Source organism: Schistocerca cancellata, chromosome 1 (genome assembly GCF_023864275.1).
Source record: "Schistocerca cancellata isolate TAMUIC-IGC-003103 chromosome 1, iqSchCanc2.1, whole genome shotgun sequence".
Lineage (NCBI taxonomy): Eukaryota > Metazoa > Arthropoda > Insecta > Orthoptera > Acrididae > Schistocerca > Schistocerca cancellata.
In genome coordinates, this window is record NC_064626.1 from 56897507 (window position 1) to 56969595 (window position 72089).

A 72089-nucleotide genomic window follows, 5' to 3' on the forward strand; every position below is an offset into this window, starting at 1 on the left:
CAATGTAGTGTGTGGACATACAAGGTGAGAATGTGGGTCTCGCGGGAGGCGTGAGCGAGATGGTCCCTGCACTCTCACTATCCTCTGTGCCCTACGTGGCTGAGATGGATAGAGCATCTGCCATGTAAGGAGAAGATCCCGGGTTCGATCCCCGGTCGGGGCACACATTTTCACCTGTCTCCGTTGATATATATATCAACGCCCGTTAGCAGCTGAGGGTATCAATACAATTCTAATTTCGTCCTGACATTTGCCTGAAGCAATTTAAGGAAATCACAGAAAGCCTAAATGAGGATGGCCCGACGCGGGTTTTAACCGTCGTCCTCCAAAGTGAGAGCCAACTGTGCTAACTAGTGCACCAACTGGCTCTATCCGATATAGTGCCCAGAAGAGAAAGGCTCTGCCACAATTCACGAGCTCCGATCAAGAAAACAGCGTTTTAGGTAGGACAACAGTGAATAATGTCTAATACTGAATTTAAACTGTGTATATTCATCTGTGTGCTTCAAGAGAAGATTTTGATAAAATTGTGCATCAGCGATGCTTCAGTATTCAAAGATAGTTGTAAATATTCTGCACGCTCCTTTGGCTAGAGATTGTACAAAGTTATGTCAATCTTTCAATAATTCTGGTACCAACGTGGCCGGTTGGGGTGGCCGTGCGGTTCTGGGCACTACAGTCCGGAACCGAGCGACCGCTACGGTCGCAGGTTCGAATCCTGCTTCGGGCATGTATGTGTGTGATGTCTTTAGGTTAGATAGGTTTAATTAGTTCTAAGTCCTAGGCGACTGATGACCTCAGAAGTTAACTTGCATAGTGCTCAGAGCCATTCGTACCAACGTCAACCAGCATTTCTTATGTCCAAGTTCCGAACAACTACCTTCCAGAGCAGTCACAGAACCCATAGTAATGACTGGACGTCTGTGGTTTCTTCAGTTGATAACATATACAAATGTGCTACAATTTTGACTATTATCTAACATGTAATGTGAGTCCCAAGTGCATCTTGTCAACTGTTATTTCATTTATAATCAATATAGTCCATTCATATGAAATTTTTGCTACTCATTTCTGCCTTCCTAAATCACTTGATGAATGCTTACACATATCTGTGGTGCATTCCATATGTAACATCATCATGTCAGCATCTGTTCCAAGTAGTTCGCTCTTGTTTATCCAGTGGCTACAATTAGCGCAGATATCGAAATAACTAGGTTCGCATAAAATATTCCCGTTCTCCGTAGGTATAAATTTCAAATATAGAAGTAAGTCCTGTCGCTGGCTCGTGACTGGACATTTGCAGCAGTAAGTTCTACAGAGTGTGTGTACATGTCTGCACGATAGAACGCCGACAGAATATAGTACTCATGCATTCTGAATTCCGTAATAGCTCGTATACAATCATTCGAACCAAACCATTATCCGAATGGTATTGAGGTATTATCAGCAGTTAGTGTTTATCTTTATAATTGTTTTGATTACCAATAAGGCCCGTGATTCCACAGGTTTTTGTGAATGGTTTTTCACAGTATTTGATGTTCAGTTATGCAAGCTGTGCCTGTCAATTACCAGTGGCATGACTTATTGTGTGCCAAACTGTATCTGTTCATTTCTTAAATGGTTGAAATGGCTCTGAGCACTATGGCCCATTCCAATGGGACTGAGGTCATCAGTCCCCTAGAACTTAGAGCTACTTAAATGTAACTAACCTAAGGACATCACACACATCCATGCCCGAGGCAGGATTCGAACCTCCGACCGTAGCTGTCACGCGGTTCCAGATTGTAGCAACTAGAATCTCTCGGCCACCCCGGCCGGCGTTCATTTCTTATTCTCGAAGTCAGACTTCATTACAAAACTGATAATGTGATTTTCGGTTAACTGATAATAAGCTCGAGTTTCTCTAAATACGGGCATAATTTTATTACTTCTCATACTAGTCCAGTTTCTAAAGCAGTAGCCTTCTTGAAAACTGTTGAGAGGAAGGCACGACGTACTTTGCACGGAATAAGGCTTACGGGTAAAAGCAGCAGAAACAAATAAGTTGAATGCTATAGTACTTGTTTGACGTCAACGTGAGAAACCATAGTTGAAAGAATGAAAGAAGTTTTCAGGAAGTAGTAATTCATAGATCAGCTAAAGCGGTGTTTATATCAGAATTAACCTGTCACAGCAGAAGAAGGATTCTATAAAAGAGCTGTACTGATAGTGATTGATATATAACTGAAGAATGTAAATGTATATATCTCGGGCAAATCATTTTGCAAAACTTAAGTGCTGACCTTCTAAATTGTGATGCTATAGTATAATTTTAAACCTTCTGTGAAGGGTGAGGTGCGAAACGAAGAAGTGCTGGACAGGGTTAGGTGAGAATAGACGCCAACGTTTATCAGAGGAAGGAACAGGCTTTTGCGGTGTCAGGTACGGCGTCCAGGAATTGCTGACCTGGCGGCGGGATGAGCAATAGGGTGGAAAACTATTAGATGCAGGGCACGCAAAACAGGTTATTGAGGACGTTCTGTGGCATAACGACACACGCGAAATGACCTATGTGTGATAGGAAACTATGTAGCGCAGTATGAAACCGGTCGAAAGACAGATGGCCTAGAAAACAAAGGAACACATGAACACGTGTGTGGGATGATGTATCTTCACACAAAAGTCGCGTTATGCTCGAGTTTCGAAGTGAAACCGTGACTGCTTTGGCTTCTATAAATAACATCTGTGATCAGTTTTAAAGTGTGTAGTCAAACACATTTTACACTGCGAAACCATTAGAATTGCCGCGTCTGGAACAATGCAGCCTTTATCATGAGCACTACTCTAAAAGGATATTATAAAATTAATAAATATAAAGTAGTTTGGCGCCCAATGCTTAGCTCACGTCAACAGTATGACATGCGGAGTTCGTTTCTTTATTTTTATTTAATCGAATTTTTAAGTTGCTCGCAACTACCAACACCTTCTACGCATTTCTCACTAATTAAGGTCATACGAACATGGTCTGTTCCTAATGTACCTCTGACGAAAAAGCGATTCTGGTAGCTGGAATACGAAGGTTTTGTTAATTATGTCTTTTGCGTTCTTGTGGAGATATTTCTAGAGCAACTTTCATACCCTAATACAATTTTCATAATTGGAGATTTAAATATTTTAATGTAACGAAATATTTTCTTAAAAATTTCATCCCCTGTTGCACTCCCTTCGGGGTTGAGTTTCCAGAGACACTGAGGCACGTATTTTTTTATGTCTAACCGAGGAGTCAAATACAAGTGCAATATATGTAGCCTTAAAAATCCTTTAGTAGTTGATTAGTAATTATTTATTTCCAAAAAGACATTTTATCCCCTTAGTTATAGAATTTATAAAAATGCTGAAGCACGTATTTTTTACATTATGACTGAGAAACCAAATATCAGTTTTCCCAGTTCTGTTTCCAAAATTCATCTATAGCGATATTCTTTCGAAAAGAGTTTCATCACCTATTACACCACATTAGGAGTGGAATTTGTTAAACAGTGCCTACAGCATGATGTCCATCACTCTCCAAACTTCAGGTTTCTATTCTTAGTGGTTTAGGCAGTGCGATGATTCAGGGAAAGAGTCTGATTCTATTTAACTCCCTTAGGGGTTGAATTTCCAAAGAGAGTGAAAAACTTGTCATTTCTAACGGATAAGCCAAATTCGAATGTTTAAAGAATAAGCTTTAAAATGCTTTCGCAATAAATTATTTTAACTAAACGTTTCATTCCCTACTTCACCCCGTTAGGAACTGAATTTCCAAAAACAGGTGTATGCGCCAGTTTTATTTGTAACACAGAAACCAAATACCAATTTTCATAGACTTAGCTTCAAAAATCATTGCACAATGAAATAAATCCATATACATTTTCATCCACCATTTCACCCCAGAGGGGTTGAAATTCAAAAAACAGCGAAACACGTGTTTTTTATTTCTAACTGAGAAGTGAAATTTAAAATTTTGATAGATTTAACATTAACCTTTAGCCCGTACACACGCCTATGGTACATAGAACGTACCTTCGGTCTTGAAGACCGGCTGCCTTTTTTTCAGCTTTTTATTGCATTTTCAGCATCGAATTCAGTGTACCATTTGCCATCCCCCCACCCTTGTTCTCAACCATCTGGAGCAAATTCTTTTTTTCCTGGAGAAAAATTCGTAAAAAACTTTGTTACAATTTGTATGAACAAAAATTCTGAAAAAATTGATAAAAATTTGTATGAACAAAAATTCTGAAAAAAATTGATACAAATTTGTATGAACAAAAATTCTGAAAAAATATAAAATCTACGAAATTTTGAAATATAAACATAGACACTTAATGCGGTAAACGTAAAAAATCAGAAACGAGAGGTAAAAACAATAACTACGCACGTGCAGATAAATTTGAATTTATGAATAAAAATTACATTCACATTTTTAAACTTTAAAAGAAAAGATATATCTGACTATAAAAAACAACTGGCATAAAAGAACAGTACTTTCACATTATCATTTTCACTTCTTGAACTAACACGAAACGTTTTTCGAACCAAACACCAACTTTATCAACAGAAAAGGAAAGCACAACTGACAGTCACAATCAAATTCAAATGAATTCGTCTTCATGCAAATTTTCGACATTCTTCTTCTCCATTTCCTTGAACATGCAGGACATAATCTTGTCGTATTTGAATGTTCGCCAGAAATAAAGTTCTGCATGTATCGTAGTTCTGTCGAGTTTTTACGCTTCAATTTCCGATTGCAAAACTTGCATAACTTTCTCATCTTCTTTGATAGAAGCGAATTTTGTTACCCATACGCTTCCTCCACATGTTCTTCTTCAAGCACATCACCTGTTGTATTTGTATCTGCACCGGCCACAATACTGATGAGGGCTATCAAGTCGTATCTAATATTCTCTTCACGTCTCATTAGTAAATGCGCGGTCATTACTTCTGCTGCAAGAAGTTGAACCTTTCTAGCAGAGGGTTCTGTCGAAAGCAAAGAAACAATAAATGTGTGTTTGGTCCCGTGAAATCGCAAATACGAAGAAGAAGGGCGACAGTCCATCTCTATGTTTATCTCTTCGACGGAAAAACAGAACACTTTATGCAGAGTGCGTATACCCCTACCCAATCTTTTGTTTTGTTGTAGTACATAATCATTTCTGGTTTTCCAGCTGAATCATCCACAGTTTTGTCATCAAACGCAGTCGAGACCTTTAAAACGCTTTTATTTTTTCGAGAGACTTTGGCGTAGATATCGACAAGACTTGGCTCTGAGTTTTCATCCTCTTTCCTTCGGGAGGAGGTCGTACTATCGTTGCAGTATCGTTTGGCCAGCATTCAGGAGGGCGTGTAAGCCAAAGCGGCCCATGCCACCAAATATCCAGAGAATTCATTAGGTAGCCGAGGACTCCACGTGAGAGGTGATCAGCAGGATTGTCTGGTCCTGGGCAGTGTTTCCATTGCGTGGGAGTCGTGTGTGTTTGTATCGCAGTTACCCGATTACAAAACTAAGGTCTTCCATCTGTTAGGATCACAGCGAATCCAACTTATTGTAGAATCTGTCCACAATACCGCATGGGCAATGTTAAATTTGTGCTCACTGAAGGCTCTGGTCCCGTCGGAATAGTCTTAAGTTTTTCTCCCGCCAGAAAATGGGAAGGTGTGAGTACATCACAATCATCCCTTGGTGTGATGGGCCTGGAGTTCACTGCGGCTTAAATAATGATCAAGGTGGTGTTCAGTTGTTCCTCAGTGAGCTTTGCGAGTCGCAATACCTTCCGTAGGCAACGCTTTATAGTGCCCACCATTCTTTCCCACCATCCTCCACACCAAGCCCTTTGCGAGTCCCAAAAAAAAGATGGTGGGAAAGAATGGGGGCCACTATAAAGCGTTGCCTACGGAATGTATTGCGACTCGCAAAGCTCACTGAGGAACAACAGAACACCACCTTTATCAGCATTGAAGCCGCGGTGAACTCCATGCCCATCATACCAGGAGATGATTGTGATGCACTCACACCTTCCCATTTTCTGACGGGAGAAAAACTTACGATTATTCCGACGGGACCAGAGCCTTCAGTGAGCACGTATTTAACAAAGGAAAACCGACTGAGACAGCAACTCTGTGACAGTTTTTGGAACCGTTGGTTTAAAGAATACCTATTGGAGCTCCGGAACTACCATGAAGTTAAACGTCCATCGGGACGCCCTGGCGACATCTTGCTGATCCAAGAGGACCTTCGTCCGCGACATATGTAGAAGAAGGCCAGGATAGAATAGGTACTACCAGGAAGAGACGGCAGGGTAAGGACGATAATACTCCGGACACCAGAAAGTCACACCAGTAGTCGTCCTGTGCAGCTGGCCGTACCTTTTGGAGGTCGACCAGGGTGGGGAGGATGTCACAGAGTGATGTACTTCGGGCGAGTGAGAGACTGTTTGTTTACTCTTAGGACAATGTATCTTTGACTTGTTGTATTGTATGTTCTGTGACTATGTAATTAAGTGTTGTTAGACTGCTAATCGCTGCTCTACTGTGATTCACGACAGGTGGTAATTCCCCTTCCTTTGTTTTTAGGGTTCCAAGGAGAGTTAGCCATCGTTTTGTGAGATTCCTGCACAGCTCAAAAGAACAGAACCAGTTGTCGGCAGCTATGTTCCTCCCTGTGTTTTTTAGGATGTTACCTACTCATAGAACTGTGTTGTGATTAACAGTTGTTTTTCTTCTGTATTCAGTCAAATACCATCTGACCTTCGGCCTGTATACAGATGTGCTTTGTTTAATATGAAGTTCTCTGATCAGTGAGACACTGAGATATGAGGCCATACTCCGCTGGCCTTTTTGGCATATATTGCTAGAATTTCATCTCCCTCGAAACGGCACTAATATTTCGTCAATGCAAACAGAAATGCTTAGGCTCATAAGGGCTTGACAATTTCTTACGGATCTTTGGATAAGGAACGAAACGGGAGCATCTAGTTCATTTGTTCATTTCGTCACCCTTGTTTCTGCATTATCAATCCCGATGGCATCGCTTGTAACTTCAGACCATTTTCTGACATGGCAGCAAGGTAAATCGGTCTTCCTGAAATCCCAGTAAAGAAAAAAAATTGTAGATATTTCTCAGATGCTCTGTAAATCGAAGCAAGGAAAAGAAGTAAAATTTAGCCATTTATATAATCAAAATTTGTATATCGGTACATCTACAGTAAATTTCTCATATTTCTTCTTGCCGATTCGTTCATCACAATCTTATTATTTATTATTTACCGAAGTGAGGCCACTATCTTGTTAGCCCATAAGACTATTTCATCAATAATAACCTGAGCAGTTAACAAGTTACGAACTTATTTGACTGTTGGTTTGTCCCCGAGAGCACAGGCAGGATCTTTCACGCCTGGAAGAGCAATAAGAATATCAACTTCGCTTTTCCTTACTCTTTTACTACGAGGATCCGAGTGCCATTCACAACCGTCTGAAGGTAAGTAAATTTCAGGGATGCATAAGAATACATTTCGTTCAGCAACTCTTCCGATTTGCTTTTCAACATAGTCTTGTTGTGGTTGTGAATGCACACTGCTGTCTTCTTAAACACTGTCAACGTTACCATGATATTTATCTGCTGCTGACGGCTGATAATCAACATCATCTTCTATGAGGTCATCAGAGTCACCAAGTAAAGTGTCTTCTTCTGCATCGCTATTGGCACCATCATCTTCATCTTATGCTGGTGCGTAATATCCTTAACAGTGTATTAATCATCTACAAATAAGATTCTGGGCACCACTGCTGAGAAATCCGGCCCGTCAATGCGGAGTTTGCTTTTTCCACCGGTACAAGCTTTTTCTGCCATTTCGGTTGCCCGTAAGTAAAAAAAGCAATGTGTGAACAATTTTTTGACAACCTTGAGTAATGAAACATTCCACATGCCCACCACAGTCACACACACACACACACACACACACACACACACACACACACACACGCACGCACATACACATACACATACTATACGCACACATCTGACATGCAGATACATACTGTTGTGGCGTATCAAGACAGCCACGCCACTCGGAAGTAGCCGATATGCACGCGTTTAATTCACGCCGGTGGCGCTCGGTCTGAAACAGGATACGTAATGAATGCTATAAAGAAAAGTACGTAGCTGCTGGAATACTTAACTTTAATCCATCATTTGTATACAGCATTCTGGATGATACAAGTAAGACTCTCTCTAGAAATGGTTAATGGCGTCTTGCTAGGTCGTAGCCATGGACTTAGCTGAAGGCTATTCCAACTGTCTCTCGGCAAATGAGAGAAAGGCTTCGTCAGTGTGGTCGCTAGCAAAGTCGTCGTACAACTGGGGCGAGTCCTAGTACGTCTCTCTAGACCTGCCGTGTGGTGGCGCTCGGTCTGCAATTACTGACAGTGGCGACACGTGGGTCCGACATGTACTAATGGACCGCGGCCGATTTAAAGCTACCACCTAGCAAGTGTGGTGTCTGGCGGGTGACACCACACATACATAGATTTTCCCCAATTTTAATGCCTTGCAGTCAACTCTGAAAGAAGAAACACACAGCTTGAGGGTGCACGGGGTCTTTTAGACCGAAAAGCGGACTGGGCAACTCGTTAGCTACAGAGCCTGCCTTGAGGCTACTGAGGAGTGGAGAGCTCAGAGAGAAGTGGAGGAGAGAGAAAGGGGTCGCTTCGTTCCAGAAGACCGATGTATGGGGTGTGGGTTTAAGATGCTGTCATAATAAAATATTTTCATAAAAATATCTCTTCCCTTGTTTCACCCCCTTAGCGGTTCAGTTACCAAAAAAACAAACACGTTTTTATAGATGTAGCTTTAAAGTTATTTTAGCACATTGTTCGTTAAGAGGTTTGTTAATAAATAACTCAGCTGCTACCAGTCACGATTTTCTTTATTTTATTTTTTGCGCGATTCATTTCGGGAAATGATTCCCATATTCAAGTGCGTTGTTTGTGTTTGTTATGTCATTCCTATGTGATGTTGTCGATGTGTTAGATTCTGCTTCATTTCGTTGACTTTAGTGCCATATATAAGAAACGACGCTATTTTTAGTTGGTTCTCGATCTTTTTGTGAAATTAGTGGCGAAATTTAGAAGAATTTGTGCTGCACAAAAAGACAGATAACCAACTAAAAATCGCGTGTTTTCTTATATATTGCAGTAAAGTCAACGAAATGAAGCAGAATCTCACACATCGACAACATCACATAGGAATGACATAACAAACACAAAAAATGCACTTGAAAATGGGAATCATTTCCCGAAACGCGTGGCGCGAAAAATAAAATAAAGAAAATCGTAACTGATAGCAGATGAGCTACTTATAAACAAACCTATTGTTTTCACAGTCGCAGGTTTTCAGAACCATTTATATTGGATCAAATCAGTAGTTCGTTGATAATGATATATTTTTTTTTAAATTCCCACTATTTCACCACCATAGAGTAAAATATCCAAAAATCCACGTCTTTCTTTTTTTCTGATCACGAGAGCCAATACCAATTTTCCTAGGTCTAGTTTCAAAATTGCCTTAATAGTGATATTTTTTAAAAAAAGATCCATCATCCCCCTTAAGGCTGCAATTTCTAAAAATCCCTTCTTAAGGGGCTCCGGAACGCCCTATACTTGCAATGTTAAAATAACGCTTATAAATTACATCTTTCCTCACAAAGTATTTGAGGTAGTAAGTTAAACTCTTTACAGATTATTTATTGGAATATGGGCTACAACTTAACACAGGGATTTTACAAAATTTTAGTTCAGTTATTAAAGATGATTTTTTTTCAATTGTAATGAAAATTCACAACATGTTTTTGCAATTTTTTTATTTATATATTCAAAAATATACAATTTTTTGGAAAAAGGCTGTGTTAAATTATGCAGAAAGTACTGTGTAACACTTACTGAAAGTTTGAAACAAATATGTTTGTAAGATCCTTAGAAAACATGTAATTAGTATGAGAAAATAAAAGTTTTGCGAATCGAGCGACAAAGATTGGATTAATTTTTGTGCATTCCAGGTCCATAGGATGGATTATCTTCATCCTCTACAAACTCCTCCTCCAGCTTCCCCTTGTTCCTCCTCCTGTTTACTCTTGCTTGTATTTCTAGACTCTTTACAGCCAAGTCTGCTGCCCGAAGGCGTTCCTTGTCTAAAGCAAGCATCGCTCGTACCATGTTAGAACCTATCTTCATTCCCATATTTCTAAATACCTTGCACCTTACAATGTTGCCATCATTGAAAGTCGCAACAGCATCATACACACCAAAGTGAAGTGTCTCTATTCCAACAAATACAGTCTTGGGGATTCTCGACCATATAACACTATTTACACTTTCATTGGGGTTTTGAGTTTTTCCGTGAGTACACTTTTTCAACAGTTCAGGTGCTGCTAAGTCTCTGAAAATAGGTTTTATCACCTCCATTATTGCATGAGGCAGACTATGCTTATGAGTGTACACTTCACCAGTTAACAATCCTTTGTTATATTTACACCAACTGTCTTCTTCTTTGGGACACAAGCTATGTTGAGGATTTTCATCGGTTGATGAAGTATGAAAAAAAAATAGCCCAAATAGCCTTCTTCATTTCGTCGACACTTTGTGTATTTTGCCTAATAGCCATTCCATAATAGTTCTGTATTTTGGCAATTACACTGTCAGTTAACCTTCCCTTCCCATCCAACCCTTTACCATCACCGAGTTTTTGTTTTTTGTACAAAGCTTTCAGTCGCCGAAGTCTTGTTCCCATTCGCTTCTGTACGTGTCCAATACACTCAAATTTCTGCACTACAACATCATCACCATAGGGCTTCAGTCCTTGAACATGTTTGAAACTGTTAGAATCACCGTCACCAAGGTAATTATCACATCGCACAGCGCCACAGTGGGTCACGCGCATGTAGAACACATTCCAAAAAAAATTTAAAAATAGTTGTAGTCTTCGGAATTGAATAAATTATATATTAAAAGGTAATAGTCTGCAGATTCAGAAAACGCAAAAAAGTAAAAATTGAACTTTTCATGATTTTGAGCCTTTCCAGAGCCCTATAGTACAAGATCCATACTTTCTCCAAACTTGAAGTTTCTATCCTTCGCGGTTAGTGCTGGTTGATGATGAGTCAGTCAGTCAGGACATTGCCGCTTATGTACAGAGATTAGAAATTCGTGGTGAGTTCCATTGGGAACGTGTCTTCCTACAATGTGCTTCAACGTAAAACGAATCAATAAACTAAATAAAATAAATAGGCCCAAACATTCCACGAATTTAGTCAGTGTCAAAGCAACAGTCTGCGCAGTCCGTTATTCTCCAGGACAGACTCTCGGATACAGAATCGTATTTTATCTGTTCCAAAGCATCTGCACACTTACTAGAGCTCATTAGTATGGGGTGTGTTCATCGCTTGCCTTTAAGCCAGCTTGAACTCTGCTGGCGATTCTCTCAATGAGATACCGGAATATCTGTAGAGGAATGGCAGCACATTCTTAAGAGACGAAACCAGAGAAAGTATGGATGCTGGACGCTGGGTTTAGGAGCAAATTCACCTTCTGATTCTTCCCAAGTGTGTTCCATTGGGTTCAGGTCGGGCATCCGGCCAGGCCAGTTCATTTCAGGAACATTATTGTACACAGACTAGCTCCTCAAACGTGCTTTATGATGGGGTGCATTTTCATGCTGACCTAAACAATCACTTTCTCTGAACCTTTCCTCTTTTATAGGGAGAACATATTGCTCTAAAATGTTTTCATATCATTCCGAATTTATCTGTTTTTAAGCACAATAAGCGAACCACATCATTACCACGAAAACTGTCCCGTTCACCGTAACTCCACAGCCTCGTTACTTCATAGACAGCACGACACATGATACCAGACAACGTTCTCCACGCATTCGAAAAACTGAAACCTTGCCAGACAGTTGCCACAGGCTACAGCGTGATTCATCGCACGAAATAACTCGTTTCCAGTTATACGTTGTCTAGCTTTGTCACTCTTTACACCACCTCAATAGTCGCTTAGCAAGACAGCATAAATACATACCTTATGAGGAGCTGCTGAGACCTTGTACCACATTACTTTTAACTCCCTACGCACACAGCCACTGTGTTAGCTGGACGGCTGGCAGTGCTTTGTTTCCTTCCGCTGAGTTCAAGCGACTTTTTAAAAACACCCTCCACAGTACTCGACGGTACCTGTCGGTCAGTACATCACGTCAGCATGGTCTTAATTTAGCTGTTTATGTTTCCACATCACCACATATCATCAACTATCACCACATATAATCAACTATTACTTTATCAGCTCTATGGAGGTTGAAATGTCCCATAAGGATTTGTTACTCATGTGCCATTGAGTGACTAGGCCAAGTCTGAACCCATTATCTGCTGTTAATGCATCTCTGGTGACACCGAGATATGTCTGGCTCCTTTCATAACGGCGGGTGCGCCTCTCGTGACATATAGTGGTCGGTTCCGCATTACATAGTGGAGTCAGGACAAAGTGCAATATAGAAAAGAATATCATTTCTGTTTCCCCAAAATATGGCACTTCTGTGTTTTGGACGTCATAAGTTAGCAGTAGCAACGATTTATGTACTTGCTTTTGTGATTAACAGCTTATTGTGCTTGCCCTATTCATACACTCACTCTCATGTCTTCCCAAAAGAAAAACACAATTTATGTGGTAGTAGCTTTTACGGGTATAGAGAATAGAGTCTAAAACTTTTTTGCAGCGTACGATAGTGATATATCCGGCGCCTGGTAAATCCAAGCATTCCGTTGAATGCAGCGAATTTTTTAGCGACCTCAAGAAATTCCGCGCAATGTCTAAGTTACGTAGTGTGAGCCATTGACTGTATGTTCTAATTACCAATGAATGAGCGATTATAGTGATGGATTATCTCTCTGCACTCCATAAATAGCATAAGCCGCATATGACACTATTTCAGCCTTTCAACTCTGTCTATGGCTCTACAATTTAATTTCGAAACCTCTCAGTATGGGTGTAAGAATACTGTCGATATTACCTGTAATGATGCTATCTAACTTCTTTGCTTTCATTTGGCTCTGAGCACTATGGGACTTAACTTCTTTGGTCATCAGTCCCCTAGAACATAGAACAACTTAAACCTAACTAACCTAGGACATCACACACATCCATGTCCGAAACACGATTTGAACCTGCGACCGTAGCGGTCGCGCGGCTCCAGACTGTAGCTCCTGGAACCGCTCGGCCACTTCGGCCGGCTTGCTTTTATTTAATGTGAGATACGTATAGCCATACTCTATTATGTGACATCTATGTAAACGTTTTACTAATTATTTATGATAATTTATGTAATTGTAACTAACATGTGAATGTAATTACAAAAGTAATGTGTTGTAAAAAGTGTAAGAGTTAAAACTTTAATTGTAATTCAGGTTCACGCATAGGGAAAGTAAGTCTTGTTGTTGTTGTTGTTGTTGTGGTCTTCAGTCCTGAGACTGGTTTGATGCAGCTCTCCATGCTACTCTATCCTGTGCAAGCTTCTTCATCTCCCAGTACCTACTGCAACCTACATCCTTCTGAATCTGCTTAGTGTATTCATCTCTTGGTCTTCCCCTACGATTTTTACCCTCCACGCTGCCCTTCAATACTAAATTGGTGATCCCTTGATGCCTCAGAACATGTCCTACCAACCGATCCCTTCTTCTGGTCAAGTTGTGCCACAAATTTCTCTTCTCCCCAATCCTATTCAATACTTCCCCATTAGTTATGTGATCTACCCATCTAATCTTCAGCATTCTTCTGTAGCACCACATTTCGAAAGCTTTTATTCTCTTCTTGTCCAAACTATTTACCGTCCATGTTTCACTTCCATACAAGGTTACACTCCATACAAATACTTTCAGAAATGACTTCCAGACACTTAGATCTATACTCGATGTTAACAAATTTCTCTTCTTCAGAAACACTTTCCTTGCCATTGCCAGTCTACATTTTATACCCTCTCTACTTCGACCATCATCAGTTATTTTGCTCCCCAAATAGCAAAACTCCTTTACTACTTTAAGTGTCTCATTTCCTAATCTAATACCCTCAAAATCACCCGACTTAATTCGACTACATTCCATTATCCTCGTTTTGCTTTTGTTGATGTTCATCTTATACCCTCCCTTCAAGACACCATCCATTCCATTCAACTGCTCTTCCAAGTCCTTTGCTGTCTCTGACAGAATTACAATGTCATCGGCGAACCTCAAAGTTTTTATTTCATCTCCATGGACTTTAATACCTACTCCGAATTTTTCTTTCGTTTCCTTTACTGCTTGCTCAATATACAGATTGAATAACATTGGGGAGAGGCTACAACCCTGTCTTACTCCCTTCCCAACCACTGCTTCCCTTTCATGTCCCTCGACTCTTATAACTGCCATCTGGTTTCTGTACAAATTGTAAATAGCCTTTCGCTCCCTATATTTTACCCCTGCCACCTTTAGAATTTGAAAAAGAGTATTCCAGTCAACATTATCAAAAGCTTTCTCTAAGTCTACAAATGCTAGAAACGTAGGTTTGCCTTTCCTTAATCTTTCTTCTAAGATAAGTCGTAAGGTCAGTATTGCCTCACGCGTTCCAGTATTTCTACGGAATCCAAACTGAACTTCCCCGAGGTCAGCTTCTAATAGTTTTTCCATTCGTCTGTAAAGAATTCGTGTTAGTATTTTGCAGCTGTGGCTTATTATACTGATTGTTCGGTAATTTTCACATCTGTCAACACCTGCTTTCTTTGGGATTGGAATTATTATATTCTTTTTGAAGTCTGAGGGTATTTCGCCTGTTTCATACATCTTGCTCACCAGATGGTAGAGTTTTGTCAGGACTGGCTCTCCCAAGGCTGTCAGTAGTTCTGATGGAATGTTGTCTACTCCGGGGGCCTACTCAGGTCTTTCAGTGCTCTGTCAAACTCTTCACGCAGTATCGTATCTCCCATTTCATCTTCATCTACATCCTCTTCCATTTCCATAACATTGTCCTCAAGTACATCGCCCTTGTATAGACCCTCTATATACTCCTTCCACCTTTCTGCTTTCCCTTCTTTGCTTAGAACTGGGTTTCCATCTGAGCTCTTGATGTTCATACAAGTGGTTCTCTTATCTCCAAAGGTCTCTTTAATTTTCCTGTAGGCAGTATCGATCTTACCCCTAGTGAGATAAGCCTCTACATCCTTACATTTGTCCTCTAGCCATCCCTGCTTAGTCATTTTGTACCTCCTGTCGATCTCATTTCTGAGACGTTTGTATTCCTTTTTGCCTGCTTCATTTACTGCATTTTTATATTTTCTCCTTTCATCAATTAAATTCAATATTTCTTCTGTTACCCAAGGATTTCTACCAGCCCTCGTCTTTTTACCTATGTGACCCTCTGCTGCCTTCACTACTTCATCCCTCAAAGCTACCCATTCTTCTTCTACTGTATTTCTTTCCCCCATTCCTGTCAATTGTTCCCTTATACTCTCCCTGAAACTCTGTACAACCTCTGGTTCTTTCAGTTTATCCAGGTCCCATCTCCTTAAATTCCCACCTTTTTGCACTTTCTTCAGTTTTAATCTACAGGTCATAACCAATAGATAGTGGTCAGATTCCACATCTGCCCCTGGAAATGTCTTACAATTTAAAACCTGGTTCCTAAATCTCTGTCTTACCATAATATAATCTATCTGATACCTTTTATTATCTCCAGGGTTCTTCCATGTATACAACCTTCTATCATGATTCTTAAACCAAGTGTTAGCTATGATTAAGTTGTGCTCTGTGCAAAATTCTACCAGGCAGCTTCCTCTTTCATTTCTTAGCCCCAATCCATATTCACCTACTGCGTTTCCTTCTTTCCCTTTTCCTACACTCGAATTCCAGTCACCCATCACTATTAAATTTTCGTCTCCCTTCACTATCTGAATAATTTCTTTTATTTCATCATACATTTCTTCAATTTCTTCGTCATCTGCAGAGCTAGTTGGCTAAGTCTGTAATCATGTAAATCTTTGGGGGAAATCCTTCCGCCACGAAAAGGGCTAGGCAGGAATAGAAAAGTTGGACCTGTCTAGAACTGCAAAGCTTCTATGTGGAATAAGTCAGTCGGTGGCTAGCAGCCAAAGGGTGTGCATCTTGTGAACCGAAAGAGGCGATAATAACTGCAAGATTATAGCCTCGGTTGCGGAAGTAGTGCGGCTTGTTATTCATGGCACAATTTGGTTAGCTCTATACCATGCAAGTCCGACGCTAAGAAGAGATATTCCACAGCTTGTTACACAAGAAGAGCCATGGAAACATTCGCAGCCTTTTTTGAATCACGCAGCAGATCAACGCTGCCACCATCTTCATCTCAAATTATTAGTTGAGTATTGTATAATTGCGTGATTTGGTTTCTAATAATAATTTTGTGTTCTGTAAACTTTATGTCGAGCAACAATGTTTTATCCTTAGTCGTTTACCTAGACAAGATGCTATCCAAAGTGCTATGACAAATCCAAGTATCCTAGTTTAGTGAACTGAAAAGCGGTTATCTTCCTTAAGAAAAGGTAATACGCTTTGTGTAGTTGTAATGTACATAATTATCTAGTGAGAATAAGTTTGGAACTACTCCATATAGTTTCCATGAATGGAAAGTTAAAATTTCATCAAAATATACGTTCTACGAGAAGATTTATTTAAAGCATTCAATTCAGAGATTCTTCTTATTGAAATAATAGTGTCTACTGTTTCATGTATTATGTAGTTCACAGTGTTTCCCAATTGTGTTGAGACTGAAGTGTTGAGCCTTGTTCTGAGTCTACCGATAGATTAGCTTCAGGGTCCGCATGCCAATAGTGGAGCCAGATTTCAATGTCGTATTACAATAACAGCAGTCGAGAATAAACAACTGGCTACAAATATTCAAACTAGACTAGACCCACGTCTCGTATGTTCCACTTGAGCTAAGTAAACAAAGAAGTGATTGTTCTTCCAGAATGCAAATAATAATTTCTACAAAAGATATAGTTACTTCACAACTGTTTCAATAGCAGTAATTTCCCTTAGTTAAACTGACAAATGAACCTCTTGTCCAAGTCAGTAGTGATCCACCATTAATAATCATTTACCTATAACTATCATTATCTTCCTACTGTAATGTACAGATAGCAAGTGTTACTGAGAGGCAGTTATTGCGTAAACGCATTAATACTCCTCCTGTGTACATCAAGTCGAATCACTGGTCCATTACTTGCTAAATTGTACCGTCGTCTTGTTTCGAATCAGCTAAACACAAGTTCGGTATCAAGTAAAGTCAGCCGCAATAGTATACTTTCTTTATGAACCATGCCAGTAATGGGTACGACTTTACTTAATTAGGCCGTAATTATAGTTCACTTGATTAATTACAGAACCTTGCTTCGATTCCCGTTTACCGTGCTACTGCTTTCTTTGAGTATAAATCTTTAGGGACACGACATTATCCAGATACCTTACCAGTCACAAAGTAAAAATCCTTTCACAGGAATAACGTTATCGGCATATCACTAATTTAGTAGAAGCCAGTAGTGTTGTACGTGGTGACCGTGACAGGACATTCTTTAGCTTATTACACAGTAAAATACAGACAATAGCGTATGTACTAAGCGAAAATCGTGTTACGAGTGCTGAATGTCCGGCGCCATGAACGTGTAGCAAATTCAATAACACAAATAATAGCAAATATTACAGGAATTTAGACAGTTAACTGCATTCAAATTCAGTATTAAATGGATACAATAACAATTGTAGATCAAAGAGAACAGAAAGTGACACGGCAGAGGACGTACCGAGAAAGATCATGTAGCCCGATAGCGGATACCGAGATGAACACACAGGTAGCGGCACAGAGCGGCAATTGTTTTGCGTAGCATATGAAGGGAATTCAAATGACCAGATTCACATTATGAGCCGGTCACAAAGGATACTGAAACTAAAGGACGGAATAAATTAGAAAGAGTACGTGGAAGATAGTGATTATATGAATGAATCCGTTGATCTGTTCAGTTCGCCGTAAACAGAGAAAGAAGCGATCGAGAAACATGAGGTAGAATCAGAACTTCATGATACGTTAGAGCAAGTCAGTGAAAAGCATTTGAGCATGACTCATATGTTAAACTCTTTTCCACTCTTATTAAATCACAAGGTAGCAGCATTAGTAATCAAATTAAGATTCAAGTTTGTGGTCTTGATAATCATCTAAAAACACAAGATACTGGTCTAAATAATCAGCTGAAAATGCAAGCTGGAGTCATGAAAACATTGAGCGATAAAATCGGTGCGCAAATCTTACAGCTACACGAACCAGCCGGCCGCGATGGCCGAGCTGTTGTAAGCGCTTCGGTCCTGAACCGCGCGACTACTACGCTCGTAGGTTCGAATCCTGCCTCGGGCATGGATGTGTGTGATGTCCTTAGGTTGGTTAGGTTTAAGTAGTTACAAGTTATAAGGGACTGATGACCTCAGATGTTGAGTAAAATAGTGCTCAGTGAGGAAGGAAGCGCCGACGCCAAAATTTGCGAAAATGAGTTGTCACGGATTGCAAGTTGGTGTGAAAAGATCGATGATCTGTACCAAGGGCTAAAGCAGTCCGAATGGGAGAATTTCAAGGGAAATCATGCGTCCAAAATGTTAGGTGTTGGTGCAAGGAGAAAAGTGGACGTCGAGAATAGGACGTGGCCAGATAGAAAGGAAGAAATTTCTATATTTAGTGCCGCGCAAATTTCGCGAGCAGCAATTAGTGAAGAGGTGGCAAGTGGTGAGCAAAAGGGCACCGTGCAAAGTACACGAGCTGCTAATAATACTGAGATTATTAGTAAGGGAAGTAATACGTTCGCAGTGAGGAGCCTGGAAAAAAATGAAATGCTCTGCGTCGCTGACGAAGCGTTCCTGACTAACGTATCGCCAAACTGTTGTCAGTAGGCGGGAAGAATTAGATAGAGACGATTACTTACGAATTACTGAAGTTCACAAAGACTACACAAAATACGAAGTAAAGGTAGATGTCTTTACAGCCGAAATAAATAAGAGATCAAGCCAAGAGCATGCCGTAAAAGAAAAAGGGTTAATATCGTTAGGAGGAAACCGTGATCCTGGGATTTAAGAACCGACAGAAGGACGGATGAGGAAATTAACATATGTTTAAGGGAAGTGTTTCTGTTAGAACCGAACAGTAACCCAGAATGGTCATATATAGTAGATAGTTCGTATGAAGAAAATATTTAAATAACAGAAATCGAGAAATGCGTGGCGAAATGTTATTTTCTACCAGGAGATGAGACAATGTCAAAACAAAACCCTGGAGTAAACACAAGACCAAGAAACAAAGAACCACCGGACGATGTTGTGTACTATTAAAAACGGATCAAATCACGAAAGAATTTGAAAGCCCAAAATAAAAAACGCCATGTATAGTAAAAGGATATGTAGGCACATTTCGTGGGATAAAATCCCGTCTCTTTAAGACTTATTCCGGAAAGATCAGGAAAATGAAATGTTCTGTTTACAATATCGAATAATGACTTGCCAGGGTAGCCAAGTGCGCTAATGTGCTGCTTCCTGGACTCGGGCAGGCGTGCCGACCCCGGATCGAATCCGGCCGGCGTATTAACGACGAGGACCGGTGTACCGGGGAGTCTGGATGTGGTTTTTAGCCGGTTTACCACATCACACAGGGTTGGTCCCCACGTCCCGCCTCTGTTACACGACTCACAGACATTTGAAATACATTCACACTAATTCCGTCCCAGGGCGTACGGGATGGCGGCAGGAAGGTCATCCGGCCATCCCTTAGAATTAACCATGCCAAATCCGTACCCGGTGCACGATGTGAAATAAAGGCAGTAGCTAACAAAGAAAAACAATGTGACATACTGATTCCATAGTCAGATGGAATGCCTAACAATTAAGTCAAATTAGGCAGGTTTATTTCATTTTATTATAATTAGAGTGCGTTGGGCAGTTTCAGCTGAAAATTGACCAGGTTTACTTACAAATTTAAATATAATGGCCAGTTTGTGGTTTAAGGCACTCCTTGTACCATCAAAAACTATGTCGTATACGCAAAATCAAAGAAGCCCTTTGGTTTTCGTAATACAGTGGAACTGAAACTTTACATTCACAGAACAAAATAAAAGTTAACACTGTTTGGACACATGTCATGAATCATATATGCTGTATTATAATATGGAATCACAAGTGGATACAAAGATAGGTTAATACCAGGCAGGGTTCAGAAACGGAAGATCCTCTATTGAACAAATTTGGAACCTGTGAACACTCTTGAAGGTCTCACACACGAACTACACTGTATTTACATTTGTGGACTTCAAGAAGGCGTGTGACTCCATTGACAGGCAGACTCTCTTTGACACACTAGAAGAATATGGAATAGACAGAAAAACAAGGGCACTGATAGAACAGACGGTGACAGACACCAAATAAAAATTAAAATAACGCGAGAAATCTCACAGCCATTTGAGATACATACAGGGGTCAGACAAGGAGATGGTCTCAAACCACTTCTGTCCAACATAGCACTGGAAAAATTTCCAAGCAGTGGGAAGAAGAAGTAAAAGGAATTCAGTTAGGAAGAACACGTGCAAACAAGAAAATCATTAAATGCGTAGCATTTGCAGATGACTTGGCAATACTCAGCAACAACAGAGAAGGAGCGCAAGAAGCCCTGGATTATTTGCATAAAGTCTCTGCTAAAACGGGGTTAGAGATATCATACGAGAAAACACAAGATAGGGAAAGAAAAAACGACAATACACAAGTGTTGCACACAAAATATGGACTGGTTAACAGAACGGAAAAATTCCAGTATGTTGGAGAATACATACAAATAGCACGATAAAACAAGGCATCCAAAAGAAAACAACAGAAAAAATTCAAAAAGCGTAGAAATGTCCATTATATCCTGGCTGTATGCCGTGGTCGGTTGATGAATTCTGTGTCAGTTGATACAGAATTCATCAACCGCCCACGGCATAACAGCCCGGATAATCATAATGGACATGACATTTCCGGTCGTGAAAGTCTACATTTTAGTAAAGCGTACAAACTCACGTGGACTGCCACAATAAAAGAAGCATCTCAAGACAGGCGAAACTCAGGCACTTCAAAACAGTTGTACTACCAGAAGCCCTCTATGCATCAGAAGCGGCCATAATCGTGGCATCAGGCATCACAGAGGCAGAAATGATAAAACGTAAAATCCCTCGAAGAATTTTTGGAAGAGTACATACAGGGAACTATACGAATATACAGACTTACAGACATAACTAGAAAACGTCGATTAACATTCTTTGGGCACATACACAGGATGAACAACACCAGACTCACAAGGAGGATTTTTGATATGGTCCACAGTTCAGTAAAAAAAGAGTACCTGATTTCGTGTAATAGAAGAAGACCTAAAACAAGCAGGAACAAATAGAGCAAGGATGGATGAAAGAGACAAATTCAGGAACAAAATTATGGACACGAAATTTGAAGTGAAAGAAATTAAGATATCAGGGAAAGTAGGGTCAGAACAAAGGCAACACGAACACTGTCAAAGAATTAAAATGTTTTGGGAAGAGAAAAAGAGGAAGAAAACATGACAAAAGGGAGAAAATTGCATAATTATGAAAGATTCATCTTCAATCACTGTCTTAAGGGCAAAAATGCATATTAATAGTAATAATAATTATATGTTTATTTTATAGATTCTGTTTTGCAATATTGTCATATTGTTGTTAACACTTACTGTTATTGTTTGGCTAATATAGGTCTATAAGTTTCAGATTATTAACAATATAATTGCATATAGAATGAAATGGACGTAAAAAAAAGTGAAGGACATACTAGAAGGCTGCACTGCAAAGTGAGCGGTAACTTAATAAAATGGATTGCCAATGTGTAAAATGGGTGGCATAATTTGTTGCCTAGTGAATAGAGCGGCAGTGCTTCAAATGGACTACCAAAAATTGTAGTGGCCAGCCAAAAGATGTTCGATTTGCTGATGCACTCTGATAAATAAAATAAATAAGATCACGCAGTTTGCCAAACAGGGATTTATTTCAAGTACACACAGTTCAGCACTTCACATTCTTGCGGTGTGTAGACAGACCACAGTCTAGTTATCCATTGCACCAATAAGAATCAATTGTGGGGCCTAAATGAACCTTTTCAGACGCAATAAGGAAGGCTTTTTTACAAAATTTCATATCAATTCAGTAGATGCGTTTCTCCAAACTGGGCAAATTTTTGGCGCGCAACAGTTAGTAATTGCGCGCTATTTTTTCATGAGAAAGTAAGCCTAAGTAACAAGTTTGAACCCAAATGTTTCTAACTAATGCATTCTCTTCACGCTTTGTACGGTATCGTCCTCGACGCGAGGGCATCTTCCAGCAGGATAACTGCTAAAATGTCTGCTTAGAATCGTTTCATAACATATACAGTCAATACTGTTCGTTCCAGTCTCATTATCCGCGCTGCTTATCACCGCTGTACTTCTTAAAACTATCCCAAAAGGACTGAGCTGTGGGACTAATAAAATATTATGAATTTTCTGACCTTTAGATGCAAGTAACCTGTGATCTGAATGGGAAATTTTATATACTATATTTTCCGATTACTTACATTGTGCGCTCCACACCAATACTTATATAATGACATCCTTTATTATCAGGTTTCCTCCTTTCCCTTGGCTTATGAATGAAAGACATGTCCCAGTCTAGCTGCTTTCCGTCTGCAGTGGGTACAGGGTAACCAACTTCGTATTCCTTTCACTTGGGGCATAGAGGTCAAACCCCACTGTTCGTTTCTTCTTCGTCTGTTATTTTGGAGGCGGAAACCGCTATGGTATTTTCTTTTCACCTGTGTGGTTCTCTGAGTGCAGTCCCTGCAGATGCTGCATGTGGCTGTTAGTGAGTTCGGTTCCTAGTTACTAGGCGAGGGCTTGCTACTTTAATGTCGTTGTAAATGAGGAAGTTCTTCAGCCTAACTGAAGGGTTTTATCTCCTTATCCAGGATGTGTGTTAATTAATTTGAGCAATTTATTCACCCATGCGTTCTTTCACTTTCTGTGTTTCTGTACTGTGGACGCGAGTTCCCGTGTCGTACAAGTGTTCCAGTTGTTCAGACGCTATAAATCTCTTTGCCATAATTGTATGCTTATGATCGTATTTAACTGCCCTCCATACTTCATGTGTGCGTCCAATTCGAGTGCATGAATTTATACGTTCCTTTTCCCCCCCTTTCACTTCACATATAATCGTTCACGATGAACGAAACTGTACTATTTCAACCTGTTCTGATGAGATGTTTAATGCTCAGGCATCAGGGAGCTTTTTCGTTAATATCTTCCCCATTTTAGGGTTCCTTGCCTCTTTCTGGAGATACGGAACCCTTATAGAATCGTTTTATTTTCTGTCTGCCAGTCTTCCCGACTACTGTGGAACGGGTTGACGAATTAGTTTCTAATTTATGTCATATTTAAGGTCTATGGTCGCCTGGCGGTCTCCAAGGTGTTACCTTCTATGTCAATTCAATCGAGAGATAAGGCCATTTCCGTTAAATATCTTGATACTCGAAAACCCACACATCCAAACCTATAGGGCACTTGCCCGTTGACCTAGAATGATGAAAGTTGGCAAGGAGCAAGAATTCACAGGACAACTGAAGGAAACATATTGAAAAATTATTAATCTGTGGTTATATAAGATGCAAAAAAATATTTTTGTTATTTTTTTATCTGTCTGTCTGCCGTCTGTTACGATCCATTTCTCTCCGCAATGGTGTGTTATGCCACTTACTGAATTCTACGGTATCTTAGCAGTGTAAAATACTTCAGCTTCTAAGTCGATGCAATCCAAAGATGCGATCAGTAATGCCTCATATTTAATAACCGAAAACACACTCATCAACACCTATAGAATGTTTCCCGTTGACCTAGAATCGTGAAAATTGGCAAGACGTAATGTTTCACAGTACAAGTAAGAGAAAAACTCCGAACTTGTAAATCTGTTATTGCGTTGTTGTAGACTTCAGTCGCAGCTCTCCATGCTACTGTATGCCGAGCAAGCCTCTTCGTCTTCGAATAGCTACTGGAACACACATCCCCCTGAATCTACTTACTGTATTCACCTCTTGGTCTGCGGTCTACCTCTACGATTTTTACCCCCGATGCTTCCCTCCAATACTAAATTGGTGGTCCCTATATGTCTCATAATTTTTTGCCCAGTTCTGTTCAGTTCCTCATTATATACGTGACCTAACAATCTAATCTTCAGCATTCTTCTGTAGCACCGTATTTCAAACTCTTCTGTTGTCTTCTTGTCAAGTTGTTTATCTTCCATGTTTCGCATCCATAAGTTGCTACACTCCATACAAATACATTCAGAAAAGACTTCCTGGCACCTAAATCTATACACGATGTTAACAAATATCTCTTCATAAGAAACGCTTTCCTTACCATCGCCAGCCGGCCGGTGTGGCCGAGCGGTTAAAGGCGCTTCAGTCTGGAACCGCGTGACCCGCTACGGTCGCAGGTTCGAATCCTGCCTCGGGCATTGATGTGTGTGATGTCCTTAGGTTAGTTAGGTTTAAGTAGTTCTAAGTTCTAGGGGACTGATGACCACAGATGTAAAGTCCCATAGTGATCAGTGCCAGTTGAACCATTTTACCATCGCCCGTCTACATTTTACATTCCCTCTATTTCGACCTTCATCAGTTCTTTTTATGTCCAAATAGCAAAACTCATCTACCTAATCTATTTCTTTAAGTGCCTCATTTCCTAATCTAATTCCCTCAGTATCACCTGCCGTGATTAGTCTATGTTCTGCGACTACATGCCATTGTCCTTGTTTTGCTTTTTTTATACCCATCTCACATCCTCCTTTCGAGACAATGACAACCCCGTTAAACTGCTCTTCCTAATACTTCGCTGTTTCTGAAAGAATTACTATGTCATGGGCAAACCTCAAAGTTTCTATTTCTTCTACCTGGACTTTAATTCCTACTACAACTTTTTATCTGTTCAGTGTAAAGATTAACATCAGGAATAAGCTACAACCCAGTCTCACTCCCTTTCCAACCACTGGATCCCTTTCATGCCCCTCGACTTTTACACCTGACATCTGGTTTCTTTACAAGTTGTAAATACCTTTAGCTCCTCCTGATACCTTCAAAATTTCAAAGAGAGCATTCCATTGAATACTTTCGAAAGTTTTGTTTTAGTCGGCCAATGTTATAAACGTAGGTTTGCTTTTCCTTAACCTACATTCTAAGAGAAGTCGTAGGGTGAGTACAGCCTCGCCTGTTCCTACATTCCTCTGGAATCCAAACTGCTCGACTCCGAGTCGGGTTCTCCCAACTGTTCCATTTTTCTGTTAACAATGCTGGCTAACAGTTTGCCACCGTCACGTATTAAACTGATAATTCGGAAATATTCGCACCTGTCAGCATAGGCTTTCTTTAGAAACGATATTATTTATTGTTCTAGGGGTCTGAGGGTATTTCACCTGTTTCATACATCTTGCATACATAATGGAAGAGTCTTTCCATAACTGGATCCCCCAAGGCTGTTAGTAATTCTGACGGAATTTCTTTTACTCCCGGGGTCTTGTTCCGAATGAGGTCTGACAGTGTATGTCAAATTATTCTTGCGGTATCATGTCTCCCATCTCACCTTCATCTAGGTCTCCTCATCTTTCTATAATATTCCCAGCATCTTCATATTCTTTGTATAGACCCTTTAAATGCTGCTTGAACATTTCAGATTTTCCTTCTTTGCATAGGACTGGTTTTTCATGTTCATGCAGCTGCTTCTCTTCTCTCCAAAGGCCTCTCCCGCTTTCCTGTAAGCGGTATATCTTTCTCCTAGTGATATATGCTTCTAAATCCTTACATTAGCCATTAGTATTCGATCTCTTAAAGCCACCCATTCATCTTTTACTGTATTGCTTTTCCATGTTCTAGCCAGTCGTTTCCCAATGGTCCTTTTGAAACTCGCTAGGTCCTCTGGTTCTTGGTTGGTTGGTTTGGGGAAGGTGTCCAGACAGCGTGGTCATCGGTCTCATCGGATTATGGAAGGATGGGGAAGGAAGTCGGCCGTGCCCTTTCAGAGGAACCATCCCGGCATTTTCCTGGAGTGATTTAGGGAAATCACGGGAAACCTAAATCAGGATGGCTGGACGCGGGATTGAACCGTCGTCCTCCCATCTCGCTCGATCCTCAGGTTCATTCAACTTATCCTGGTCCAGTATCATTTATTTTCAACTTTTTTGCAATTTCTTTAATTTTAATCTACAGTTCATAATCGATAAATTGGTCAGAGACCACATATGCCCCTTGAAATGTCTTGCAATTTAAAATTAGTTTCCAATATCTCTGTCTTACCATAATATAGTTTTAAATGTTCCAGTGTCTGCAAGTCTCTTCCATGTGTAGAACCTTCTTTCATGAGTCATAAACCAAGTGTTAGCGACAATTAAATTATGCTCTGTGCTAAATTCTATCAGGAGGCTTTCTCTTTCATTCCTTTCCCCCAGCCCATATTCACCTACAATTTCTCCATATTTTCCTACTGTCGAATTCCAGTTCCCCATGACTGTTAAATTTTCGTCTCGCTTAACTATCTGAATTATTTCTTGTAACTCTGTATACACTTGTTCAATCCCTTCATAGATTGTGCAGCTAGTTGGCATATAAACCTGCACTACTGTATTTTGTGTGGGCTTCCTGACTATCTTGGCTACAATATTACGTTCACTATGCTGTTCGTAGTAGATTACCAGCGTTCCTATCTTTTTATTCGTTATTAAACCTACGCCTGCATCATCCACATTTGATTTTGCATTCATAAGCATTTAGTCACCAGACCAGAAGTCCTGTTCCTCCTGGCATCGAATCTCATTAAGGTCCAATAAAGGTAACTCTAAACTAACTATTTCCTTTTCTAAATTTTATAAACTACCTGCCCGATTAAACTATCGGACTTTCCAAGGTACGATCCGTAAAACGCCAGTATTGTTTCTCCATTTAATGATATTGTTCAGAGTGGTTCCCACCCGGACATTCGAATAGAGGACTACTTTACCTCTGGAATATTTTACTCAAGAGGATTTCATCATCATTTAACCATACAGAATTGTATTGAATCTCTTACCTTATAGCTTATATTGCCCCATCCCCTTTTCTCTGCGGGAAAGTTTTTTATTTCTAGATGCGACGGGGATTCCTCTGGCACAGACATCACGTACACTATGCACGCGTTCAAAAGTCAACTTATGATTGGTTTAAAAAACGGCTAAGAATGTGTTGAAAAACTGTTAAAAACCTACAGGGATGCATTTGAAACTCATATGAAGAATTATAGACGAAAGAACACAGGATGATAGGCGCATTGTGAACAATATGATTTTGGTGCCCTCTGAAATTGCCGTTCGGGACAGATACCCCAATTTTCCCGCTCCCCCCACCGCTCCCAACCAATAGATGTGGCGTGTTGGAAGGAGCAATGAATCTGTCAGTACGAGCACATTGTTGATGTCAGTATGGCGTTGCAGTACTTACGTCATGTGATGATGCAAAGTCAGTGTAGGTCAGGATTACAGAGAACTGGAGGCCACTACGCTATAAAAATCTGCAATTCATAAGCATTCCTTGTTTGCAAAATTACTGTTGCAGTATAGTTAAAGATCCCAGTACGGCAGCTATATATATTCCAAAGAGTTAGAATTTTTCGTTGTCGACTAAGTGTAAGGCCTCTGAGTAGGATTTGAGTCTTACAACGTTGAAATATTTTTCTACATTGATGAAATGGATATCATAGTTAGAGTAATTGCGTGAAAATGTGATGTCGGACCACTCAGAATGAGGTGATCTTGTGCAATACTTACTTCTCTGCTCTACTTGAAATAGGTGAGATGCAGAAAGTAATCAGGAGAGAATGATCGTGATATTTAACAGGAGACATTAACGTCCTCTGGCTTTGAAAGTGGCGTCAGCCACCGGTTCTATCATTTTACAAGCGTCTTTGCTACGGCAAGGAAAATGAAATAATGCATGCAGTTCCTGTTATGACGTAATGTCTTCATAAGTTAATTTACTTTTAATGTAATCTGCGAATAACTGGAGATGTCCAGTATGATTTTCATACCCCTCAGAGAGATTTATTACGGTACACGTGCCACAGAGCGCCGCAAACATTCACCGCAACTAAATAATTATTTATTTTTCGGCAGTTGCTTCTAAAATGAACAGGAACCTTTGAATACTTCCTTCAAGTACGCATGTAGCAGCAGCAGAATGAAGAAGTTAGTAGCGATAATGGCAGTAATAATCGAAGTATTTGCTAACTTCACACTCTGCAATGGTACTTTTTGATCTAAGAAATTTCTTGAAATCGTGAAAATTTCAAAATGGCTTCGAATAGAGGCTATAATGTCTAAAAGTGTCTTTACATCCCGCTGGCTTGGGACTGGTGTAATTCCCGTATCAGAAGCCTGCTGATAATTTACCAGTTAGTGGAGAATATAATTTTCTGCGCCGTATCTAATATGTAAGGTGAGGGCGTCTTACCTTACGACATAATCATGAAAGTAACACACGTGGTTTTGAGTGGTATGGCGTATTGAGACAAGTTTTTTAGTTGTGAGGTATCGGTTCGATTCCAATTTTCGGCATGTATTTTAAACACACACAAGCAGATCAGCTTTACCTACTCTACGGTTGCACCGTAGTTCAGAATCTGCATTATAAACATCATATCTCTTCGCTACCAAGTGGGGCAGGGCCGGTTTAGTTAGAGCCATAGCAGAGGTTGAAGTAGTGGCAAACAGAAATTCTGTCGCCAGTGAGCTTCCTTACACTAGGAACTTTATTTTGTTTATTGAATCAGTTGTTACATAAGGTCACAGACCTCCTATTTTATCTGAACTTGGGACGTTGAATAATTTGGTGCAGGAATAAGATTCGATCTCGGTTGTCCGTGGTATGTGACCCAGGCACAACGGTATAGTTCGATATTTCGTAGTTTCTCGGAAGGTTGCGGGTCCTCTAAGTCACTGCGAAAGACACATATGTGACTATGAATTCTGGTCCAGCACAAAAATATTGATGGGTCCATTTGAAGCTCTAGCACATGCAAATCGAGCTAGTAGTGATTACGTGCTGGGTTACAGTCCGCGCCACAAAACCTTACGTCATGGCACTTACACGTGCACACTTTGCTACCTCATATGACATTAAACATTTTTCGTAGTTATGTAACAGGGATATAAGGGTGTAGACAGTATTCCAGGCAGGACGCAACTGTTTTGAAGCTCAGGTTTGTTAACTGATACTGGTGAGAACTTCGATATATCACGACGCTATACGCCTGGTTACCAGCGACGAATATTGCTGTGATCGAGTCTTGATCCGGCACAAAAGATTTGCTTAGTGACAGTGGACATAGGTGCTAGATTTCAGTCCAGACCCAATCAAAAATACGCTCAAATAATTGCTCATGTACAGAGGAATTACTGGTGACAGGCCGTTAACTTTAAGGTAGCCATGGTGCACACGCTGCTGTTAATCGCGTCGCTTTTAACAAGGTTAGTTCAACATCAAATTTACGACTAACTACTCGTACGAAGAACGACTTTCCACAGGTGTGGGAAACCTTTCACGAGGAAAAATACTTCGAATTGTCGTTGAACCTTAGGAGTCCAGATACTCTCGCAGAATCTCTTATCCATAAAAATATTTAATTCTGCCTAAAGATCGCTGCAATGACTTACGTGACAAAATTGGTTAACTCAAATTCTGATGAGTGTGGTAGTGATATTTAAATGTCGGTTACTGAAGTAAAATAGAATTTACATCCCTTAAGACTGTCCAATCTCTAATGACGCTCCTCCTAGTATTTCCGATTTGTGGCGCTGATTTACATCTGAACCTACTATCTTAAAGATCGCTTGTGCTATCCATTTTGTGTACTCAAATGACTGTACTGCAAAGAGATAAGAGGACGTGATAGACAACTACGTTATGTTGGCTGCAAGAAAATATGGATAAAGGCAATTTAAAAATGGTTCAAATGGCTCTGAACACTATGGGACTTAAGTTCTCAGGTCATCAGTCCCCTAGAACATAGAACTACTTAAATTTAACTAACCTAAGGATATCACACACATCCATGCCCGAGGCAGGATTCGAACCTGCAACCGTAGGGGTCGCGATGTTCCAGACTGTAGCGCCTAGATCCGCTCGGCCACTCCGGCAGGCCAATAAACGCAATTCACGTCGTTCGGATGCTTTTGTTTATCATAGAGCATGATATACACCGATTTTCGTCCCAATAGGATAATTCCTTTGTTGTTTGGCTTAGAGTGTATTTCAAATTATAACATAAAGATGCCCATGTAAGCTTTCCGTAGGACTGTCGTGACGAGAACAAATATTTCATTTTATTAATATGGTGTCATACATGGAAGAACCCTGGAGATACTGAAAGGTATCAGATAAATTATATAGTGGTCAGACAGAGATTTAGGAACCAGGTTTTAAATTGTAAGACATTTCCAGGGGCAGATGTGGACTCTGAAAACAATCTATTGGTTATGACCTGTAGATTAAAACTGAAGAAACTGCAAAAAGTTGGGAATTTAAGGATATGGGACCTGGATAAACGGAAAGAACCAGAGGTTGTACAGAGTTTCAGGGAGAGCGTAAGGGAACAATTGACAGGAATGGGGGAAAGAGATACAGTAGAAGAAGAATGTGTAGCTTTGAGGGATGAAGTAGTGAAGTCAGCAGAGGTTCAAGTAGGTAAAAAGACGAGAGATAGTAGAAATCCTTGGGTAACAGAAGAAATATTGAATTTAATTGATGAAAGGAGAAAATATAAAAATGCACTAAATGAAGCACGCAAAAAGGAATACAAACGTCTCAAAAATAAGATCGACAGGAAGTGCAAAATGGTTAAACAGGGATGGCAAGAGGACAAATATAAGGATGTAGGGGTTTATCTCACTAGGGGTAAGATAGATACTGCCTACAGGAAAATTAAAGAGACCTTTGGAGAAAAGAGAGCCACTTGTATGAACATCAAGAGCTCAGATGGAAACCCAGTTCTAAGCAAAGAAGGGAAAGCAGAAAGGAGGATGGGGTATATAGAGGGTCTATACTAAGTCGATGTACTTGAGGACAATATTATGGAAACGGAAGAGGATGTAGATGAAGATGAAATGGGAGATACGATCCAGCGTGAAGAGTTTGACAGAGCATTGAAAGACCTGAGTCGAAACAAGTACCCCGGAGTAGACAACATTCCATTGGAACTACTGACGGCCTTTGGAGGACCAGTCCTGACAAAACTCTACCATCTGGTGAGCAAGATGTACGAAACAGGCGAAATACCCTCAGATTCAAGAAGAATATAATAATTCCAATCCCAAAGAAAGCAGGTGTAGACAGATGAGAAAGTTACCGAACAATCAGTTTAATAAGCCACAGATGCAAAATACTAACACGAATTCTGTACAGACGAATGGAAAAACTAGTAGAAACCGACCTCGGGGAAGATCAGTTTGGATTCCGTAGAAATACTGGAACACGTGAGGCAATACTGACCTTACGACTTATCTTAGAAGAAAGATTAAGGAAAGGCAAACCTACGTTTCTAGCATTTGTAGACCTAGAGAAAGCTTTTGACAATGTTGACTGGAATACTCTCTTTCTAATTCTGAAGGAGGCAGGGGTAAAATATAGGGAGCGAAAGGCTATTTACAATTTGTACAGAAGCCAGATGGCAGTTATAACAGTCGAGGGACATGAAGGGGACGCAGTGGTTGGGAAGGGAGTGAGACAGGGTTGTAGCCTCTCCCCGATGTTATTCAATCTGTATATTGAGAAAGCAGTAAAGGTAACAAATGAAAAATTCGAAGTAGGTATTAAAATCCATGGAGAAGAAAAAAAACTTTGAGGTTCGCCGACGACATTGTAATTCTGTCAGAGACAGCAAAGGACTTGGAAGAGCAGTTGAACGGAATGGATGGTGTCTTGAAGGGAGGACATAAGATGAACATTAACAAAAACAAAACGAGGATAATGGAATGTAGTCGAATTAAGTCGGGTGATGTTGAGGGTATTAGATTAGGAAAAGAGACACTTAAAGTGGTAAAGGAGTTTTGCTATTTGGGGAGCAAAATAACAGATGATGGTCGAAGTAGAGAGGATATAAACTGGAGACTGGCAATGGCAAGGAAAGCGTTTCTGAAGAAGAGAAATTTGTTAACATCAAGTATAGATTTAAGTGTCAGGAAGTCATTTCTGAAAGTATTTGTATGGAGTGTAGCCATGTATGGAAGTGAAACATGGACGGTAAATAGTTTGGACAAGAAGAGAATAGAAGCTTTCGAAATGTGGTGCTACAGAAGAATGCTGAAGATTAGATGGGTAGATCACATAACTAATAAGGAGGTATTGAATGGAATTGGGGAGAAGAGGAGTTTGTGACACAACTTGACCAGAAGAAGGGATCGGTTGGTAGGACATGTTCTGAGGCATCAAGGGATGACCAACTTAGTATTGGAGGGCAGCGAGGAGGGTAAAAATCGTAGGGGGAGACCAAGAGATGAATACACTAAGCAGATTCAGAAGGATGTAGGTTGCAGTAGGTACTGGGAAATGAAGAAGCTTGCACAGGATAGAGTAGCATGGAGAGCTGCATTAAACCAGTCTCAGGACTGAAGACCACAACAATATGGTGTCGATAGCTGTCCACGTTACGACAAAAGCGAGCATTATAAATGTCTTCTGCTCCCTGTTAACATCCGCTGTGTGCTACAAGAGATCACGCTTACGCACTAAAACTATAGTTGTTTATTTCTAAATATGACTATTCTAAAGTACGAAACAGCAGGGTCCTTTCAAGAGAAATTAAATTAAAAGACGAAACTTTCTGGAAGATTAAAACTGTGTGCCGGACCGAGACTCGAAATCGGGACCTTTGCCTTTCCCGGAGAAGTGCTCTGCCGACTGAGCTACCCAAGCACGACACACGACCCGGCCTCACAGCTTCACTTCCGCCATTACCTCGTCCCCTATCTTCCAATCATGTCTTCGCACACTCATCAGCGGAGTGAAAATCTCATTCTGAAAATGAAAGGTTCTTAATCTATTGTGTTTTATGATTCATTTCCCTCTTACATGTCATATTCAAACTCAAACTGGATTATTCTGGTGATAAGTGACACGACGTTCCTCAGAAACGTGTTGCAATCGTTTTATTGCGTTGGATAGAGCTTTGTAGACGTCAGGGTTTCGAGACTTACCTCTTCAAGATTTTTGCTTGTATCGCTGGTCCTACATGGGGGACTGTAAGCAATAATGCCCAACAAACGAGAAATTATGTACACACTATCTGAATAAGGGGGAGCGAGATTTTGGCGGACGAGTCGCGCCGTGGCAGAAGCCGATCAGCGCCACTGCACACATTCCCCACCGCCACAGCCAGGTGTTTAAGCGCTTGGGGAAGCTTGAGGGGGAAACTGCGAAAGCACCAATTTACATGGATGTGCAGTCGCACAGCATACGACTTAGTGTTATATGTCACATTTTTTAATCATATAGATCACAAAGAATGAAAATTTCAATATTATTCAATTATTTTTGGAGCGTTCAACACAAAATATTATATATATATATATATATATATATACAGGGTGGGTCACCTAACGTTACCGCTGGATATATTTCGTAAACCACATCAAATACTGACGAATCGATTCCACAGACCGAACGTGAGGAGAGGGGCTAGTGTAATTGGTTAATACAAACCATAAAAAAATGCACGGAAGTATGTTTTTGAACACAAACCTAGGTTTTTTTAAATAGAACCCCGTTAGTTTTGTTAGCACATCTGACCATATAAGCAAATACGTAATGAGTGCCGTTTGTTGTCTTGTACAATGTTAATTCCATCCGGAGTTGACGCTTGAGTACCACTCCTCCGCTGTTCGATCGCGTGTATCGGAGAGCACGGAATTACGTAGGGATCCAAAGGGAACGGCGATGGACCTTAGGTACAAAAGAGACTGGAACAGCACATTACGTCCACATGCTAACACCTTTTTATTGGTCTTTTTCACTGACGCACATGTACATTACCATGAGGGGTGAGGTACACGTACATACGTGGTTTCCGTTTTCATTTACGGAGTGGAATAGAGTGTGTCCCTACATATCAGGCCAGTAGATATTCAATGTGGTGGCCATCATTTGCTGCACACAATTGCAATCTCTGGCATAATGAATGTCGTACACGCCGCAGTACATCTGGTGTAATGTCGCCGCAGGCTGCCACAATACGTTGTTTCATATCCTTTGGGGTTGTAGGCACATCACGGTACACATTCTCCTTTAACGTACCCCACAGAAAGAAGTCCAGAAGTCCAGAGGTGTAAGATCAGGAGAACGGGCTGGCCAATTTATGCGTCCTCTACGTCCTATGAAACGCACGTCGAACGTGTGCCTCACCCCTCATGGTAATGTACATGTACGTCAGTGAAAGAGACCAATAAAAAGGTGTTAGCATATGGACGTAATGTGCTGTTCCAGTCTCTTCTGTACCTAAGGTCCATCACCGTTCCCTTTGGATCCCTACGTAATTCGGTGCTCTCCGATACACACGATCGAACAGCGGAGGAGTGGTACTCAAGCGTCAACTTTAAGTTACAATATCTCCGGATGTAATTAACATTTTACAATGCAACAAACGGCACTGATTACGTATTTGTTTATATGTTCAGATGTGCTAACAAAACTAACGGGGTTCCATTTAAAAAAAACTTAGGTTTGAGTTAAAAAACATATTTCCGTGCATTTTTTTTATGGTTCGTATTAACCAATTACACTAGCCCCTCTCCTCACGTTCGGTCTGTGGAATCGATTCGTCAGTATTTGATGTGGTTTACGACATATATCCAGCTGTAATGTTAGGTGACTCACCCTGTATATATATATATATATGGTGCAAACTGTCTGTATATCGACGGACACAGATAGTTACACAGATTCTCGCATTCCTTTGCCACGTAATCGTGCCTTATTCAGTTTCATAATTGAAAAAAGGTCTTTCACACAAATATGTTAATCGAAATATTGTACCATTTTTGCAGCTACATTATGGAGATATGGACACTCCATCTGAAAAAAGCAGTTTTGACGTCCGCTACAGTTTTAGCATAAATGGATTTCTCACTGAAATGGGAATGGCCCTGCAGGTCAACCACTTTCTTCTGCACACGAACAGGGGCGCTTTCGACTGTAACAGAAAACGGTCTCGATATCAGCTTGAAAACAAATATTATACTGGTAGTGTCCTCGAAATGTTTCGGAAACTATTCTTGTAATTCTTTCAAGACTCTAATGAATTCTTCAACCCTCGCATTTTATTTAACGATAATGAGCTTAATGAATGGGACGGTTTGTCAGAACGTATCCCTCTTATAAATACATGTCCATGAAATCAGAATGGAAGTGTTTCTCAGTCTGCAGTGTGTTGGTGTTGCCAGTGTACAGTCAAGTCCATTTAAAATGCGAGGTCTGTAAGCAATCGGAATGGTTTAGTTTTTGCTCCTGCAGTCCTATGTCTTTCGTGAATCCAACAACAGCGAGTTTTAGATAGAAAAACCGTTCCACTCGTGCCCCTTGACTTAGCTGACATACTTTGCAGTAGTCTGAAAAGACTCCATACAATGCCATCGAAAACTGTAGCAACTGACAGTGGAATAAAGCGTGTTACATAAAAAATTTTACTATTTGAACGCTCAATTTCTTCACTTGTAGCGTGCTTGCAAATTTAGCACAGAGTGTTTCTTGGTGTACAGATCTATGAAACCTGTGTCACGATAATTTTTATTTTTTGCTCTTTCATCAGCAACTAAATCTTTAAATTCTTTCTGGATGATGTTGCAGTAGCATCATTTCACAGCTAATTTGCAGTACCCGTCACTTATATGACTATATAGTATACACTGAGAATGAGAATTCTCATCCCTCTCGTCTGTTATTCACATTCGTTTTTAAAGTCTTGTGACTATAGATTTTTATTTTTTTTCAGAGAGACACTCGACTTTTGAACATCTTTCGTACTATGAACAAAGAGTGAATGGTAAACTGCGCTGACTCCACTTTTCTGACGAACTGAAGAGAGTTTTTCCGACCGTAAACTGCCACACGGAAGTACTAAATAAAATGTCCCGCTATAGAGACTTCTTCCGGGAAAGAATGAGCGAAGCCGAGAAAGGCCGAGCCACGACCCATACGAGGCACGCACAAATGGCCTGCGTGGAGCTTGGCGCGAGGTGGCCACCTCTGTTCTAAATGCTCGTGCACATACTAAAAACAATTTTGCTACGTGTTCCGAATAAAAAGATAGCGTGCGACTGTCTAAATATGTTGTCAAATGCACTGAATTTAGTGATGACCTTTCTGAAAAGGAGCTTTAAAGTCAATTTGGCGATTAATCAGAGTAAATAATTATCTGATAATCTGCGACCATATGCATTGTTCTACGTTCAGACAGTCTTAGATACGTTCATCCTGCAGATTGTGGTTAACTCGACGAATATATTTATAAAATTTTCCATTTAGAGCTCCCTTAATTTACGCCTATTTTCTTGTTGTATATTCAAGCTGGCATCTTTGCGTTTAGCTCCTGTACACTAACTGGGTTCCAGCTACATGGTACAATTTATAAGTGACTTCGTCTTGTTTACTGTTCATACGGCGGTACATAATATTTTGCAAGGTACAGTGCTCTTATAGGGGTGAAGAAGGCAACATTTGTACAACAACATCGTGTGCAGAATGCTTTTTTAACTGAGGGGCACCGAACAGAGCAGCTCCCACAGGCAAAGCATTTGTCAGTCTTCGCGCACAAACAGCCTTCTAACCACCAACGACAGGCAATTTGCAGGGCCACCGCCAGAGAATTGTCGGTGCTTTTTCTTTCTCCTCGAATGGCAGTGCCAGTGGTGAGAATAGATCTGCAGAGAGAGGAGCAGGACGTAGCCGATATCTCAAAAGAAGGGACGGCATCAGCAGGGCAATCAGGTAATGTGGCTGTCACTCAGTCTGACAACTGCACTTACACGATATCACTGTACTAATAGTAGCTAATGAAATGTAATCATGTTGCAAAACGTAGCTGTGCACTAAAGTGAGGTTGTAACTAAAGTTTTGCATGGCATTGGAACGAGCATAATGACAGGATTTGACAGCCAGTACACTGGGGTCGTTTACGCATGATGGTGCGACTAGAGTTTTTAGGAGCATATGACGCCGTATTGATGCTCCACATTGGGAATGTGACGCGCTTATCTAGTTATTTGGGAGCAGTTATAGTAACAAAGGGCCGGCCGGAGTCGCCGTGCGGTTCTAGGCGGTACAGTCTGGAACCGAGCGACCTCTACGGTCGCAGGTTCGAATCCTGCCTCGGGCATGGATGTGTGTGATGTCCTGAGGTTAGTTACATTTACGTAGTTCTACGTTCTAGACGACTGATGACCTCAGAAGTTAAGTAGCATAGTGCCCGGAGCCGTTTGAATCATTTTGCAAAGAGGGGTCAGCAAAGGGATACAAAGTCCCTAGAACTGTTTCAAGAATTCGTAAGACTGATTGTGGGATCGAGTGGAAGACTGAGTGGTTACTATGGAGCAACACATGAATCCATGTGGATGAAATCAACTACCAATAAAGAGGCAAATTGAAACAGGTGGTAGTGGGTCCCACTCCATTAATTACCACAGTAAAATATGTGAGCGCAAAATTATTCTGACGATGTCAATGAAATTAACTTAGTAATGTATTACGCTGGTAATAGCACCTGCGAACTTAACCCGTCTGGATAGCTGCATGTGTTAGCAAGTCAATTACAGTTTTCGGGCAAGTGCGCCAGCACGGGACCGAATCCGCCTGGTGGGTTAATTACAGGTGTGTTTGTGCCAGCCAGTCTAAATGTGGCATTTAGGCGGCTTCCAAGGCCAGACTAGGTGAATACTGAGAGCTGGTACTCACGTTCCATCTCAGTTCAACGATTCACAAACATTTAGAATACTTTCTCACCCGGGGTAAACAGATGGCGACGAAAGTGGGATCCAGTCACCGTCTGACATTAGTCTTGCCAAATCCGATAACAAGCATGTTGACCCATGCAGGTACGGGATTGGAGTAAAAAAACTATTAAAATTAGTATGGTAATCAAAAAATATAGTAGAAAAGACAGCAAATAAGCAGCACATCTCGGACCACAATGTTGCACAGCTCTTGCTGTAGGCTGGACCTAGATATGAAGATCGTTAGAAGATATTAATACACTCCGCCTGTACATGTCATATAACACCGACGGAAAAAAAATCTAAACACAAAGAAGCAGTTGTGCAACACAAACGAAAGTCAGTAGGCGTGTTTCTACATCCGAAGAATGGTGCCTACACTGATTTCGGGCCAGTCACATAAGACGCGCATGTAGCGCCACTATTGCTTCAAAGGCACACTGTAACAGAGCGTTAGTTACCTTTGACATACGACGCAGTGAGTTATTAGTGAAGAATGCCTTTAAATCGACAACACCGCACTAAGTTTGAACGAGGTCTGGAATAAGGCTGCGGTAAATTGGATATTCTTCTTCGACGCTGCAGGAAGACTTGGCAGAAACGTAGCCGCTGTACGGGATTGCTGGCAACCGTGTATGGTCACAAGTAAACCAGACTTTGGATGGCGACATGGCACTACCAAGAGGGAAGACTATCGTGTATAGTGTACGTGTCAGAGAAGTTTATTTAATACAGTAATTCATACAATTCACTGATGTGAAGAGATCCTAATGTTAGTAACCCATCTCCTTTGACCAGTGTTAAGTGTCTTTAAATGAATAGCTTTTAAGGTAGAGGTAATTTTTTTATAAATATCTTAGAAATTAAACAAATTATTTTCGTTGGAACGTCACGCCGTTACCAGTTATATAAATTCTGGCGGTACTAAAGATATTTCTGAGTTCGTGCACGTCTGTAACTGTAAGATGGCAACAGTATTTGAATTGTGAAAAGTTATCCTGAATTGTTAAACGTTCAAATGTTGGGATATTTTATGTGGAATCCATGTTTCCCTATTTTCGTTAGGGAACTGGCGGTTCTTGAACAGTATGGATAAAAAAAAGTCAATAGTATCATGAAAACAGACTTCACGAAGAGATAGAGATTGTCATTATAAAATGTAGCAACCCAGTCTCGTTGTTGTGACAAACATATAATTAATGTGGAGGGCACAGGGGTGCTTAAGATAACTAACGAAGAAGTGAAAGATTAATATTATGATTGCACATTAACCTGGTTCAGAGTTATACACTCCTGGAAATTGAAATAAGGACACCGTGAATTCATTGTCCCAGGAAGGGGAAACTTTATTGACACATTCCTGGGGTCAGATACATCGCATGATCACACTGACAGAACCACAGGCACATAGACACAGGCAACAGAGCACGCACAATGTCGGCACTGGTACAGTGTATATCCACCTTTCGCAGCAATGCAGGCTGCTATTCTCCCATGGAGACGATCGTAGAGATGCTGGATGTAGTCCCATGGAACGGCTTGCCATGCCATTTCCACCTGGCGCCTCAGTTGGACCAGCGTTCGTGCTGGACGTGCAGACCGCGTGAGACGACGCTTCATCCAGTCCCAAACATGCTCAATGGGGGACAGATCCGGAGATCTTGCTGGCCAGGGTAGTTGACTTACAACTTCTACAGCACGTTGGGTGGCACGGGATACATGCGGACGTGCATTGTCCTGTTGGAACAGCAAGTTCCCTTGCCAGTCTAGGAATGGTAGAACGATGGGTTCGATGACGGTTTGGATGTACCGTGCACTATTCAGTGCCCCTCGACGATCACCAGTGGTGTACGGCCAGTGTAGGAGATCGCTCCCCACACCATGATGCCGGGTGTTGGCCCTGTGTGCCTCGGTCGTATGCAGTCCTGATTGTGGCGCTCACCTGCACGGCGCCAAACACGCATACGACCATCATTGGCACCAAGGCAGAAGCGACACTCATCGCTGAAGACGACACGTCTCCATTCGTCCCTCCATTCACGCCTGTCGCGACACCACTGGAGGCGGGCTGCACGATGTTGGGGCGTGAGCGGAAGACGGCCTAACGGTGTGCGGGACCGTAGCCCAGCTTCATGGAGACGGTTGCGAATGGTCCTCGCCGATACCCCAGGAGCAACAGTGTCCCTAATTTGCTGGGAAGTGGCGGTGCGGTCCCCTACGGCACTGCGTAGGATCCTACGCTCTTGGCGTGCATCCGTGCGTCGCTGCGGTCCGGTCCCAGGTCGACGGGCACGTGCACCTTCCGCCGACCACTGGCGACAACGTCGATGTACTGTGGAGACCTCACGCCCCACGTGTTGAGCAATTCCGCGGTACGTCCACCCGGCCTCCCGCATGCCCACTATACGCCATCGCTCAAAGTCCGTCAACTGCACATACGGTTCACGTCCACGCTGTCGCGGCATGCTACCAGTGTTGAAGACTGCGATGGAGCTCCGTATGCCACGGCAAACTGGCTGACACTGACGGCGGCGGTGCACAAATGCTGCGCAGCTAGCGGCGTTCGACGGCCAACACCGCGGTTCCTGGTGTGTCCGCTGTGCCGTGCGTGTGATCATTGCTTGTACAGCCCTCTCGCAGTGTCCGGAGCAAGTATGGTGGGTCTGACACACCGGTGTCAATGTGTTCTTTTTTCCATTTCCAGGAGTGTATGATGAGCTTCTGACAACCATCACATGATATCACCAGCTAGACATAACAATTTTTTTCTAGGATTTATGGTTCTGTCGACCACATCGATGTATCATTTCTGGTTTGTTAATGAGGATAGGAAATCTATATAATGAAACGGATAGCAGTATTAGTGAAGAGAAGCCACTGAAGAGACTTCGACATTGTTGTACCGATGTAGATGAACTACACATACATTCTCGGAAGTAAAATCTACAGTGCGTTTCAGATAAGGTAACTGTTCCTATAAGTTTCAAAATAAAAAATTAAAGGTATATTTGTTTAGATGGGTAAACGTTAGAAAAGCCACTTTTTCTGTGGAGTAACGGACATAGATTGAAAACAAAAGTGAAGATCCCAGGAGAGGAGGAAGTAAAGATATGAAACTTCACTGGTTGATGTGGAATGTGATGTTATGTGAACGATTACAACATAGAGTCAAATTAACACACAACAATGCTGTATGAACGCAGTTATCAGTATGACAACACAATCATTCTGGCCTTTATGCAGGCACTGATTCGGGTTGGAAAGGTGTCATAAGTCCATCACACCTTCTCTGAGGCAGGCTATACGACAACTGTTTAAGTAGTCCTTGATATCCCTTACACTGGCCGCTGAATGGAATTGAAATGCGAACTGGTTACGGACATGGTCAGCCGTGTACAGATTTCGGTACCTCAACGGTCACAAGAATACCTCAGCATCACGTAGGCAGTTCACAGGAACTCCAACATTTATAGATGAGCGTTGTGCTGTTGAAATATGGTGCCATAGTATTGGCGCCTGAAGGATAACACAATGCAGGATGTCCATGATGTACCATTGTGCCATCAGAGCTACGTCGGTCACAACCAGCACTGTCTGGAAGTCGTAGCAAAAGGCTCCACACACCATGAGGTCAGATGTAATACAGCCGTGTCCTTGCAATACATTGGATGAATGAGACAAAACCCCATGTCCTCTGGGGGAGTCAAGAACGGCGCTGCTTCGCCAGAACTTTACGAAGCCTTTCATCAGCGTTCCATGATTCACAGAAACAGCACCAGTCCAAATGCAGCTGTTTGTGGTGTGTCGTTAATAGTAGCCTATAGATGTGACGGTAATTCCATAGTCCGATTGCTATTAGTCTTAGATCAATGGTGTGAGATGACACGGAATGTTTCAGGAGTCTATTACTGCTCAGAAGGCAGATGCATATGTGAAGAGGTTTCAGTCTGCTTGATGCTGTCACACGATCGTTTCTACCATACTGCCCTGTAACTCCAGTAACTTATATAAACGCATGAGAAAGTGTCAGATCAAATTATGCTGATTCAGTCTCCTTGAGATAATGTTATGTGAATATCTACTTGTGACTGCCAATACTTTAATGTTTAGATTACAAATTCCTGTGTAAACTGTTTCCATACCTAAGTGAGATGGCACTGTGAAAGCAGGCTGAACTCCACAGAGAAATTAGGGACGCACTGTAGCGCCATAAAGTGTCAGGGAGCCAGGCCCCCGTCCTGTCTATAAAACCGCCAGTTGTCCCCCATGACAAGGCAAACATCAAAGATGTACAATGTCGGCCAGTGCTGTGTTTTGTCGGAATTAATGTTAAAGAAAAGCCAGCCTGGTGTCGAGCGTCTAAAGTCGGATGATGCAGAGTATGTTCCATGATCTGATTGGCAACAGAGCCCGATTTTCACGAGCTGTGTAGCCACGGATGCATGCTGCTTGAAAGCAGAGTTCTGGAAGAACGGTTGTTGTAGAGGGATGCAGCGAAAATCATGCAAATATTTCTTAGATCGAGTTCCACACTCAAAACGCAACATCACAAAGGATCTCACTTACATGACTTCATGTTTATGAATCCAGAAATGTGTATGTGTGATAGTACCTGCGCATATGAACGCGCACGTGCGCGCGCGTGCGTGCGTGCGTGCGTGTCGCAAGCACACTCTCTTGTGAAAGAACTTAGAACAACCATAATATGACTTGTAACGTTAATGTAAATTCTTTCGAGAAACTGGTACACCTGTTTCATATCGTGTAGACCCCCCCCCCCCCCCCCGAGCACGCAGTGATGCCGCTAAACGACGTGGCATGGACTCGACTAATATCAGAAGTAGTGCTGGGGGGAAATGTCACCATGAATCCTGCAGGGCTGTCCATTAATCCCTAAGAGTACGAGGGGCTGCAGACCCCTAGTGAACAGCAAGGTATCCCAGATATGCTCAATAATGTTCATGTCTTGGGAGTATGGTGGTCGGTGGAAGTGTTTAATCTCAGAAGAGTGTTCCCAGAGCCACTCTGTAGCAATTCTGGGTGTGTGGGGAGACGCATTGTCCTGCTGGAACTGTCCAAGTACGTCGGAATGCGCAATGGATATGAATGGATGCAGCTGATCACACAGGATGGTTACTTAGTGTCACCGATCCGACTTGAATCTAGACATATCAGGAGGCCCATATCACTCCAACTGCACACACCCCACCTCATTACAAGGCCTATACTATCTCGAACAGTCCCCTGCTGATATGCAGGGCCCATAGATTTATGAGGTTGTCTCCATACCAATACAGGTCCATCTGCTCGATACAATTTCAAACGAAACTCGTCCGATCAAGCAACATGTTTCCAGTCATTAACAGTCCTATGTCGGTGTTGATGGGCCCAAGCGAGGTGTAAGGCTTTGTGTCGTGTAGTCATCAAGGGTTCAAGAATGGGCCTTCGGCTCCGAGAGCTCTTATCGATGGTGTTTCGTTGAACGGTTCGCACGCTAATTCTTGTTGATAGCGCAGAGTTGAAATCTGCAGCAATTTACGGAAGGGTTCACTTCTGTCACGTTGAACTATTCTCTTCGGTCGTCGTTGGTCCGTTTCTCGCAGGATCTTTCTCCGGCCGTAGTGATGTCAGAGATTTGATATGTCGCCTGATTCATGATGTTCGCGGTACACTCGTAAAATGGTCGTAAGGGGAAATCCCCACTTCATCGCTAACTCGGAGATGTTGTGTCCAAACCCTCAGGCCGAGCGGTTCTAGGCGCTTCAGTCTGGAACCGCGCGACAGCTACGGTCGCAGGTTCGAATGCTGCCTCGGGCTTGGATGTGTGTGACGTCCTTAAGTTAGTTGGGTTTAAGTAGTTCTAGGGGACTGATGACCTCAGATGTTAAGTCCCATAGTGCTCAGAGCCATTTTAACCACCCTATAACACCACTTTTAAATTCCCTTAAATCTTGATAACCTGCCATTGTAGGAGCAGTAACCGAACTAACAACTGCGCCAGATACTTAGTGTGGTATACTGGCGTTGCCGACCGCAGCGCTGTATTCTTGCTGTTTACATATCTTTGTATTTGAATACGCATCCCAATGCCAGTTTCTTTGGCGCTTAGGCGTACATCACAGACTAAAAAATTCAAATCATCAACAACCAAAAATATTAAACACATAAGAAAATACTCTATACATCCATTGGAGGGCTTTTCCAAAGACATGATGGCTGTCTTTAATACCACCACATGTTAAACCGTAATTTAGACACATTGAAAAATGGTCCATAGTTTGATGTTTACACCTGGTAACGAAAGGAAACGGTTTTGTCTTTAAGCTTTTACAGCGATCCGTTTCAGTCTTTATTCTGATTAATCACCGGCAGAATTTTCTTTGAAGACCAAGACCACGAGCTTCTCTGACATGTCTGCAATAAATTATCTATTTTGTATTGTGTTACATCGGCATTGCTCTTGCCAGTCCATTTCTTCATCAAGGACTCTAAGTAACTGTATGGTTTTCAGAGAGGCTTCTTCGATGTCCCGCGATTCCTTTTGTGGAAATGACTATGAAATGGGATATCGCCCTGATTACACATCTTCCACTCATTTTCTATCGCTGCTTTGAGTCTCACGGTCGGTGCTTCGATAATGGCTGGCACTTGTAGCTGTGTTTTGTGGGTCGGTATCAGTTAGCCAATTACGATTCTCATCAATGCACTGAGCTGCATCCTTACTTCTTTTCTGTGGGCACTCATCGCTCTTATTAAGGCGCATTACTGTAAAGTACTGTGTTCCGCTATTATTGCTGGTGTACGCTATGTATTAACCTCGTTCCCCCAAGACTTGCCTGCTAGTTTGGCTAGTAAAGAGCTTCTGGTTTCCAGTTTTTGCTTCACTTCTTCTATATAGTGCCTGTAGGAAAATGTATGGTGATGTTTAAATTCTAAGTACATGGAAGGAAAAAACCATCGCAACAACAACAACAACAAAAATGAGTGTTTGAGTATCGGAGTATCGAAATTTGGTGATCACATTCGTCTAAGTACATATTTAAGAGATCAACACTGCAAGATCAGAGGGCATTGTAAGGGTTGGCAGCACAACACCTCGGATCACAACACTAGCGTGAAATTTTGCATTGAGGGTGCGTGAGATAACCACGAGAGTGATCATAGTGTCATATGATCTCGCATCCCCGACCCTAACTCAAGGTGTAGTCCTACGTATCTAGCGCGCATACCAATTGTTTGCAGGCCCCTAACTTGTCTCCTCGACGCCACCGAAATCGCAAACGGCGGTGGTTTGGGGTCAGTGGAATGCATGGTACATGGCGTCTGCTTCGCAGCTGTCCTTGAAGTAACCTGCTTGTAACTGTTCGTATTCTCACTGTGCTGCGAAGTGCTGCTCAGATTGTTGCTGCGAATGCGGTACGGTGCGGCGATGCGGCGGAGCCACAAGCCGACCACGATGTTCTTACGTCTCAGTAGTGCCACGTGGCCGTCCGCATTCCGATCTTACTGCAACTGCACGTTCACGTGACCACCACTGCCAGCAATCTTATACAGTGGCTACATTCAAAAAATGGTTCAAATGGCTCTGAGCCCTATGGGACTTAACAGATATGGTCATCAGTCCCCTAGAACTCAGAACTACTTAAACCTATCTCACCTAAGGACAGCACACAACACCCAGGCAGAAAAAATCCGTGACCCCGCCGGGAATCGAACCCGGGAACCCGGGCGTGGGAGGCGGGAACGCTACCGCACGACCACGAGCTGCGGACTGGCTACATTCCTTCCAAGTCTTTCTGTAATATCGCAGAAGCAACACACAGCTTCCCGTAGCCCTATTACACGACCTCGTTCAAATTCTGTGAGGTCTTGATAACGGCATCTTTATCTCCTTAAAGACATTTTCACATCGACTCATCACGTCGTTCTCAAAGGTCAGTAACACTCACTGCTGTAACAGTCAGTATTTAAAGTAACTCGGGTTTGTACCCTCATAGCGGTACCACTAGCGCCGTTGGTATGTGCCTGGCGCGAAATCTGAATACGCGTTTCAATAGCCTGTTTACTATCGTTCATGTCGCAAAACTGCTTCTTAGAGTTAACCATATAGATTTAAGTATCGAGTGAAAATTTTTGCCAGTGCCGGGAATCGAACCTGTGTCTCCTTCTTACTAGGCAAGTTCATTAGTCAGCAAGCTAAGCGGTTCAAATATCTGCACGGACTACTTTGGTACGCTTGCCTCTGCGATACAAATTCCCACTGCCGCCTCAGTCTACTTTAACTGCCGCCTTATACACGAGCAGAGTTGCCGAGGCTATCCATGTTCTGAAATTCTTCTTCTTGCTGCGATTTTTTTTCCGTCAGCAAATGCAGGGTATTTTCATATTTAATCGGCTGCCTGTTGAATTTCAGGCTTATTTTCCTGTTAGCCTCTTCATTATTGACATGCATGGTGATATTTCCAGATGTGGAAAGATTTGATTTCCATGTTTCGTTTGATATAAAACTTATGAAGAGACCGTAGATCACTGCTCACGGTAGCTTTTAACTGTTCAAAGGACTTTTAACGCTAAATCATCGGGATAAGCAATTTTATGTGATTGTGTGTTCGTTAAATCTGATATATACGGTGAGAGTCACGTAAGAATTAACACCCCTATTTTTTCGGGAATGGTGACACATATCGAAATGTGATGGTCGGGAAATGTTAGAGCGTCGAGGAACACGTATTTTTCTTTTTCGTTAATGTGTTGTATGAACCGAGATATTGAAGCATGTACTTTTTTTTTAATGGTACCGTATAATTTTTGAAACTGCATTCGGGACTCCCGATTGGCAGTATTTGCTTCGCAAAAACCGTTTCCTACCACCGTGCTCTCACGTTCTAGGACATTCTAGGACATTTCTCGAATTACTTTACAACAGGTTTCAACATCAACAGTAACAATTGCTATATCACTGTAACTGTCTTCTCAAGGTCTATCGAATGCCGTTACATAAAGTACGCGGTACCATTAAAAAAAACGTACTTGCTTCAGTACGTGCGTTGATAACAGCGCTATAAATATTAACCCAACCAAAAACTAATTGCATCTCGAAGCTCCAAAATTTGCCGAAAACCACGTTTGGATTTGTGTAAACATTCACCAAATAAAAGGGGGATTACGTTCGGCATTACTCACCCTGTACAAGATAACAAGTAAGAAGACGAGCACTAGACCTTACATAGGCCGTTGTGAAATGTTCTGTCGTTGGTTATTTTATCTCTCAGATGGATTCCAAGAGCTCTCCCTAGTAATATAATTAACCGAGGAACATTTCCGAACACGATTGTTTTCCTGGCCCTCGTGTTACGGTACGAGGTTACATATTGTTTCCAGGGCGTACTAACCTCAAAATCTTTTAACACGGGACTCTCACAGGTCAGTGTTATTGTGACACTGTGATCAGTTCTGATGCATATACAGAATTTTCAGGAGTGCTTTCTTCCCTGACTTCATTTTTATGGATGTTAAAAGCGATGCCTTGTGGTTTAATTTCTGTGGTAAATTGAATTTTGGATAGGATTCCTAACAAATAGGGTGAGTAGACACGCTGTCGCTATTTCGGCAGTGCAGAATTATTATAATTAGCGATCCTACGCATCTGATTCTATAAAAGCTCACAGATCCATATTTTCAGAACTCATTACAGCCAATCAAAAAAGGCAACCTACTATCACTATATCAAATGGAAATTTGACCCTTGGGCACAGTATACCATGACATTCCCCTTATTGAGAATGGAAGTATTTGATACGATTCTCAGTGGTTCCGTAAGCGCATTGGTTGAAACAGATGTGAGAAAATTAATTGAGCCCTAGCAACGGAGAACGCGACATCCGTACGACAATATGAGCACCGACTACGTAACGCATTGACTTACTCATTTCTTTTCTTAGCGGAAAATATCTAAAGGGAACCTCCAGATCAGTTCTACTTGTGGGAGCAAATTCCAGTAAAAGCAGTAATACAAATCAACATTACGTTTTAATACAACGGCAACTTGGTCTTATAAAAACATAGTGTCATGTCAGTACTCACGTCTCTTCTGCTACAAAGGAACTTGGTCCTATATAAACATATAACTATCTCGGAACTTACACCTGTTCTACTACAGAGGAAACTTGGTGTTATAGAAATGGAGAATTATCTCAGTAGTCAGGCCTGTTCTACAACAATGTGACATTATATTTGGGGAGAGAAACAACTATCCCAGACAGCCTAGCCGCTCCACACTGGCGAAGTTAGTTTAATAAGAACGAAATCATGGTAGCTGACCGCTGTGATTAATCCGTTTCCTTATTTAACAACAAGAAAAATAAATTATCAAATGGTTCTGAGCACTATGTGACTTAACATCTATGGTCATCAGTCCCCTAGAACTTAGAACTACTTAAACCTAACTAACCTAAGGACAGCACACAATACCCAGCCATCACGAGGCAGAGAAAATCCCTGACCCCGCCGTGAATCGAACCCGGGAACCCGGGCGTGGGAAGCGAGAACGCTACCGCACGACCACGAGATGCGGGCAATAAATTATCACCATGCAACCGTAGCCAATAAAGTATAAGCAGAGATAAACTTCGGTAAAAGAATAGCGAAGCGGAAAAATGGCCTTCCATCCAAAATTAAGGAAATCTCGATAAGATCCATCACACGGTTTTTCGTCTGAGTGATATAGACAACACCAACACCAGCACGAGTGCAAGCGGTTGATATGAGATTAATTTCACATAAGGGCCACCTTTCGCAAGGTGGCCACGTGATACAATGCAAAGAATCACGGACCTATTTAAAAAATAATAGTTTCACACGCATAATACGAAAGTGCATAGGAAATGAGAATGAATCGTTACCATAACTAAAAGAACAGATATTTCGACGTGAGCAACGCCAGGCTACGCTCAATTGAATTGAGAGAGAGAGGTCAAACGCCAAGTCCAGAACCACTTTGAAATCACTGACTTTACGGGGGACAATTGCAAAGAAAACGGAATATACAACTTCTTGCTAACTAATGGATGTGCTGACTCTAGTTTGGTGGTAACTGAGGTACACGTCCGCTTACCAATCCAAGACTGGCAGCATCTCGCATCCATCCACTAGCAACAACGGCGCCGTTTCCTTGTCTCCAAAGGACAGTTGCGTCTACGAGGGCGGGTACTGATACATCGCTAAACCAGCCAATCAGACGGCATAGACTTTATAGCGAATTAAATGCCTTTCTAGCTAGGGGGATGGTTCCTGATTCGTCAGAACTCGTACAGAGTTTCATCGTGGAGGCCACTTTACAGCACCAAAAGTGTATGTGAGAAGTGAACCTTCAAAGTTGGTATTACATTTTGTGAGAATAAGAAGCGGAACTTCTTTGGCGCCTATAGGGAATTAAAACTGCTGGCCCATGCCATGGGAGGAACGGGAATCCTAGGAGACACGAGAACTGAATGTAAAAAATTAAGAAAATGAATTAAAAAAATCTTGTGCCCATCGTCTCTCACTAAACAGCGTAAAGTGAGCACAGAAAATTATCAAGCTATGTTGTTATTTTTATGGTATTTTACGGTGTTATATATAGCATGAGCATGTATTCTGGGAGTTGTCTATTGAAATGTTACAAAATTGTTAACGCTTTCGTGGCCAGCTGTTGACAAACTGCCTATTTGCTTCTGTCTCGGGTTCTTCGGGCGACGTTCGTCCGATGATTGTACTGACGTTTCGCCAGCACGAGTGGCTTTCATTGTCAAAGCTTCACCCTCCATTGCCGGTGCTGAACTGGAGCCAAGCTCACGGCCACAGACTATATGTACCTGGCGTGCCAACGTCCGAGGGCTTCTCCGCGGTCATTTCCGGTGCGGTTCTCCTCTTGCTGCTTGCGACGGTCGTTCGCTGCAGTACGGGAAGCCAGGATCCGTTTACCTTAAGGCTTTCCCCTTTCTTGTTGAAACTGTTCCCGTGTTTGTGTGTTTCTACAGCTTCTCTAAACAAGCGGATATGATAGTGCTTCTCCACAACCAGAACTTCCGTATCGCTGAATGTTATTACGTGGTCGGTCTCACTCAGCGCGTCGATGATACTTTCATCGTGTTGGCCTATGTTGAAGAACTGCTCGGTGACTTCCTGAGACACTTGAACAGCCTCCACACCAACATAAAATTTACCATGGAAGTAGAAAATGACAAAATCTACCATATCTAGACATGCTGTTCACAAGGGACGGCGAAAACCTGGGATATAGCGTGTACTGAAAACCGACACACACGGACCGATACCTGCACAAACTATCAAACCACCACCCGAGCCAGAAAAGAGACATGATTCATACGATCATAACGCGAGCAAGACGAATGTGTGAGCTGCAGCACCTCAAACGCGAAATGCAACATCTGGAAAGTGTTCCGAGGAGCAATGGATACGCCACAGGTTATATTAGAAGTGTAACAGAGCCAAACTCTCCGCGAAGTAAGGAATCAGAAAAAGAAATGTCGGATACGGCCTCTCTGCCATACGTTCCCAGAGTGACAGGCAGAGTCGGCCGTATATTGCACAAACACTGCGGAAAAGACAATTTTCAAACCCACAAAGATGATCAAAGAATGTCTTAGATCGGCAATGTGTAAAAGAGGCCACTTGCAATGTCAGGAATATACCGCATACCATACACATGCGGAAAAGTTTATGTCTTAATGACTGGACACCAGGATGAAAGAACATAAGCGACATTCCAGGTTGTGGCAGGTGGAGAAATCGGCCGTGGCACAGCACGCGCTGTGTGAGACTAACCATGTAATAAAATTCACCGACACGGATGTTCTGGCCTTAGAGAAGCTGTAGAAATAAACACGAGAACAGTTTCAACTATAATGAGGAAAGCCTTAAGATAAATGTATCCTGGCTTCCCGCACTGCAGCGAACGACCGTCGCAGGCAGCAAGAGGAGAACCGCACCGGAAATGACCGTGGAGAAGCCCACGGACGTTGGCGCGCCAGGTACACATAGTCTGCGGCCGCGAGCTCGGCTCCAGTTCACCACCGGCAATGGAGGGTGAAGGTTTGACAATGCCAGCCACTCGTGCTGGCGAAACGTCAGTACAATCATCATTTTCGCGGATGATGCTATAGTATACAGAGACGTTGCAGCATTAGAAAATTGTAGCGAAATGCAGGAAGATCTGCAGCGGATAGGCATTTGGTGCAGGGAGTGGCAACTGACCCTTAACATAGACAAATGTAATGTATTGCGAATACATAGAAAGAAGGATCCTTTATTGTATGATTATATGATAGCGGAACAAACACTGGTAGCAGTTACTTCTGTAAAATATCTGGGAGTATGCGTGCGGAACGATTTGAAGTGGAATGATCATATAAAATTAATTGTTGGTAAGGCGGGTAACAGGTTGAGATTCATAGGGATAGTCCTTAGAAAATGTAGTCCATCAACAAAGGAGGTGGCTTACAAAACACTCGTTCGACCTATACTTGAGTATTGCTCATCCGTGTGGAATCCGTACCAGATCGGGTTGACGGAGGAGATAGAGAAGATCCAAAGGAGAGCGGCGCGTTTCGTCACAGGGTTATTTGGTAACCGTGATAGCGTTACGGAGATGTTTAACAAACTCAAGTGGCAGACTCTGCAAGAGAGGCGCTCTGCATCGCGGTGTAGCTTGCTCGCCAGGTTTCGAGAGGGTGCGTTTCTGGATGAGGTATCGAATATATTGCTTCCCCCTACTTATACCTCCCGAGGAGTTCACGAATGCAAAATTAGAGAGATTCGAGCGCGCACGGAGGGTTTCCGGTAGTCGTTCTTCCCGCTAACCATACGCGACTGGAACAGGAAAGGGAGGAAATGACAGTGGCACGTAAAGTGCCCTGCGCCAGACACCGTTGGGTGGCTTGCGGAGTATAAATGTAGATGTAGATGTAGAACAGACGAACATCGGCCGAAGAACCTGAGAAAGAAGCAAATAGGCAGTATTGAAATGTTCATTAAAATTAAACTCGCCCTCTGTGTGTTTTGCCGCGTGGAAATATGTTGGTAAAGAGCTGTGGCACATTTCTTGTTGCGTGGTCTTGAGTCCGTTGAAAGTCACTGTGTTTATTTTCTGGTTCGCTCGCCAGTCTCCCGAGCGTCACTCCAACTCTACGTCGACCTAGTGTGGCTGAAACTTTCTATATTAATTAGGATGACTATAAAGAGGAATATTTACGTTCGGGCCTCATCTAATTGTTTATCATTTAGTTATTAGCGTTGTTGGCAACAACAGAGATAATAGTAATCAGAGATAGTGCAATGATAATGTTCGATTTTCTGATGCACAGAGTAAGGTCTTTCGTTCCTACACACACTACAGTATCTGACACAGTTATTTCCGTAATAAAAAGTGATTTCACACAGTCACTCAGCCATGTTATCGTAAATTATAAATCAGTGAAAGAATATATATATTCATTGTTAAATGAAAAATTAAAGAAACATAAAAGGCATAGATAATGAATGAGAATGAATGGACGTCTTTCAATGTCAATGCACGACCTTAACGAACAGTGCACGTGGAGGAGATCTGGGAGTTGCCTGCCCGTCCCCTGCACGTGTGTGACACTTTGGGGTGTCGACCTGAACAGTGCCCACATGAACCATCGACCACCCAGTTGCTGTCTACCGAGGTGGTTGAGGGATGTACTGCACTACCACAAGAACAGCGTGGTAGGGTGTTTCAGAACCAGCACTGCCGACCGTGGCGATCACAAAACGTATCATGAAACGTATCCCGCCTTGTGTAATGGCAGGGGACCAACATGAACCGCAATAACTTCAGGTTGCTTTAGCACGGGGTCCCGGGTTCGATTCCCGGCGGGGTCAGGGATTTTCACCTGCCTCTTGATGACTGGGTGTTTGCGTTGTCCTCATCATTTCATCATCATCCAGGAAAGTAGCGAAATTGGACTGAGCAATGATTGGGTAATTGTACGGGCGCTGATAACCACGCCGTTGAGCGCTCCAAAAACCAAACATCATCATCAGGTTGCTTTAGACTGTAATTAGAAGACAAAATTACCTTGCAGTTACATTTATTCACCAAGAGGCGTATAGTCCTATAGGATATATCACCAAAAATCGGAATGGTTATGAAAATATTGTCGTGGTGTTTCCCCTATGCGGATCTGTTACGTCGAACAGTAGAATACTTTTTGCTAGTTTTGTTTTTGAGAACTCGATCTATACATCGTGCTTATATCTACTGTCAGCAGCAAATGGATTCTGTTGAGTTAGATGAGCCACTGCCTATTGGTGGAAGTGATGAAAAGGAGCCACGAAGCCCATATGACAAAAAACGAAACAAAACCAATGAATTTTTAATTTTGTATGTATCATTTTAATAAAATTTAAGACCAATTTTAAACTGTATTTAGTTGCAATGTAAGTATTTGTAAAAGTGTTGACAATATGTCTTTTTCTTTAACAAAAATACGTACTCCCAGAAATTACACGAATCTCATGAACTACATGTACATTTGCATACGTAATCGCTTAAAGATGACGTTAAACTGAAGTGTACTAAGTGTATTAGAAGGCGTCATTTTCAGTTTAGAGTACATTTTCACTAAAATTGTTAATTAGACATTTATCGGAGGATGTATTACAGTTTGTATGTATAAAAATTGAAGATAACTAAATCTTCTACAATATTCGTTATAATTCATTTACTAAAAAATTGCACTAAAATTTATTAAGGCGAAATCACTAATATATAAGACTTTTTGCGTTTTATTGAAATTTTTGCAGAATTTCGCAGACTTTTATCTCAGTAGCTGTTCCGAATTTACTGTCATATTGAATATGAAACTTGCAGGATATTTAACGTTCTTTAAAATTGATAGTGGCATATTTTTGCCTAAAATAAATTGGAAGCGAGTAACTGAGGAAAAACTGAAAGGAAGTCCCTTTTCTTAGTGGATAACGTACAAGGGGGAGGAGATCTAAGCTTGGAATTTTCACGAGATGAGTAATAAATACAATATACAGTACCTGAGAATCAGAGTTTCAAAATACTACCTGTACCAGATTTATAGACGAAGTTCATTCGGAGACGGGAACGTTGAAGTACACTTATTGCAAAAGCGATTGGTGTACTTGCCATTGAAATACTTACATTTGAAATGATTTGATTTGTTAATAACTGCGAATACTTGTTTTCTTAAAATTTATTGTAGAGTTCACTTAAAGAAATTTTAAAACTGATAAAAACTTTGAATTTTTCAAAGCTAATGATTTAATCTGCCGCAAAGATATTGCAATACGTTTTACAGAGTGTTTTACACCAAGGTCTTGCGTAAATATAAATTTAAACTAATGTTGTTTTGCAAGTTAAAGAAAGCTTTGACTAGAGTCCAACAGCTGACACTAGATATAACTTGAAATTAACAGATTTTTGGTATTTAGTAAAATAAACAACTATTTTTTTTAAATAGTGCTTAACATTTTGCGCCCCATCACCTCTCCTACTCCACAAGTTAGTAACAATTCGTATCATCAAAAGTAAAATTAAAATTGGGTGGAATAATTTAACTTTTAATATATTTCTGAACTAAGGGAACAGCGTAGTCGGGCAGATGTGCATAATAATAGGACCACATCGTTTACCTTCAATTGGTATAGAATTGTTTAACTTTTCTTGTTAATGAATTATGACTATTTTCGACAAGTTAAATTCTTTCAATAAATATCAACATAGAATCTGTAAACAAAGAACCTGAGAGATTAGATCGCTCTCTTCATCGATGAGATCCGGAGTGCGAAATCAGCTTTTTGCCGTGTTTATTGCTTTACACAAGGCAGTTTTGCACTGTCGTTCTCTAAAGAAAACATGATCTTTCTGAATATCCTGCCAGAGTCGTGACAGAATTCAAAGCTTCCTAGCAGATAGAACAAACATGACTTTCTCAACGGGCCGAAATTTACATAATTAAAAATATGATCGGGAGTTCCGCAAGGGAGTGTAACAGGGCTGCCATTGTTTATAATATGCACGAACTGCCTCGCGGATGGCGAGAGTGCTCCTTGATGCTGTTCGTGGACAATGCTGTAGTCCAGAGGGATTTCAACACCATCTGCAGAAGGTCGATAACTGGTGCCTGGGCTCTAGGTTGATCCTGAACATAAACAAAAATAACGTTTTTCGCATAAGTAGTCAAGGTGATCCAATACGAAGGAATCACAATATTGGCCATCAAAACGTTCGGGGAGAGCTGTAGTGGAATAACCACAATAAACTATTTGTTGGAAACCATTCTGGCTGACTGAGGTCCTTAGCGGAATCTTATGGAAATCATGTTCTTCTAGAAAAGAGAAGCCTAAAAACCTTGTCTGACCGAGTCTTTAATTTCGCTCACTCGTGTTGTCCCTTGTAAGACTGAATTAACAAATGAATAGGTACAATGAAGAGAGCGCGATTTCGTCACAAGATCGTTTACCAAATCTGAGTGAGGAACGTATACGCCTAACGGACTGGAAGCGGATGACGCTACACGATCGGCATTGTGCAGCACAGAGACTTCCCCTTGGGTTTTGGAGAGCGTATGTTCCGAGAAAAGTCGTCAGGCAGCACATGACCTCCTCCCACAGATGTCTCGTGAAATGGCGCCCACGAGAAAATCAGAGGAATCAGAACTCATACAGTTGCGTAACGGTTGTTATTACCACGCACCATGAATGCGGAATGTGGGAAAGCTAGCTGTACAAGAACTATCACACACATTGTCAGGTGGCTTATGGAATAAAGATGCAAATGTAGATGGAGATGACAACGTGGGATACACTTTTATTGGAGCAGCGTGCAACGGAAAAGGAAATGTAAACTGTGGCGAGGAAAGTATGATACCCCAGGCTGGAATTTTACAAAAACCAGAATGGAAGTAAAATAGTCCCGTTCATCTCCATTGCGTGAAATGTAACAGAATTTAAGCGAAGTGAGCGTGAGGTACTCCACCTTTTTGACATTGCCAAGTTAGGGGGGGATCTAGATTAATACAGAAACAGATGTACAACTTCAAACAGCCAGAATCGCACTGGTACAGTATTTACTGTGATGTCCGGTTTCAGGAAACTACGATGGCTTTATAGGAACTTATGAAGGAGATTTTGTGATGCCAACGTAGTTTGCTGAAGATGGTCATCACAATAAATGCGGCACAATAGCCATCTTGGCTCTTTTGAAATTATACTTCTCTTTCTACACTCCACATTATTACTAAAATGGCTACGCTAATTTTCGGTTACACGACTAACCACACAAATCTAAAGAGTGTCAGTTCAACGACGTACCTAGGGACCACATAAACGAACACCATAAATTTGCAGCTTCCACGTGGAAAATGTTGTGGGGAATGCGAACCTAAGACTGCGTGTTATTGGCAGAACCCTTAGAAGATGCAACAAATCTACTAAAGATAATGTTACAGTACGTTTGTCTGTACTCTTCTGGAGTACTGGTGCGTGGTATTGCATACCATTTCAGAGTTGGCGGAGTACACCGGAAGGTTCAAACCAGGGGTGCCTTCTTGTAGTATTACGAAATGCAAGAGTAGGTCTCAGAGAAATTACACGCGAGCTTGGGTGGCAATCACTAAAACAATGGCGTTTCTAGTAATGGAAAAATCATTTCATGAAATGTCATTCACCAATTTTCTCCTCCGAATGCGAAAGAATTTGGTCGACTGTCACCTTGACAAAATACCATCGTTATGGAATTAGAGAAATCAGAGCTCGCAGGGAAAGACTTCGGTTTTTCCACTTGCTGTTCCAGAGTTGAATGGTAGAGATATAGTTTGAAAGTGGTTCGATGAAGGCTCTGATAAGCACTTGAGATTTAACTGCATGCTCATCGTGTTAATGTAGATGTAGAGTCAACAGAACATTAAGGACACTCCATTTAAAAGGAGCGGAATCTGCAGATTCTGTACGATGGAATAGTATGCTATTAAAATAGTGAAAACGCTTCTCTGTATAGCGACAGGTGGCAATACGTGGTACGGACGGTAGCGTTGGCTACGTCTGTCTGCATGTCTGAGTGTAATCTAACATTACAGCACACAGCACTAGATAAACGGAAAGTAGTACTCAGAGTTACTCGAACAAACACGATTAATGTGTCCCAAAGTATCTGTCGGTAATAGCAGTACAGAAAGTATTCCTATTTGCGAGTTTGGTGCATACGACAGATCTGTTGTATTTTCGTTTCAGTTATCAGTGGTTCAATGTGAAGAGTCTCTTTCGCACAAAAGGAAATTATGTTGTCTGATTTTCGGTATAAGTCCGTTTCGAAATTCCGCACGTCGTCAATTACGAGCAATTTAGATAACACTTGAAAATTGGGCGATGCGTAAGCGCGTCGGTGTGTGTAATGGCCGCACGAAACATTTGTGGAGCCAAATGTGCGTGTTAGCGCTAACTCCACGGCACGCTGATTTCACATGGTCGTATTATTGTTATCGCATTAATTAAACGAAGGGACATGCCAATTGATTTAAAACTTTCTCGCCGTTCCCGCTGCTTGGTGACAGCGAATATACAGTTTTGACAATAATGATTGTGAGCTGACCACAGGAATCAGTTACTGTAGTATTACTATGTCGTTATGACCACTAAGGCATCATTTTATGTTCAGAATACCCTTTCTTCGACGCATTTCTTCTAAATCTACCTTAGAGAAAACAGTAAATTTTTTAAAGACTTAGTTCATGATAAGGGTATTGATTATGTACTTATGTCTAATACCATGGTAAAGAACGCAATGAATTAATGACATACGAAATGCCTCAGTAATTCAGATGACACATTATTTCGAAATAAAAGTGGGCATGAGCGCACTACATTCAGAGACAGAGTCATACTATGAGGGATGTCATAAATTCGCATCCGTAAATCGTCAGAGGAAATGAAATAGTTATATGAAACAGTATCCTCTTATTTTGTATCAGTAACGGATTTTAATGTCTGCGGGTCTTTGTTCAACATTTGTAGCATTATGGACTCCTCTTATCACAGTGTTGCGCCACAAGGTGTCAGCTTCAGTCTTACAAATGAATCGTTGTGAACAGATCTCACGAAGCTACAAATTTCTTATATAATGCGTTTTAAATCAGCATTAGTGTTCTGCCAAAAGGCAGGTTTTCACATGGTAGTTCACCATCTGCCTGGTCTTCTGCCATCCTCTTCAGGTCTGCATAATTTTCTCTTCCCTTTATGTCATCTATTATCTTGTATCTCCTTCTTCCTCTCAGTCTTCTCCCATAAACCAACCCGTCCAAAGCATCTACTAGCAAGCACTCTCTTCTCAATGAATGTCCCAACCAGTTCTTTTTCCTTTCTCTTACAACCATCAGCAAACAAATTCTCTCAAATGGTTAAAATGGCTCTGATCACTATGGGACTTAATTTCTGAGGTCATCAGTCCCCTAGAACTATTTAAACCTAACTAACCTAAGGACATCACACACATTCATGTCCGAGGCAGGATTCGAACCTGCGACCGTAGCGGTCGCGCGGTTCCAGACTGTAGCACCTAGAACCGCTCTGCCACCCTGGCGGGCCATCTTCTCTCAACAACCCTTTCCAATACTCTTTCATTTCTCACTCTTTCCATCCAGGTTATTCTCTCCATTCTAAAATGCTTCTAACTTTTTTCTTCCTCATGTCTCAGCGTCCATGTTTCTGTCCCATATAGTGCCACACTCCAGAAAAATCATTGGCCAAGACTTTTCCTTAGTCCTTTACCTAATTTGCCACATCAGAGCCTCCTCCTTCTGTTGAATGCGTCCTTCGCTATGGCAATTCGAGTTTTCACCTCCTGGTGACATCTCAAGTCTTCAGTTATTGTGCTTCCAAGATAATTAAATTCTCTTACTTGGCTAATGGTAGATTGTCCTATTTTAATATTGGACGGTCTGCGTCTTGTACTGATGACCATACTCATTGTTTTTGCTGTGTTTATTTGCATCCCATATTCCACACAAGCTTCATTGAGATCTTTGAGCATGTTATTCACGGTTCGCTCACTTTCTGCCACTAATACCATGTTATCAGCAAATCTTATACATTCTATTCTCTTTCCACCAATATGTATTCCTCTTTTCCCGTCTTAGTTTTTCGCAATAATCTCTTCAAGGTATACGTTGAACAACGGTTGGGAAAGGCAGCAATCTTGTCTAACACCTCGTCCAATGCTGCTTCCCTTTGATATTTCATTTTCAATCCTTATCCTTACTTTCCGGTGTAAATATAGATTCTGTATCAGTAGTCTCTCTTTCCAATCTACTCCCTTCCTCATCAAAATATCCATCAGCTTGTTCCACTAAACTCTGTCAAAAGCCTTTCCTAAATCTATAAAAGCAGCAAAGATTTCTCTACCCTTTTCCAAATATCTTTCCCCTATAGCTCTCAACAGGCCAATTGCATCACTTGTTCCTTTTCCTCTTCTAAATCCGAACTGCTCCTCTGCAATGCCTCTATCCAGCTTGCCATATAACATTCTATTCAACAATCTCAGCAAGACTTTAGCTGCATGAGAAATTAGACTGATGGTCTGGTGCTCTTAACATTTTTAATGTTTCTCTATGGGTAAGCTTTAGAATTCTTCAAACAGTTCCTAAACCTTTTTTGTATCAGGATGTAGTCCAGCTGATATTTTTCCCTATTCAAATTTGATATCCAAATTTGTTCAAATAATGAATTTTCTATACAGAAATAGATTAGTTGTTCACCTCTCTCTTTTCTTATTCCTAATCCGAATTTTCCTACTTTATCTCCATCTCTTCCTTCACCCACCACTGCATTCCAGTACCCCATGATGTTAACGCAGGAAATTCCATTTTCTTTTTCGTTGAGTTCTTGTATATTCTCATAAAATTCTTCCACTTCCTTATCTGTATGCTGGGTGGTTGGCATATATTCCAGTATTAATACCAAATCTTCCATCAATATATTGTACTTTTTGCCCTGTCAGTATTCCTACTCCGTTTTCACCATTCTTGATTTCCCCTGAGTAAAAGGGCTTATAATCTCGACTGTATATCTCCCCATTCTCTCCCCATCTCACTTCACACAAACCGAAGGATTTTAATCTGTTCCTTTTCATCTCCTGTTTTGTATTCTCTCTCATTCCTGCTTGCAGTGGAGTCCCCACATTCCGTGTTCCAATCCGTATCTTTCCTCCCTTCACTGTCCCTTTCTTCCTTTCTAATACGTCTACTCTCAATGTGTTCCCCTCCCGGAGATCCGAATGAAGGGAAGTTTTATCTCAGGAATCTTTCACACGGAGAGACATACCATGTATTGCTTGGGAATGTAATGTGGTAGTATCCCGTTACTTTCCGCATAGGCAGTAGTATGCCAAGCCTAAAATCTGCCGCTCACTATGAGTCAGACGCTGTCTGTAGCCGCGCCTCTGGGGTTCATTCGCTACCATTCTTTTTGTACCCAAAGAGAAAAGGTGCCTCTTCCGCCAGCTCCGCCGCACCGAGGTTCATCTTCTCGACCTTCGCTGCGGCTGAGATCTTCACCATATCCCTGGCAAGGGGCCCTCACGAGGTACTATGACGCGGTCCAGGTGAACCAAGGTTTTTTAACGATGTATTATGTTATGTTATGTTAACAGGGGACCTAGAAACAACGGAGGGGCTCCGTCCCCGCCACAGCCGCAGTGGTCCGCAACCCCATGACGACTACCTCAGTCCACCCCTCCGCCGCCCCACACTGATCCCACGGTTATTGTGCGGTTCGGCTCCCGGTGGACCCCCCAGGGAACGTCTCACACCAGACGAGTGTAACCCCTATGTTTACATGGTAGAGTAATGGTGGTGTACGCGTACGTGGAGAATTTGTTTGCGCTTCAGTCGCCGACATAGTGTAGCTGAGGTGGAATAAGGGGAACCAGCCCGCATTCACCGAGGCAGACGGAAAACCGCCTAAAAACCATCAACAGACTGGCCGGCTCACCGGATCTCGACACAAATCCGCCGGGTGGATTCGTGCCCGGGACCAGGCGCTCCTTCCCGCCCGGAAAGCCGAGCGTTAGACCTCGCGGCCAATCGGCCGGGCTAACGAGGTGTTACTCCTCCCCCTCCACCTTTCTCAACCGGGCTTGCGACCGGCCATGGCTGAGTTGCGTTTTAAATAGTACTGATTTACAGATATGACAATCAAATTAAGCCATATGTTCACAGAGAACTGTCCATCCAATGGAACAGTCTTCCCAATGCGCTACATTTCGGTAAATACTGAACAAAAATAACGTATTTATCTGAATTTACCTACATTAGTATTTTTAGAAAGAGTAATAATTTTTGATTATTTCTAACTGAATAACTTCTGCACTCAGAAACTTTCTCTTCTGGCGATAAGATTTATGATCAGGACCAAAGTTTTGTCCGTTGAAAAAAGTAAACAATTACTAACTTGCTGCATTGTGAAAAATTCGTTCTGTAATATTCACTTCATACCAGTGGTCGCTGTTGTTTACATAAGAAGATCACTGATAACAGTTTCCTGTGCAAAATTAATATTTCACTCGGAGTGGATTACCAGAATTGTAATTATCGACAACGTAGGAAACGAGCACGATCTGTGCATAAACAGCTGTTGTGGTTCTCAAGGAACTTGGTTGAAAGAGTTGCCTATTGTTGGCGTCAACTATACAAAATACCTAACGTAAGGTGGTGATTAACGCTTAATATGCCACCAACGATAGCGGTTTCAGGGATAGAGTTATGGTTGTACAATGACGGGGAAGCAAAGCAGCTGTTTGGTTTTCAGACGAACTGCGGTGGAATGATTTCTCTCTCCGTAATTCCTCATTTACCTTGGTAAGCTCCACAAATGCGGTGTCTGGCCTAGAGTCACGAACAGTGCATCTCATTCAAAAAAATCTATCGGAAATTGATTATACTGGGTGGATCATTACGCTATTTGCTATTGTCTGCACCCTATTTTACTTGTACGTGTGCTATATACTTCAGGTTTGATTTAGTTAACTAAGTGAGATAAGCTCTTAAGCAAATAACGCTGCTATATTTTCATGCCGATAAGTAACAGAAGTGACCACCAAGTCCTTACTGAGCAAGGAGGATATTTCTCAGATGCACAGATCTCCGTATAAATGTTAAAGCTTATCAATTTAGTTTATTAATCGGTTCATACAAACAATATGCTCTAAGTAACTGCCACATGAAACCCACGACTTTCCAATTATGAATTTTAGCAAAACCGTCTTGCTGATACTCAAACGTCCAAATAGAACCGATGTATTATTACACATTTTCTTACTTCAAAGCGAACAAGTGCCCCTCACATAAGCTGTCTAAATTTCAAATTTAGTAGTCAATACTCTCCGAAAAAGCATTAAACTCCGATATTAATAATCATGTTCGCTTTATAGAGTCCTCCACCAGACACTTCCTCACAATTATACACGACTGAACCATCACCAAAGTATAAAGTGTGACGGGAGACACATCCTTCCCCTATGAGTACGACAATCGCAGCAGCAGTACGCAGGCTTGTCAACTAGATCTGGTGCTACAGCCTGAAATACCAGCATTGCCCAAGTACAACCTAACGACGAGACGACTGATGTTTGCCGCTAGGACTTCGCTACTGACGTTTTAGGCGGTTTACACTTCCGTAATTCTTGGCTCTTCAGCGAACAGACATGTTGTGCAACAACCATAGTACACGCCGAATGCAGGCTGCAGTGGCCGAGCGGCTCTAGGCGCTACAGTCTGGAACCGCGCGACCGCTACGGTCGCAGGTCCGAATCCTGCCTTGGGCATGGATGTTTGTGATGTCCTTAGGTTAGTTAGGTTTAAGTAGTTCTAAGTTCTAGGGGACTGATGACCTCAGATGTTAAGATCCATAGTGCTCAGAGCCATTTGAACCATTTGAACACGCCGAATCTCTTATGATTAACCTAATTAATGTACTGTCTCCGGAACGAGAGGCTGCGTTATTTCCTCTTAGGCTGATTCAAACTACGACCTATTAACGATGTCGCTTCTGTCACAATATTAGGAAATTGCGCTGCTCTATCAATAATAACTCGTTAGTGAACTTTAACTTTCTTCCAACTTACTGCTTACAGATAGTCAGACAAATTCCCAATATCAGTATTCCTACAAGTTTGCAATACTGAAGGAAATATATTACTTCCTTAATATACAACAACACCGACTGTGTTCCACTGCGTGATAGAACAACGGTAAAAACACTCAGATACACAATTAATTACTGACAATTTCTGGATAATAATTGCATGTACAGTCGTGCTCAAAAGTATCCGAACGACCTCAATTTCATTTCGCCTGATTCGCATGCAACCCACATAACGCAGCTGTCTAGCAGGTCCTCTAATCGCTCCTTGGTACAGTCGTTTAACTATTGAAAATGGTTCCATGTCACCACTAGAAAATACTACTCTGTATCTCAATAACTCAAGATGTAAAGTAATACTACGATACTACAAATATCAGGAAACACCTTATTACAGGTAAGACTGCCCTTAAGGCTTGTAAGCTCACATTTATTATAATAAATGACATACATGAAATGTTACCACTCTCATTATTACGTCAGATAGGTAATGCACGTAGTAAGTTCGTCGTATTCATGATATCCTCTTCAAAGTAACATACCGTACTTATTATTAAACACAAGTTGACATAAAAAATTTAAGTTATTCACGAGCAGCTAGTTGAGAATATGTATGAACTTGAAATGACACGACTAACCGTCTCGTTCTGCATATGGATTCAAACCCACGTCATGCAGACTAAGCAAAGGTTGCGTGACTGACGGAAACAAACAGTCATTCCTGATTACGCATACAGAGAGTGAAATACCTCGAATTTAGACAGTATCAGTTAGCAAATATCAACTTCATATTACATAACGCAAACATTTTTAACGGACGCAAATTCATACCCAGCACCTATTGTCCGAGTTAACGAATTACGAGAGATGTTACATATTGCTTCTTAACAAGTAACGTACTTGAAATTCCGCGAGGAAAAGCTTTTTGTTCGACTGGGAATCGAACCCAGAACCTAATCGGATAGATATCGAAGCACTATTAACTGTGACAAATCGCTGGTGTGTTTCAACTGAAATGGCGAGACGAAACATAATTTTTTTCCTTCCCACGACTACAACCCAGCACCTATCGCTGTTATATTCTAGAGAAAACGAACGTTAAATATGAGTTTATTGCACCAGCAGCGATATGTGAGCTTGTTTGAACTAGAAATAATATGACGAAGAGTTCAGTGCTGATTGGTAATACAGCTCCACACATAATGTGGTTGACTACACGCAAAAGGACGTCAGCTACCGAATTTTTCTCCACCAGCAGCTCGGAATAACATCTTGAACCTACAGTGATCTCGCAAATAGTTCTGTGTCTCACTGGGCGTCAAAAACGTCAAATGTCGTTAGTGTTGACAACGAATGAAAATACATTAAACATCGAAATTACTATCCACCAGCAGATAGGTGTTCTCATGGTAGAGCTTGATAATACATAATGAAATCTTTAGTGCCGGGCCAGGATTCGAACCCATTCACGCGCACTATATGGAGATGTTGAGGAATCAACATTTTTCAAAAAACAATATTTGTAGCCGAGTTGTATTGTCCCGAAGGGAACAAATTCCGCGTTAAGGGCGGTCTGAGTTGCATTCCCAGTTCAGAACGAATCTTATCGACATACAGAAGCTCAGATAAAAGATGGAATAAGTGTCCTGTGAGCCTATATGGCGTTTGTTTCGTCACTAGAAATAAATAGCTAATATAAGAAAGGTTACTGGTGATAGAGTTTCTACATGTAGCCACTCCAGACTTTATTGTGGCTCAACCTAACGTCTACTTGGTAGAGAAGGAATATCATTTTTAATGTGAATTTCAGACCACAATGCCATTATATCTTCTTCACTTGGTGTAGCCAGAAGAGAATGGAATCTGTCTCTCCATATCTAAAATCACTGACCGAAGTAGGAATCGAACCCAGACCATACGTATAAGAACCTATCATCAGCCCAACAGACCGCCAAATCCTCTTCTCAGTGGCTCATTTTTCTATCATAACACCTTTGCGCCATGGCTGAGAATTCTGACACACAGTCTCCCTGTATCAATTTGAAGCATGTTCAGTAAATTCATTAGTTGGTTGACCGAAACACCATTAACTAGCTGCCTCGGCTACCCAGTGCATACATTAAACTTTATTTTGTAATCACCAAACCAAAATCAAGTAACTGCTACCTACACAGAACTGCCAACAGTTTAGGATGCGGAAATTTAAATAGCAAGTGTTCCATTGCACTTGGGCTACTCTATTGCGCTATCTGCTTGTTGAAAACGTGGGGCAAAAAATGGTTCAAATGGCTCTGAGCACTATGGGACTTAACATCTGATGCCATCAGTCCCCTAGAACTTAGAACTACTTAAACCTAACTAATCTAAGGACATCACACACATCCATGCCCGAGGCAGGATTCGAACAGGCGATCGTAGCGGTCGCACGGTTCCAGACTGCAGCGCCTAGAACCGCTCCGCCACTCAGGCCGGCGAAATGTCGGGCAGTGCAAAAGAAAAGGTAAAACTGTGTCTCTCAGAATTCTAGACTCGGCCACATGCATTATTTCACAGCGCTGTGGAATGCAGAAGTTACGGAGGAATTGTTTTTGAGTACTGGAGCTGCTGTACCAATCTGTGAACTGGTAGCGTAATGGTAAGTGTCGTGACCCGTAGAAAAGATGGCGCGAGTTCGAGAACATTCACTGCAACATTTTTTAAACGCAATTCTTCTGTCTACTAAAGTTATCAATCTAATGGAACTTGTAACATAATTTCCTTCAGTTCTCAACCCAAAATAGTCGTATGTGGAAAAAGGGCTAACTACTGTGACATTTTGTTCTTTTCAGGTTTAACAGACAGCCAGACAGTAAAAGCATCTCGAATCTTTTGTATTATGTATGGGTAGCGCGCATAGTGCCAAAATACGTCGGAAAAGTATTTTATACATTAGCTGTCGTCTGATAGTGGAATTTTATTCTTCCTCAAACCTTGTTTGGGAGCTTTAACTCAGAACAAGTTTTCTACATGTATGTAATCAATAAACTGCATGTGCATTTTCAGACTGTTATAGATAACATCAGAGAATTCGCATATATCTTTGATGATTAATTTCTCTCTCATGTTTACTGTGGTTTTAACAATATTACAGGAAACCTTACGAAAATTGTGAACTGTATCATAAAATATGAAATGAAACTACACACGATAACCTTACGACGAAAGTCTGTTGTAAAAAACAGAGTATCTGTACATAAGCGTGCCTCTATCGTCACGAATTGGTAAAATACTACTCACTTAGATTTGGTTGGGTCTGTGGTTAATTGGTATGCTGTGTCATACTCGAGAGGGATGCAAATGTGGCATTTCATAAATAAAGTTACGTATTACTAGAAACCCAAAATTTGCTTGTCAGCAGCGGAAAGAGGCGTTACCTGTTGTGCAGGATTGTAAGTTTTTCACCATTGCACAATGAGCCGAAAGTATTTTCTTGAGATTTCCTTGGCGATGTCTGATCTGACTGCTTGTAACTCTTTCACAGAAGGGATAAAAACGCTACATTCAGTGATACTGGAACTGGCAACGATAACAGATGCTTTTTCACAAGTCAGCACGTTACCACAGAGTTGGCGAAGAAGTACGTGTCTTAGATTCCTCTTACGAGATCAATAGTATCTAGAACTCGTAAACCGCTATTTAAAAGACGAGGTTGGTTGCGATTTCCACGTGAAACGACTTTCCTGGGCTTAGAACCGTAAAGTTACTATCTTTTGTTACACCTCAAGCGATAATAACTCAGATTATTCAATGGAAATGACAGGTAAAATCAAGTGAATTTTGAGGCTTAATCCCGTGCACACCAGGATGTAACTCGTCGTTCACAGAGTTGCCGAACATACAATGCCTTGTTGCCAAATCTCAGTTACAATACCAGCAGGGAGAAGACGAAGCGATGTGATCTTACGGTGGGCTGGGAAGTGACCATAGCTGGTGTCTCCAAGTCGCGGCTGCAACGGCTTGGAATACGTAATGCGTCTGATTCGCATTTCTGTAACTAGGGTTACGGACTGGAGCGTAGTTAATACTCAGAACTGCAATCTAAGCATCATAAATAAGTAACTCTCATAGTTGTTGCTATATTTCTTTCGTAAGTGTTCTCAAAACTAAGAAACTCATTCACAGAAGATTTCGTGCCTCGCCGATAGTCGAGCACAACAAACAAAAATTAAAAAATGAATGCATTTGTGTGTGTGTGTGTGATTGTGTGTGTGTGTGTGTGTGTGTGTGTGTGTGTGTGTGTGTGTGTGACAGAAAGAGAGAGATAAAAATCAAAAAGAATGAGAGAGAGAGAGAGTAAGAAGTAGGAAAGAAATTGAATCACGGTATGTAAGGAAATCATTCATAAAAATTACGTGTTCCACATCATTACGAAATGTTGTATTCATGATCTATGAAAGAAGATCTATTCTAATCATATTATATTGATGACTAGCCATGAAGAGTCATGAATTACCGAAGTTTTTGCCAAGGGGAAACTACAGCCGTAATTTTTCCCGAGGGCATGCACTTTTACTGTATGGTTAAATGATGATGGCGTCCTCTTGGGTAAATTATTCCGGAGGTAAAATAGTCCCCCATTTGGATCTCCGGGCGGGGACTACACAAGAGGACGTCGTTATCAGGAGAAAGTAAATTGGCTTTCTGCGGATCAGAGCGTGGAATGTCAGGTCCCTTAATCGGGCAGGTAGGATAGAAATCTTAAAAAGGGATATGGATAGGTTAAAGTTAGACATAGTGGGAATTAGTGAAGTTCGGTGTAAGGAGGAACAAGACTTTTGGTCAGGTGAATACGGCGTTATAAATACAAAATCAAATAGGGGTAATGCAGGAGTAGGGTTCATAATGAATAAAAAAATAGGAGTGCAGGTAAGCTACTACAAACACCATAGCGAACGCATTATTGTGACCAAGATAGACACGAAGCCCACACCTACTACAATAGTACAAGTTTATATGCCAGCTAGCTCTGCAGATGATGAAGAAATTGATGAAATGTATGATGAGATAAAAGAAATTATTCAGGAAGTAAAGGGAGACGAAAATTTAATAGTCATGCGTGTTTGGGAATCGAGAGTAGGAAGAGGGAGAGAAGGAAACATAGTAGGTGAATATGGATTAGGGGAAAGTAATGAAAGAGGAAGTCATCTGGTAGAATTTTGCATAGTGCATAACTTAATCGTAGCTAACACATGGTTCAAGAATAATAAATGAAGGTTGTACGCATGGAAGAATCCTGTAAATACTAGAAGGTATCAGATAGATTATATATTGGTAAGACAGATTTAGGAACCAGGTATTAAACTGTAAGACATTTCCAGGTGCAGATGTGGACTGTGACCACAATCTATTGGTGTAGACTGAAACTGAGAAAACTGCAAAAAGGTGGGAATTTAAGGAGACGGGATCTGGACTAACTGATTAAACCAGAGGTTGTACAGAGTATCAGAGAGAGCACAAGGGAACAATTATCACAAATGGGGGAAAGAAATACAGCAGAAGAAGAATGAGTAGCTCTCAGGGATGAAGTAGTGAAGGCAGCAGAGGATCAAGTAGGTAAAAAGACGAGGGCTAGTAGAAATCCTTGGGTAACAGAAGAAATATTTAATTTAATTGATGAAAGGAGAAAATATAAAAATGCACTAAATGAAGCAGGCAAGAAGGAATACAAACGTCTCAAAAATGAGATCGACAGGAAGTGCAAAATGGCTAAGCAGGCATGGCTGGAGGACAAATATAAGGATGTAGAGGCTTATCTCACTAGTGTTAAGATAGATACTGCCTACAGGAAAATTAAAGAGACCTTTGGAGAAAAGAGAACCACTTGTATGAATATCAAGAGCTCAGATGGAAACCCAGTTCTAAGCAAAGAAGGGAAAGCAGAAAGGTGGAAGGAGTATATAGAGGGTCTATACAAGGGCGACGTATTTGAGGACAATATCCTGGAAATGGAAGAGAATGTAGATGAAGACGAAATCGGAGATATGATACTGCGTGAAGAGTTTGACAGAGCACTGAAAGACCTGAGTCGAAACAAGGCCCCCGGAGTAGACAACATTCCATTAGAACTATTAGAACTACCGTCGGCCTCGGGAGAGCTAGTCCTGACAAAACTCTACCATCTGCTGAGCAAGATGTATGAGACAGGCGAAATACTTTCAGACTTAAAGAGGAATATAATAATTCCAATCCCAAAGAAAGCATGTGTTGACAGATGTGAAAATTACCGAACAATCAGTTTAATATGCCACAGCTGCAAAATAATAACGCGAATTCTTTACAGACGAATGGAAAAACTAGTAGAAGTCAACCTCGGGAAAGATCACTTTGGATTCCGTAGAAATATTGGAACACGTGACGCAACATTGACCTTATGACTTATCTTAAAAGAAAGATTAAGGAAAGGCAGACCTACGTTTTTAGCATTTCTAGACTTAGAGAAAGTTTTTGACGATGTTGACTGGAATACTCTCTTTCAAATTCTAAAGGTGGCAGGGGTAAAATGCAGGGAGCGAAAAGCTATTTAAGATCTGTACAGAAACCAGATGGCAGTTTATAACGATATGTTTACTTAATGTGTATACATAAACATACAGTTATAAATGTCCCCGTTCGTAGTCTCTAATTATAACAATATGTTACTTTTGTGCTGTAACATATAGCTATAATCAGCGGTGGAAACATATTTGCGAACGCCGACCGTGTGCGGCTGTTTCTTGTTGGATCGTCTGATCAGTCGGAAGTTGCATTGCAGAGGAGAGTAAAAGCCTATTCAAAATATAATTATTTTGGATAGCTCAACATGAATTTCCTAAGGGACCGTAGTTTATCATGCATTTACCAGTAGAATATGGCGCGGAGAAAATATTTCGCCGCATGCAACTTCCGTCCGAACTCGACGAAAGAATTCGTGACTGTGAACTCTCTATTTGGCAGAAACATATAGAAAATTAAATAATTTCATGAAGAAGTGCGACATAGATTCTATGGTAAATGAATAGTCCATACACCAGTTCCATTTAACTCTGAATTTATGGCAAGTAATAGACAAACTTACATTACAATGACGGATTTAACATGGATGCCGTTTTGACTGGCACTTCTCTTAATGAAAACAATTCCTTTGACGTTTTCACATAAACGCCGCACAATAAATCTACTGCTAGGCACTTTTAGTATTACACATTTACTTTACACTAGAACAATATTAATTTTAACAATAATAATACGGCGGCAAGACATGCGCGTCCGACACAAGTTACAGGAGACAAGAGAAGAATGAGTAACTGTTCATCGAGAATTCCTCGTACCTCAAAAAAAAAAAAAAAATGTGTTAAAGTGTTCTTCTTCTGTCCGTTTTTCGCGCCGCGGTTTTCAAAGTCAATAACTCACTGCATCACTGACGGCGCTTCGACAATAAACAAGTTACGTCACAGGTCGTTCACCTTTTACATTCTCGCAATATTATTTGCTAACTGTAGCTGTTGCCGAGCGACTGCTCGATTAGTGAATGATTTAAAATGATAAGACAATCACATAATGTTACAAGTTATAAGAGTCGAGGGACATGAAAGGGAAACAGCGGTTGTGAAGGGAGTGAGACAGGATAGTAGCCTCTCCCCGATGTTATTCAATCTGTATATTGAGCTAGCAGTAAAGGAAAAAAAAGAAATATTCGGAGTAGATATTAAAATCCATGGAGAAGAAATAAAAACTTTGAGGTACGCCGATGACATTGTAATTCTGTCAGAGAAAGCATAGGACATGGAAGAGCAGTTGAACGGAATGGATAGTGTATTGAAAGGAGGGTATAAGATGAACATCAACAAAAGCAAAACGAGGATAATGGAATGTAGTCGAATTAAGTCGGGTGATACAGAGGGAATTTGATTAGGAAATGAGACACTTAAAGTAGTAAAGGAGTTTTGCTATTTGGGGAGCAAAATAACTTATGATTGTCGAAGTAGAGAGGATATAAAATGTAGACTGGCAATGGCAAGAAAAGCGTCTCTGAAGAAGAGAAATTTGTTAACATCGAGTATAGATTTAAGTGTCAGGAAGTCGTTTCTGAAAGTATTTGTATGGAGTGTAGCCATGTATGGAAGTGAAACATGGACGATAAATAGTTTGGACAAGAAGAGAATAGAAGCTTTCGAAATGTGTTGCTACAGACGAATGCTAAGGATTATATGGGCAGATCACGTAACTAATGAGGAGGTATTGAATAGAATTGGTGAGAAGAGGAGTTTGTGGCACAACTTGACAAGAAGAAGGGACCAGTTGGTAGGACATGCTCTGAGGCATCAAGGGATCTCAAATTTAGTATTGGAGGGCAGTGTGGAAGGTAAAAATCATAGAGGGAGACCAAGAGATGAATACACCAAGCAGATTCAGAAGGAAATAGGTTGCAGTAGTTACTGGGAGATGAAGAAGCTTGCACGGGTTAGAGTAGCATGGAGACCTGCATCAAACCACTCTCAGGACTGAAGTCCACAACAAATTCGAAGACAGGTCAGGTAACGTCAATGACCATTAACACAACTTACTGAGTCGAGCTAACAAGAGGATTTGATGTGTAAAAGTTTTCTTCCGATTTCGATACATAATTTTTTCTGGAAATTCGCAGCTCCATAAAATATATCAGAAAAAAAGCTCGCATACGCTGGCCCCTACCACGGTTAGACCTGACGACTGATTGAAG